The 60000-nt window shown below is 36.0% G+C and overlaps 1 protein-coding gene and 2 long non-coding RNA genes across 6 annotated transcripts; 2 read left to right on the forward strand and 1 right to left on the reverse strand.

Annotated features, from left to right (window-relative positions):
- The first annotated feature begins 2365 nt into the window (after positions 1–2365).
- On the forward strand, positions 2366–23638 carry LOC136838457 (protein C-mannosyl-transferase DPY19L1-like). 4 transcript variants are annotated; one of them, XM_067103399.1, is made up of 6 exons: positions 2426–3369; positions 3434–3539; positions 3611–5556; positions 6287–6424; positions 9545–11250; positions 14453–17127. In XM_067103399.1, exons 3-6 carry the CDS (start codon positions 5485–5487, stop codon positions 14454–14456), a joined length of 1920 nt encoding a protein of 639 aa, XP_066959500.1. In that variant the 5' UTR covers positions 2426–3369; positions 3434–3539; positions 3611–5484; the 3' UTR covers positions 14457–17127. The 4 variants fall into 4 exon arrangements, with proteins under 4 accessions (XP_066959498.1, XP_066959499.1, XP_066959497.1 ...); XM_067103398.1 differs by lacking the exon at positions 3434–3539 and having other exon boundaries at positions 2376–2599; positions 5444–5556; XM_067103396.1 differs by lacking the exons at positions 3434–3539; positions 14453–17127 and adding an exon at positions 23234–23638 and having other exon boundaries at positions 2390–2599; positions 5444–5556.
- A 7836-nt stretch (positions 23639–31474) lies between these two features.
- On the forward strand, positions 31475–43048 carry LOC136838461 (uncharacterized). The gene is made up of 5 exons (XR_010852997.1): positions 31475–31630; positions 34596–34679; positions 35432–35573; positions 42508–42862; positions 42910–43048. It is a non-coding gene; the product is annotated as an uncharacterized lncRNA (long non-coding RNA).
- A 141-nt stretch (positions 43049–43189) lies between these two features.
- Positions 43190–52704, reverse strand: LOC136838460 (uncharacterized). Its single transcript, XR_010852996.1, has 3 exons — positions 52593–52704; positions 49511–49611; positions 43190–43994 (listed from the first exon to the last, which is right to left on the reverse strand). It is a non-coding gene; the product is annotated as an uncharacterized lncRNA (long non-coding RNA).
- Between the last annotated feature and the right edge of the window lie 7296 nt (positions 52705–60000).

A 60000-nucleotide genomic window follows, 5' to 3' on the forward strand; every position in this document is an offset into this window, starting at 1 on the left:
TTTTTACTAACTATAGGCATGAGATATGAAAAAAATAATCACTCTACATCATGAACACATAACACTTGAATTATTTGACCATACATTCATACATAGAGACATAACCGCACTTCAAGAATTGTATTCATGAATATATTCGTGCATAAATTGAATTCATTGAACATGCATGCGTGCATACACGCACTCCAAGAACTATATGTATGGTTATTTTCATGCATAGATTGAATTCCTTGACCAATGATCCTTTAACTGCTGAGTCAAGGTGTAGGCCTACACCCTGTGAAGAACGCTTCCACAACGTCTGAGGATTCCCATACCTTTACACAGTAGGATGATTAGAAGCATGATAACCTCTATACACGTAAACACACACACACACACACACACAACACACACACACACACAACTCACTGTGACACTCATCCGTATCTTGTGAGAGCTCTCATTCTTCATGAAAATCATAATGCTCCTCCAATCCGATGCATCCTCCTCTCCGTTTAGCCTGCACAATCTCTGTTTCTTTGTCATGCCTTCTAACACTTCCAAATGATACACTTTTCCTTGCTCATCGCTCTCCATGCTTTTCATGTCACCATATAACCTCAACGCCCTTTAATGTATCTTTTCTCACAGTTTTCATGGATGGGTCTGATTATCAGTAACCAGAAGATGTAGGAAATGAATGAGTCAACTCTTTCAAGTTGGTAGTCAGATGACATGGTTCTAATGGCTGGTTAGCCCCGAACTTTATGGAGTAAAAATATTCAGTATGATACCCGTTTGCTTACATGATCTAGAAAAAACCTAGCCAGTAAATAATTCATTTGAAAGATGTTTTGCGAGAGTCCTTAATCTTCCTTGCCAGTGATTTATCATACTGTATTCTTTAACCCTTTAGGCAAATAATCTAATGCTTGTACACACACACACACACACACACACACACACACACACACACACACACACACGTGTGTGTGAATTTATTGCATACGTATAAAAACCTCAGATATGCTTAAGCAGTGGAAACTGAGACATACCATCTTATGCTGATTATCGGTTTCCGGTGTTTTAAGCAAATATAAGATAATCTATGTGAGCTTGTTTAGTTATACCTCAAAATAATGGGGACAAGTTAACGCTTCGTTCTGGTAGTAAACGTGAATTAAATTCCCTAACGTAGAGGAAGACAAAGTCGAAAAGGATTAGGCTAATATGACGTCACGATTCCTAGAGCAGCAGTAACGTGATAAAACCTATGAAGGAGACTGGTGTTTAAGAACACGTTTTATCTATATGGTCCATTCCTCGAGAGGACCCTCCTTCAGACAAACAATATATGTTCTTCATGGTGTAGATTTTCGGAAATATTTCAGTATTGCAAATGGAAAATCATAAGAATCAATAATGACTTTCTAGTATTGTGAAATTTATCATTTGTATACACGTTCAGTAATAGTTTAGCTTCTATGCATTTTGAAAATACTTTCGTAGCTGTTCGATTGTGTTTATAGTTGGGATAGTCAAGTGGAGAGGGCTTACTTTTTAACCTTTCCCATACCAAAACCAGAAAAAAATATTCCAAACAACTTTGCCAAATAAAAGATTGCTTATTTTGTCGGCCCTGGACTTCTCATGACAATATGATGTCACTTATATTGAAAACTCGATGGTCATCACAATTGATCCTCCATAAAAAATATCTCAGTTTGCATACACATAAAACACATGTAGTACACATAACAATCATTACTAGAATTATCCAGGTTTTGTTACACATATAGGCACGTTACGCTTTGATTTTCGCATTTTAGTTGCCCAGTATACTAATGCATGAGCAAGGACGACGCATTTGAAATTTATAGTAAAATTGAAAGATGAAGCATCACTAGCTAAAAAAATGTTTGAAAGTACTTTTAATTTACCTTTAATGAACTTAAAAACGCCCCAAAACTACTAAATCTTCCTAATATAAGACAAGTCACACTCGAAGGTTGAAAATGACATTTGCACATATAAATGATACGTTAAACACGGTGTCTAAGATTTACATCTGAGATAAATTTCCTGCATAATCCAGATTTAATAAACCTAAAAGCTCTTAAAAATCTACTAAAACTTTTTAATATAAGGCAAGTCACACGCGTAGGTTGAAAATGACATTTATATACATAAATGATACTAAGAGGAGGGTGTCCAGGATTTACATCCGAGATAAATTGCCTGCATAATCGAACTTTAATGAACCTAAAAAGTCTTTAAAAGTCTACCAAAACTTTTTGATATACGACAAATCAAATTCGAAGGTTCAAAATGACATTTATATAGAAAAAATGATAAAAAGAACGGTATCTAGGATTTAACAGACGAGATCAGTCGCCTGTATCCGATTGCTCCGGGTGACCGCGACTTCGGCCGACGATCCAGTGCACAACAACTTCATCAATGATGGCGGCCAAACACCACCGAAGGCACAGCGAAGACGAGAGACCCCCGAAAAACAGGAAGCACCCGAGTGTCCCGAAGGAGAATGGCCCGGCGAAGAGCCCCAAGCCTCCTCCGGAGGATAAACCGCCGTCCTTGGTGGTGGTCGTAGTGTGTGGTGAGTCGGGACGTAAACAATCCCTCTGGAAAGGATGTGAGGTTTTAGGATTTATCCTGTCCCGGTTTAGGCCTTCGGCTAAACGTCATTTTTTAAATGTCAGAGAATTTGGTTTATGAAGAATTTTCGTCTTTATAAGGCTAATAAAATTTTAAGGTCACCTTGAAGTAAGAAGTGTAGGTTGGCCCTAATGGGGATAATTCGTAGCCAACTTCATAAACCGTATATTAATTTGACTTAATCACTCGTAAACTTTCATAATTAATGGCTATCAGTTGTAGCACTCGTCTAAAATCTTATAGGCATTTAAAATAAAAAAAAGCAGTAAAGATGTTTAAACGAGAGGGATGCACTGTAACCTAACCTGGGGCTCCGAGTCCTTGCCGGGATGGTGATGACCCTTTATATCCTGACCTGACCTACGAGCTCCATAAACCATGGAAGTTAAATGAAATAGTTCCTTTTAATCTGCTGTAATCTTGCAAGTTGGTTCTCAACTGACTGTGGCAGACTGTGTATTTCCGCTGCCTGATTCCCACCAGTCGCAGACCGAGATAATGACCACCTTTTGATGTCATGGAATGGTTCCGTGCATGTGTAAGTCAGTAGGGAGCCATATGTTCAAGAAGGGATTGGCTAAGGAAACCTATTATAAAAAGAACTATAACTTGACATAACTTAACCTAGCTTGCCGTGTTACTTAGTTACCAAAAGTTCTCATGGGGGGTAATAATTCCTTACAAAACCAGTGAAGGTAGAAAACTCCAATTGTTTACAACCAGAATACCAAAAGTTCTCGACGGTTGGAATATTTTCTTATACTTTTTAACATAGTTACCATCTTTAGTTTTATAACTGTGATGTGCAATAGCATTCCAGGATGGCCAGCATACCCAATTTGTTAATATTTTTATTTAATTTTAACATATTTAACAAGTAGGTACTGTTATTGTTTTAATGTTTTATACTTTATAGAGACTTAATGAGAGTCCATTTTCCTACCAAGAGTAGGTAATTGTGAACACCAGCTCAGAATGACCTCATAAGTCCCAGTGTATGGCCTTTGGCCTAAATTCTATATTCAATTCAATTAAATTGTGATCATGGCAACTGTTTGTAGAAGCAGCCAACTGTGAGCAAGTGGGTGGATTGGACCTCTAGTTGCTTTTGATTGATCCCCTTGGCATAAGTCTGCTTTTCCCCAGTCACTTACAACTCAGTGTCCTCAGGGAAGGATGGTTAGCCTGATCATTGATTGCAGAGGCAGCCGTGTTTGGGTGAGCATGCAGATCTGTAGTTATCCTATTTGGGGGCTGATTCCCCAGGCATGAGTCCACTCATTCTCATTTTCTTGAGGGATGTTAATTCACCCAGACATTGACTGCAGTTCATGGCTGTGGGTAGAGCGAACAGTAAAAGGGTTCTTGTCCCCGTAGCCACTATTTCACCCCTAGAGGCCTTCTTTGAGTTATGAATGATTTGCCTCTCACTCTTAACTGGAAATATTCTTATGCTACCTCTCCCCTGTCCCTTTCTCAGCATAGCCACATTTAAATGATTGATGTCTTTTTACTTTTTATTTGAAGTAGTCTTTTATGTTTGAAAGTCACAGGGGACCTCCAGGTAGGGGCTTGACCTTGATTCTGTGTCACCCCACTATTTGAATGAATGAGTCTGTCAGATGAGTGTTTTCTCGGACCCGGCAGGCTTTGTTTTGGATTTTCTTGGTCTGCTGTGGTGTCTTAGTGACCTCTGTACCTTTCATGGAGTTTCCTACTCCAATTGCTAGTCCTATGCCCCCTTTTGCCTCTGGGCTGGTAGCCAGACTCACTCTGACATTTGAATTGGTTTTCCCGTTTTGCATTTCATGCATTGCCTTCTAAGCAGGAGATGTCCTCTATAATGTGTGATAGTTCTCCAAGCCTTTCTTTGATAGACTGCATCCTTTCATTATTCTACCCTTGACTGTTCTTGCGTATGAGTTGTTGAGGTCATAAAGTATATCTCGGACTTGTGCTCTTGTGTCCCTCAAGATTTGGGCTCAGAATGTTAATGCCATTTCATCCACCCTGCCTTTTTTGTCAGGTGGTACTCTCTTGATATACATAGGGTAGGCACCAAGCATTGCCAAGAGGCCTGCTTGGAATTTTTTCCTGGTGCTTTCACTTTAATGCTATGGATTTGCCTAATTTGCTGTCCATCCGACATTTCTCACTGGTAGTGTTCTTACCCTTCACTGCTATATGGGCCTTGCGCTAGAGGACGTTTATCATTGGGTTTTCTTCTACCACTGACCCTTTGCTTATAGGAGTGCCCAAACTCTGGAGATCCATCCAGCGCAAATCTTTAAACATGGAAGTGCTCGTTTTGAACCGACAGCACCGTTCCTTCTTGGACTCCTTTGCTTTGTCCCTCTCGTAGTAAGGGATTTAGGCTGTTTTATGATTAGTGGGTTTGTGATAAACTTTTATTTGTTCATATAGATGGAAATGGTTGTTGAAAGTTGGTAATAAGGTGAGTAATTGGAGGTAGGTGGGTGAGTCAGGGAAATTCCCATTCACCTATTGTAAGCAGTCTTTTTTTTTAGTGTGAAGTATTGGTAGGTAATTTTTAGTAATTTAGGCTCTCTCTCATAATTAGATGATACATTTGTGATGATATTGTGCATGAGATTATTTCCAATGAACCTCATTGCAAGACAGGCAGACGAGGGTAAATTGGATGTTTCCAGGACTCTTATGTTTACTGTGTCCATGTATTAATGGAATTAAACATCAACTAGTAGAGTGACACATATAACTTGAAGGAAATAACTGATTGTAAAGAAAATAACTGATTTTTCAGCTGTGTGCATTGGTGTGGTTCATAGTATCCATGTGTCTACTATGTTTGAAAATGACAGACATTTCTCTCATCTTTCGAACTTGGAGCGAGAAATGACCTTCCGCACTGAGATGGTAAGTACAGTTTTTTTGGAAAAAAACTTGTCATTCAGTTTTAAATTTTCTGGAGTACTTTTAGCACATATTGTCATTCAGTTTTTACATCTACCTAAGTTGCAAGTTAATAGTTTATATGTGGTAATCTTAGAACCAATTTTTTTAAAAATACTTAGCGCTATTACTACTTTACCAGTCACCAAATCCAAAATACCTGTACAGGCAGTCCCCGGTTATTGGCGGGGGTTCCGTTCCCGATGGCGTGACAATAACTGAAAACAGCCGATAACTGAAAATCAGCGATAACAGTGCTTATCGATGCCAATAAATGGATATCGGTGCCGCTGTTAAGTGGAAATCAGCGCCATTAACAAGAGATTGGCACATATCGGCGCCAAAAATCCAGTTATCTTTGTCGATAGACAAGCGCCTTAAAACCGGATTGCCGATAAACGGGGACTGCCTGGTACTCTGTTTTTGAAGTTTAATACTGAATCCAAATCCTGTTTTGTTTCCCAAAAAAGAAAGTAAAAAAAATAATACCAATATAAAACAAAACAGTAAGGGAGAATCATCTTGGAAAAATTAATCAGAATGAATTACATTTTAAGCATTGAAGTGGCACCCAAATTACTTGTCAGTAGTTTAAGAATTAGAATACTGTAACTGTTTAACTAGACCATTGTCTAGAAATATGACTTGATAGTAACATAATTATTTAGTTGTGATTTTTTTTTATCCTTCACAGGGACTCTATTACTCATATTACAAGACTTTGGTCAATTCTGAATCTTTTTTGATGGGATTGAATCGCTTGATGCATGATAATTTGACGGAATACCCAGACATCATCAATACACTACAAAGATTCAATTTGTACCCAGAGGTAAGTGGTGTAGACTGAACTTTGTTTATAAACTTATTGAGGTTATGAGTCAGTAATACATGTAGTACAAAATAGACATCAGAGATGTGATATCAGATTTCACTCTGTGTGAATAGAAAATGTAAATTACCATTTGACTATCCACTGATGCTAAAATATCATGTCCACTTTTCTTGTTAAAGATGCCATTGCGGTTCCCTAATTTGTTTGTGGGACTTAGAGCATACATGTGGGATTCCTATGGAGCACACATGTAAAGATTAAATGCTCCATATTTCTATGAGCAACCTTCTTTAATTGTATCATGCTGTAGAGTAATATTTTTATTATTGCAAATAAACTTTTTGATCTGCAGCAATGTATCACCAGTCAGCCTAAAAGGAAGAACATTGTCCATACTCATTTTCATCATTCTGGTGCTTTGTGATACTTTGCATTCATATGTCACGTTTTGAATTGAAGCATACTTTACATTATACAGATATCAGTCACTTTCATACTTTATTAGTTGTCTGAGCTGTCTATTTCACAGAATTGCATTTATAGCACTTAAAATCAACCATAGACATTTTTGCAGTTAGGGCCAGTAGTGTCTGTGCAAACATTTCTGTTGTATAAAACTATATTTATAGTAATAATTAAAGTTACATGCTTTAGACTGTAAAAGAAATGTCATCTTTCCAGTACAATTTATTTAGGGTCTTGAAAAGGGCAGTGCATAATGTATGTTGGTAGCCAGCAAAGGTTATGCAGAAACAAACTATCACAGCTGCTATGGTCAAGGACCAGTCACTTGAGCTGGCCTTTGTGTACCATTTAATGATTAACATTTGCATTTCCAAATCTTCAGTTCTTTGGTATACTGGGTTGTTTTCCTTCTGTGGGATATTGTAAAAAATTCTTTTTAAGAGTTTTTTTTGTATTTATCCTTCTTCCAATATGCAATGTAGTTGACTGTTAAATAGCCATTATATTTTACTAGGAAGCTTACCCAAGACCTGGTAATAGCACTTTGGTTTAATTTTGAAATGTTGTTTTGGCATTTATCAGTTTTCATTATGATAATCATTTTATTTTTTATATATCTTTTCCTTTTTATGAGGCTAGACATTGATGATTTTTCTCCATTTGACTGTATTGCATTTTTTGTTCGTAATGCTTCATTCTCACATGGTCCAGGTCCTTATTTGTGCCCCTTCTTTATAATCTTTAGCACTCTTGTAATTGTATTTGGTACAGGCAGTCCCCTTAACTGATTGATCATCTCATCTCAAATGCTTTACTATCTCAGTGTTTGAGATAACATCACTATTTTCGGCAGGATACTCTGCTTTGATTTCCTCTTGGCACTTATTTTTAACCAAAGCAGTCCCCAGGGCCGATACCCACCTAACAGAGGTACTGATCTCTGCTTATTGGCACCAATAAGCACCGATATTTGTCAATTTCCAGTTACTGTATCAGAAATTTTCGATTATTGTCACACTGTCGGGAACGGAACTCCCGCCAATAATCGGGGATTGCCTGTATTGCCCACAGTTCATACCAAAACTTACATCATTTGCATTTATGTGGTTTTAGAATTCAGTTTAAATAATACTCTTGTTTGTGAATTAACCTCCACTGTTACTGGATACAAGGTGCCAACCCAAAATGACAAAAAGAAATGTTGTGTGTGTTGATTTGCAATTCATCCTATATAGGGTCTGTGAAGCATTGATTTAGTTCATTTTGCTTATTGTATTCTTCGGGTGTTAAAGTCTCATTCAAGAGCAAAATCCTTCAAGCTAGACCATTGAGAATGGAAATTTGACTGTGGTGTGGTTAAATGCTTCCATAATGATGTAGTTTGTAAATAGTTCTGTATTTGACAGATACGACAACAGAAGACCACTTAAATTTTAGTTTCTTTTTCTTGTAATTGTTCACATTTCTTCTGTGCAACTCACAAATTACAAATAATGGGTTGTAGTCATCTTGGATTGTTGCTAAAAGGTAATCTACTGTACTTTTTTTTATGAAATTAATGGAAATAAGAATGATCCTGAATGGATGTATAAATGATGTCAATGACTAATGTATTTCAATCAGTTTAGGCTATTGTTGTGTAGAATGAGTCTCTGCTCCTGCCTTTCATACTACCAAGTCTTACTTTTACTCAAAATTCTGTCCTTTGTTTTTGTTTCCCCAATTCTTATAATTTTCTTTTAATTTTCAGGTCCAATAACTACAACTATTAAAATCTTGTTTATTTTTCATATTTCTCTTCTGTATGGTCTAACTAGATAATGGCATTTGCTTACTTGTGTTGTGGGTCCCCACATAAAAAATTCATCTTATTTTTCTTGAATTTTAATCCATTGTTTAATCTTTATCATGATGGGTTATTTTTACCAAAAAATTGATGTTGTGATTTAATTGTTGTACTGTATTAAAAATCCGCAGTTATACAAGTAAATTGTGTTATTTGTAGAAGTCAAAAACAAAAACTTTCAAAACCATTCATGTGTTCAAAAGTCTTTGTTTTTAACTTTTACGAATAATACAGTTTATTGATATAATTGTGGAATTTTAATATACAATGGGTTTTTAATATTTTCCATTGCCTCGCCGTGTTCTGTATCTTCTCATTGGCAGACGTCATTATCCAATGGAAACATTACGTTTAATAACAACACAACTATACAGTAGTATTATTCATGTGAGCCACCATGGACATTTCTCTCTCCACAGCTCCCTCTCTATATGTTCAGTTTGAAGCTTTAGGCACTACTGTACATTGCATGAGGTTTTGATTTTGACTGTAGTGGGCCGATAAAATTCAAACCACAAAGAGGTGGAAGCCTGTGAAATATCCTTGTATTATTGTTATAAGAGGGAAGTCAAGACTCATGTATGACATCAGCCATAGCCATTTTTTCATGTTGACCAAAAATTAAGTGATAGTAACTAATGATGCTAACACATATGCCTCATTTGCTTTTCAATGAATTTTTCTTTCTGCATTTTAGCATTAATGTTATCAGAAAAATTTTTAATTGTCAAGGTACAGTGTTAGTATTAAGACAGTCTAATGTGCTTTACATATGGTGTATTTTCACATTTCTTTCTATCTTGCAGGTGGTACTTGGTGGCACATACCGTGTTTTTAATGCCATAACATCATGGCTGGGCCTAGAGATGAGAGTGTGCTGGCAGGTAAGCCGAGGCGGTGGCTTAGCTCCTGTCGTGAGCTGTGAAGGATTAGGTGATCCAGCTTACTGGTATTTGGCAGGCGTATGGATCAGTGCAGGTTTGACCGCTGCTCTGTTGTTTATCCAAGGGACAGACCTTTGTGGAAATCTTATTGGGGGATTCTTGACTGTGTTGTGCTTCTTTTTTAATCATGGTGAAGCAACAAGAGTCCAGTGGACACCACCGCTGAGAGAGAGTTTTGCTTTCCCATGGAGCATTGCCCTCAACATTGCAGTAACTCGAGTGTTAAGAACTCCTCGGCCCGTATGGACACGGCCATTACTAGTTGGTACCTTAACCTTGGCATACCTTTTATGCTGGCAGTTTGCACAGTTCACTATAGTTGCAGTCGTCGGAGTGGTGTATATAATGTATACAATTGGCGTGATTACACCGCTGCCAATGTTGCTGGTGTTATTGGGTACCTCGTATGGCTTCCTGAATAACATAGTTCTTCAGTTTGGAAATACTCTGTTAGTGTCCTCACCGCTTGCCGGATGTCTTCTAGGAGTATTACTGCTCTATCTTTTCATGGAGCCAATCATTCAGCATCTTCCATTCCCTACAAATATGGGTGTTCAGCTGAGCTTCCTCTTCGTTTCGTGTACAGCGTGCAAGATTGAACTGTCAAGGATTTTTGGTGTGGAAGACGATGCTCACATTGTAAATATTTTGAAATCAAAGTTCACAAATTACTCAGATTTCCATACTCTCTTATATACCTGCTCTCCAGAGTTTGACTTCCTTCCACAGGAGTCATTGTACAAGTTGAATGAGACCCTCCTTTTCCCATGTGTGACAATGGTAGGAGGAGCCGTTTTAATCAACATTCTCACGATAGTGAAAAACAATCTCATTGCGCGAATGGATAAAAATAATGAAGTAAGACCACCGTTATGGTCTGGGGTAGATCCTGGGGTAATATTTACTGGTGCAATGCTTATTGTGTACGCCATTATGGCCAGTCTTGTCATGCGATTAAAGCTGTTCCTGACCCCACAGATGTGCGTTGTGGTTTCGTTATTAGCGTGCAAAAAATACTGGAGAGTCATTGAAAGAAAAGAAATTCATTTAGCAATCTTGGCGGTACTAGTGAGTGGAATGTGCGTGCGTGGCTTTAGAAACATATCAGAACAAAGATCAATTGTGGGTGAATATAGCAATCCTGAATTAGAGGAGTTGATCGAATGGATCCAGTCAGAAACCCATGAAGATGCTGTGTTTGCTGGTCCTATGTCTACCATGGCCAATATACTCTTATCAACTCAAAGACCCATCGTAAACCATCCTCACTACGAGCATGCGGGATTAAGAGAACGGACTAAAAAAGTGTATAGTGTGTTTAGTCGTAGGTCAGCAGAGAATGTGTACGAAACATTACTTTCTATGAAAGTGAACTACGTTGTGCTGGAAGAGCCTTGGTGCATACGGAGGAGTCGACCTGGCTGTGGGATGGTGGACTTGTGGGATATAGAGGAGCCGCAGAACAAACATAAACCCTATTTGTGCCCTAAACTATTTCATAGAAGCCCAGCACCATTCCATAGAGTATTTTCTAATGATATTTTTGTGGTTCTTCAAGTTCCTTCACGGTACGTAGAAATTCCTGCACCTCGTTATCATAGCGCGTAAAAATAGGAACTTTGAGCTTTTATTTTATGATGCTTTAGCTGTGATGCTCTTCTGTAGTCATTAAAACTTCTGTACAAAGTTTATCTAAGTGTCAAACTACAGGTTTTTTTAATTGTTGATGTATAATAGTGTGAAAGTGAAATCAGAGAAACAAAGATCGAGATGTTGGTGTGCGTATGAGTGTTTCTGTACAGAAAGTAATCACCATTACCTCAACTGTTAAATATGGGACTAATTTGATAAGGATTATGTTCAGTTTGACGAAATATTTATAGCTTTTCGTAGTGATTTTCTCAATATTCCTTATGTTTAATTGAATTTGGGTATATTGAATATTTTAAGGACTTCAGAATAATAATTGAAAAAAATTCTCCTAAAGTGATCGGATAAAAAATAGAATACGTATCAGTTGGATATCAAGTGAACATTTAAGACAGTATGTAATTATATTTTTTGGTATTTCTGTCTGAGAAGTCTCTGTGTAGAATCCTTTGTGTAATAGAGTTAGTTTAAAATTGTCCATGAACTATTTTTGTAGTCTAGGTCCTGATAATTCTTTGCTGAAATTTACTGATCAGTATATTTCTCATTAAATACTTATGTAGTATTTTAACAGCATTGACATGGTACAAGTTTTGTACAATGAACTATAGCTTAGCAGAAGTTCGGGATTATGATTTTGACGAGGGAAAAGACTGAGTGTCTATTAGCTATTATGAGTATAATTGTTGCATGGAGTTTGGAAGTGTTTGAAATTCTTGAGGTGATTATCGGTGAAAAAATCTTTTCATACATATGGTAGTCCTTCCCAGAAATAATAAGTATGTATCTACCAAGAAAATTAGTGGAAATAAATCGGAATTGGTAATTTTCACATTAATAGTAATTTTTATGATTGTAGCAAGCATAGATTATGACGGTGTCTTTTATAGGTTTGGAAATTTCTTTGACAGAAATTGAACACATAAATCTTGTAAGTCTTAGAGGTGAAAATATTGATGTATCTGAAATTTATTAATTTCAAGGCATTGAACCAATTCTTTCATTAGATATTGTCGTAAAGTATACATTGGTTCCTGTTGGAGCAGTGTTAGTATTCTACATAAAATTTTTGTTCTATTCACTGTTGGCTGTAGGTGCTCAAGTATTTACTGCAGTATTAACATTTGATCGAATACATACGCAGAGTTTATGTATTTGAACTGGTGCTTTTTTTATTCCCTTAGTATGCTGGGTCTCTCTCATATCACAGATAGTTACTTTAGAGGCCTAAAGTTGTTTTGTGTCCATTGAAAATATGCTTTCTGTTAGAACGTATAGGAATAACCAATTTCTGATGGAAAATAAAGATATTTTACAAAATATTTTTGATAACACATTTCTTTGTGGAGTGGGTAGTCTTTCTGTAACTATGCCACAAGTAAATGTGATTTACTTTATAATTTATTATTATGAAGCAGTTAGAACAAACTTAACAAATGGCAACATTCAGAGGGAAGTATGTTCCATTAGGTATATATACCAATTTATAGTACTGATACAGGTTATGCAATGATAGACCACAAAATATTTCAGTTTACATTTACCCTCTTGCAACTGTATTCATTGCTAATTTAATGGACATTTTGTCTGCCAAAGACTGTTCCCAAAGCTCCATAGCTTGCTTATTCATATAGTCCTTGCAATACCAATAGAACTTGATAAAAACAATGTTCCTAAACATTTTTGAGATGTGAAGCACTACATTTTTCATTGCTTTGTGAAGAAGACGATACTGTAATAGAATTCATGCTGTGGGTACTTCTGGGAAATTTACCGCTAGGTATATTATGTGGCTCCTGTGAATTTACTAATCTTGTGAAGAGTTGTATGGACTCGTAAAAGTCAGTGCTTATATTCTTGGAATTTGTAACAGTATTAAATTCTGAATTTTAACGATCTTAGATTCTTAAAAGTGACAACTGATTCAGGGACAAAATTCTTTGTTTATTGGTGTAGGGCTATAGTATTTATATCAGGGATAAAGGATGTACACCAATTTCAGCCCAGAAAATCCATTCAGTTACCCTTCCATTATTTGCACCCTTCAATTAAAGAAAAAAAAGTTCAAATGCCTGCTTCCTTGTATGTTAATTACTCTTCAGTAATTATATTAATATGTCATGCCCTTGTAATAATAACCTTTGAATCCGTTAGGTGAAATCTTAATAAAAATTGATTTGTGAAACAAATTAATTTTTTACCATCTCCAAAAAAAGTGCCAAAGTATCAGCTTTCAGAATTAGGTCTATCGTGTTTGAAATTTTGACAAAATTTGTGAAAAACGATGGAGAAATAATTGTTTAAAGTTGAATGAATTATGTTTTCAGATGTATGTTGCTAAGTCAGAGCAACTTGCAATACAGTATCCAGTATTGATGGTATTTTGTTAAAAAAATGGTTTGTAATTTATTTTGACAGACAATATATACTGACCAATCATATGCTTCAGCTTGTGGGAAATCCCCTAAACTATGAAACTTTGTATTGCCATATACTATACCAAGTTATTTAAAGATTTTCATAATGTATTTAGTTTTCCCAAATGCCATCATTAAATTATCAGCATTCCCCGTTTGTCACTTCTTTTATGTTAATTCAGTATATTTGTCAGTACCTAACAGTATCTAACATTGTATACCTTTACACTACAGCAGTAAACATTCTTTTTGAAAATTATCTTAAAAGCTCCATTGTTTTTGGTAAGAATTTTCTTAAATTTCCCATTTCGCTCATGCACTGAGGTGTATGTGAATGCAGTAGTTTTTGTAAAAAAAATATTCGCTGAAATGTAATAATTCATAGCTGTAAGCAGTCTTTATGGAATTTAAGGCACAGATTAAATTGTTTAGAAATATCTTGGTAAACAGCTTTGGAGCATGAATTGAAAGCATCAGGTTCATGCACATGCCCTTGCAATGTTCATAACTTCAATTTCTAGGGCAGACTAATCAAATGTCTTAATACCCATCACTTGAAATCCAACGGATTGCAGTGTCATCAGTTTTTCATGGTATTCTCTCACATGCCCACTGGTTTTTGTTACAAAATGTGTAATGCTCATGTCTGTGTACTTTCGTGAATTACAGTATGTCTGCTATACCTTATTCTTACTTCCATCAGGTGAAATCTGGTTGTGGTTGACGTTCCTGGCTTATAAGTTACTGCTTTTAGTGGCTGCCAGTGCAGATTTTGTAAGGAAAGAGAATAGGAAAAGCTGGGTATCTTGGTATGTACTTTGCTCTTTGAAGTTCGTTGACTCTCCAGCTACATCAAATAATAAAAGCACATAGGTTTTATGCAGCCTACAGCAAAAAATGTAACTATTTTTAGTGGGGTGGTGGTTATTAATTGTACTATGGTGCTCTGCACTGATATATGCTTGTTAACAAATTGTAGGAAATATCCATTTCAGCAGATAAGACAACACATGAAGTATCCAAAAATGCTCAAAATGAGGTGCCGTCTTATAAAGACAATGAAACTTTAAAGGGTAAGCACAGTGTACTTATGGTACTTTGCATTTTTAGGGTTGTTGCACCCTGAGAAATATATCCATTTTCTAAACACATTGAGTTATATTAGTTTTTATTTTGTGTGTATTGAATCACCTATCCTCTGCTAAATAAAAAAAAAATGCTTACTAGTGCCATTTGTTAATGGGCCATCAGTATACAGTAAAATTATAAAAAGAGAAATGAAGGAACAAGATTTATTCGAAACAAGACATGATATATTGGAAATTGAGGCTTGAAACCGCTTAAAACTTTTTGACAGATTCCAAAGACCAGGTCATTAGGCTATGTAAAAATTGGTTTTATTTAAAATTTAGGGTGACCTAAAACATAAGCTTGAGAATGTACTTAAGGTTACATTTCTGGAAAGATCTTTATGATCATCATATCTTAGTAGCTAGCTCTGTCAAACCTCTTGAATGTTTTGCAGTCCTTTCAGGAATTTTTATATAATAACAAGTATTCTTTTCTTGTATTCAGAGGCATTATGCTGTAAACCTTATTTCGTATTTTAAGACATGCTGTAAACATCTTTATAAGACATTTTTTTACTGATGACAATTCAGTATAGACACATGACTTGTAAATGCGCAAAGAAATAGAATCAAAGTCATACCTAAAGATTTCACGGTTTCTTGTATTTTGATATGGTTTGTTTTTGTATTAAGTTGTAAAAATAACATTTAGGAGAAAGGGAGTTGCTATTTTAGGGAGAGTGGACATTTTGGTTTTGCTCTCTCTTGGTTTTAGAAGAGAGAGCCCAGTGACAATTTTGACCCAATTTTGCATGGGATAATGACACTGTTGACTACATTTAGTTTAGCTAGATTTTTAGAATTTTATATTTAACTGGATTTTTAGAATTTTATATTTAACCATAATTTTTTGGGGGGGGTGTCATTTGTATAGTTTTTAATAAGTAGGGAAGAGTCAGTTACATTAAGTTCTCAGATGTAAAATGTTGCAGTTTAATACATTTGTTGTGAAACAGTGATGTCACATCCATTTGGGGTGTCCAATTCCAATTTAAATTGATGTCTATTCAAAGCCCAGTGTTCTCACTGGATTCTTTTTACCCATATATTTTCTTATGTTTTAATTACACTAAAACTGATGTGCTTACCCTTTATAAAATTTTACTTGAAATGCCACTTCATTGGCTCTATAAGCCACCAAGACCCAACCCACAAACACACGCTCAATCTACCAGTAAATGTTGGTCTTAAAGTCCTCTCCTCGTTATAGATATTTTTATATGAAGATCCTGTGCCTCTGGTGCAAGAAATAAAAATTACTAAGTCCAAAATCCCATACACTTTCGTAATGACTAGCCAGCACAAGTTGCATGCGTGTATGGTCACAAATCACACATGGCAAGCAAACAAATTGATCAACAACCTTGGTTAAAATGCTGCCACTACAAACGATAGTTTGCACATGATATTTTCAATATATATGTTGGTACATACCAAGAGTTCAGACAATTTACAGATAATGCAGTAAGGTATTATATTACACTGATAGTATATTCAAGATATTTAAGTTTTTTTTATTGATGTTTCACTGAAGTAGGTTTGGTGCTCACTGGCTGTAACTGTACCTCAGATGGTTGGTAGTTTGGAAGTTGTCATAAGCTAGCAATACGAGATCAAAACATGTAAGTCAAGGCTAACTAAACCTCGCCTCATATTTTTTTTTACAATCATTTAAGATGACTTACATGGTAGTAAAAATTATGCGATGAGGTTCAGTTAATCTTAGGTTTTAATTACACGAAATGATACTTTACACTCTTGAAGTAGTTTTTCATGCACTTGTATATTGGATCTTAGGTTGAACAAAAATATTACAGTAAGGATTTTGACCCGGCGATTCAGTCTAGGCCACTGCACTGTGAATATTCTGGCCTGAAAGGTAAAAATATTCATGTGAAAATTGTTTGCCTCAAGAAAGAAGACTTTTGGGTGGTGTACGTATTTATATTATTTGAAACCTCGTGCATTCTACTTAGAGTAATAATTGTAAACCCATCTTAAGCAGTAAGCTAAATTTTTATTTCATGAAGAGCCAAGATATTAACCAGAAACAGGTACTATTGTCTCTGTGGATATTATTTCATGTTGAGCCCTTTTAATATTTTGTTCTTTTATGCATTCTCCCAGTTAACTTGCACAAAATATTCATATCCATATTAGTATTCTTTACGGTAGTTCAAGATTCTTTGGACGTGACACAATTGTAAGAACTCATAAATATTTTAAAATAATAATGACATCTAGCAGACCCATATTTGATATTCTATATATTTTTTTCAAGCAAAACAACATTGGTTTTTTATTATTGTTTTTAGAGATAAAGACAAGAAGAGGAAGCAAAGCTAAATTTTAGTATAATAAGGATAGTAAAAGATATACTTCTATTTTATTTTAGCATTTATTTAATGCACAGCCGAGTTCAGATTACAGGAGCACTTTGTAGTACTTACATTGCTATGCTTACAATTATTTGGAAGACTATTAACAGGAAATACCTTCATGAGGATGAAGAAAACATCATTATACATAACCAGATTTTGTCTGCTAATGAATACATAAGCTATAAGCTAACTTAACTTAATCTAATATTATTATTAGATAGTTTAATCAAACCATTTAGTCAAAGATAATTAACTCTTGCAGGCCTGGGCTAAACAATGTTGAGTGATATCAATATTTAACAATCATTCATAGGGGAGTACAGTATTGCTAAGGCAATACATGTAACCTGCCAGTCCCTGATCTGCCCCTGTCTTTGAGTACTGTATTGTGATTGATAAAAATTTGAAATATGCCATCATAGTTAATGGAAAAGTCAATAAATCCTGCAATTTTCTCCATGGAAGGTTTGTTTATGAAACCATCGTACCGTCTGAAAGGGCTCTATTGGCGGAGTAAACATGTTACATATCATGTATCAAGCCTGTCGCTCATAGTTCAAATGTTGTAGCCATGGTTAAAATTGTATGCAAAACTTATAGAATATGGAATGATAATCTCATATTTTTGCAAAGTTCATACTGAAGTTTCTCCAAGATCCCTCCCACCTTACTAGTGTTTGGATGAAAGACACACTGACCGACAGCTAGATGGATGCTCTTCCCTCTGTACATACATTTATGGTCTTCCTTTGGAATCCCATCACCTGTGTCAGAAGAGTTTCGATGATAAGGTAAGGGCGACAGACAAGATGGTATGGACAGACAGATGGATAGATGTATGGTCTCCCTTCTTGCAAATCTATTCATGGAAGTCTCACTTTGTCCTAAATTTGAGTGAAATCCTTTCAGTCATGTACAGTAGTAGGAGTTGCAATGAGTTACAAGGTAAATGTAACATACAATTCAAACAGTCAAATTAAAAAGCTGACATTTAGTAAGGGACTAATAACAGTAGAACATATTCTCATATATTTTAATAAATTCATACAGAATGCTGCAAGAACTGTATTTAAGAACAAGATTTAAGTAGATATTCAGATTTATGTATGGACATCTCTGTAATGTATGAGATTGTGCAGGTAAGGGTGGTATGGTTAGGGAAAAATAGGAATTGTGAATTGCACTAAAGTTGGGAAAAACTATGAAAGTTTGACACAAGGAAAAATTGAGTTTGGACTAGAGGATTCCAAAGAAAAGGTTTTTTTAATTTTTGAAATATTTTTGAAATTTGAACTTGTACATATTTTTTAAGTGAATTTAAAGTGAATACATATGCTCTGAGATTATTTCTTGGTTAAACATGAATTATGTTTGTAGTTAAGTTTTGTATTGCAATAATTTTATTTAGATAAGTGTAAAACCTCAATTTTTTTTGTGACCATCTTTACACACTAGGAATATGACTTGGACTGAAAGAGATATGGACCAATTTTGCAATGGTTTTTAAATATTAAAATTTGTAACCATGTCGAATGTAATACAGTACAACATTTACTCAATTGGAAGGTTATATGTAAATAATTTTGAAGATATGTAAACATGTAAGACACAGCATTAAGCAAAAATTCATAGTCAGAGTCTTGCGTTTATTAAACTACTTGTGATGCTAACATTTAGGTTCAAGATTGAAATACAGGGTAATGGAAGACATACATGTATACATTGTAACATTTTGAAACATGAAGTTCCAAATAAAACCCTTTGATTTGTGTGCCCATATCAAGTTATGACATTTGAACTTCCAGCGAACAGAAGTTTGCCTCTTTCTTGAAAGTTATACTTTTGTTTTTTCTTGAAGTTTTTGTCTTAAATCTTGTTATTTGAAAACATCAAGAACTGAGATGTTCAACACAGTAAAGATCTTATTTATGTCTATAGTGCAGCTCATCCACAAAAAAATGTGCTGTATTATGATTTTCGTATGGTTAAAATTTTGTGTTAACAATAAAAAGCATTCCTCAAATTATGATTTCCATGCAGTGAAAATTCTGTGTTAACAGTACTGTATAACACTTGGATCGGATCATTGTAAAACTTGCCAAAATTTTTGGTTTGCATTGCTGGTGAGACTCGAGAGTTTTTCAAATTCCAGTTAGTGTAATGTTATTAGGTTATCATTCTTCATGGAATGACAGGATATAAATTAGAAATGGAATTACAGTCGACCCCTGCCTATTCGCGGTTCTGGATTCACAGGCTTACCAATTTGTGGATTTCTCTATGGATCATATATACAACTTATTCGCGAAAAATTTGCCTATTTGCAGTATTTTTCACTGAGAAATATTCACTAATTACATACTTTATTTTCATATCATTTTTATGACTAAATGCACTTTTTGTGATAAAACTAATGAAATGCTCAAGTATAAGCATTTTTAGAGGGTTTTTATTGTGTTTGAACTATCAAAATAGGCAGTTCTAAGCATTTTTAGAGGGGTTTTAAGTATCCTTGGATTTTAGCTATTTATGGTACACATTCCCCTTGAATACTGGGGGTCGACTATATTTCTTTTGATGATCAGTTACCATGTCATAACAGATAACTTACATGTGAAAACTAATGTGACTGCTGAACTGGGGTTTAATTTGGCTTCTGGTGTAAAATTTTGAGGAAAGATAAAATAATAGAGAATCCAAAGTTCAATGAAAGCAGCCCTGTGTATGCCAATAATTAATTTTATTAAGAGGGATCTGACAAAATTCTTTGAAATGTTGCAACCTCATTTGCTGTGTTGGTTTATAACTTAGAAGCAGCAAGCTCATTTTGCACAAGGAATATGGATTGTCCAAAGGAAGGCTTGGGAATAACAAGCCAAAAACATTTAAGAAGTCTTGTATTTATTGTGAAGGTGTAAGACACCTTATGTTCACAAGAAATCTTGTCTCATACAGAGTTTACTTCTTGATGTAGGTAGTTTACGTTGGCATATGAATTTAGTTTGACAGAACTGTATCCTTTATTGATTACGTAATTTAGTGCTAAGTGTTTGCTCAGAACTAAAATAACTTTTAACATGGTTTTGGGTGGTAGAAGGTAGCAAGAATGGAATTGGTAATGTTACACTATTAATACATTAATAATTTATGGTGTGTAAGATTTTATTATTAGGCACTAAGTTTGATTGGTTATATTTATTCTTATAGGCCCATATTTTTATAAAACCAGAATACTAGTGTGAAAGGATCCACCCCTCTTGGAACTATGCAACAGAAAGTTGCATTTTTGTTGTTGAACTTTAGGTGATTTTGAATCCAATAGGTTACAATTACAGTGCATTGCATTGTTGGCAGAAACTACAGTATATATTAGCTATTGTTTACTTTGTTTTTATCAGTATAATTATGTAGCTCATTTGAGTATGTTTTTTCAGTATAATTATGTAGCTCATTTGAGTAAACACACTGGGTGATGTATGCCGTAAATACCACCTGAAACTAGAAATGAGCTCCATAAGATTTGAAATAGTTACTCCTGCTGTTTCATAGTACTGAATGTTAGATAGGTAGTTGGCTCTTGATATTTTGCAGTATCTTTGACCCAGATTTGTAATGAGTGCCAGTTTTAAGTTTTCACTGACAAGTCATATTTTGACCATTTGTCATTCTCTTAACTTTTTTCTTCCTTCATTTTACGCTAATGTGTTTGTACCCATTATTTGTCTTTATTGATAATTACAATTCAAGTAATGTTTTTGAGTATGTTTTTATGTAGTCATACACTGAAGGTTTCTGTCATAAGTAATAAAATTCCTACGATTATGTACACTTCTTTCTCTCACTGTTAGAGTGGTTTGTCAGGCATGCAAGTATGTTATTGAGCTGAAATAATTGCAAATTGTCTTCTTGTATACAAGGAGAGAATGTTATTCAAACTGGTTTCACAGCCAGTGCTATCTGAACTCAGTATTGATTGTGCAACTTCCTTTAGCACATTGGGAAGGTGGGAAAGAGTCGCTAGTGTGAAGATCCTTCTGAGAAAATTCCTTGAAACTTCAGCATTTGACAGTAGGAGAAAAGCAAGAATTTATGTCTGCATCAGACTTGGAAATGTGTCATAATTGTTTTCCAAAGTGAGGTATTACTGATTTGTTAAACACAACCCCATCAGTTTACTATATATTTGCCTAACCCTGTGGTCAGTAGCTTTGAATGCATACTGAAAGAAAAGAAGGGCCCTTTCGCCTGCCAGGCATTCCTCTGGGCAGCAGTTCTAGTGGCAATAGCATTAGTTAAAATATTCCTCTTGTGTCCCTGAAGCAACATGTTGCTGTCTTTATTCCAAAGGTTGATCAATTTTATCTCACTTCTCACTTACCGTTTGTTTTCTATTTCCCAATGGGATTCCTGTATTTATTCCATGTTAATGGTTTGTGCACTTGTAAATATAAAAAAGTTATGAGTGTATGTATTTGACAAAAAGTCAAATATTACTACTAGAAACTCGAGTATTGTAACCATTAGAGGTGCCACTCAGATGGATGCCTGATTGGTGAAGCTTTCTTAATTTTTTTTTGAGTGCAAAGAGCTGTTTACCACAGAATTTCAAGATAATGTGTAATAATATTTTGAATGATGCCACATTAATTGTTTCTGATCTGTTGTCATTCGATTGCAAATTGATGATGAAATTAATGAATGCAGGTGACAAAGAAGTTGTGCTTTGAAAAGGTATGTTGGTGTTGTCTCAAAGTTATATTCAAATAATGTTGTTTTAACCTGTCTCTGACTGGTCTAAGATAATGCCATTATTTCAGATAGGTGAATCAACAGTCCTCTTGTGGGTGTCTTGTGTAGTGTCAGGAAAATATGGATAAACTGTAGGACAGCAGCTGATATGGACCAACATTGCCATTGTCAACAGATGACTAAATATAATGACGAAGGGTAATAATGAAATAAGGGTAAATGCAGACCCAAGGTCCATGTTTGTAGTTTGCTCAGGACAAGTTATGACGTATAACAGTTGTGGATTGAGAAACACCAGAAGGGATGATGCGCAAGGATATGTACAGTACATGTGTTTACCCAAGATCGATAAGCTTAGTGGTCTTGTTAATCCTAGATGGAAGGAATAGATGCCATAGTACACAAAAGACTTAATTTAATAAGATAGTAAATTGTTTGGTGGGCAGGGGCAATGTCTTTCAGCACTAAAAAAGATAACTAATGACCTTCATGTATCATTTATTGAGGATTTCAAGAACATTTATGGTAGCACAGGTACGAGATGGCCTCAAATGAGAAGGATATGTAGGTCCTCTTATACTGCACTTGAAATATAATTTTATTTTAATCTGGAATGTAATTACGTAAAAGGTGCTTATGCATCTAAGGTGCAGTGCTAAGAATGACTGCATATTCATCATGCAAGTGCTCTTTGGCAGTCAAGAGGCATCGTAGTTGAAGAATGATGGGAGCTGCAGAAAAGCTGGATTTATTAAACTTCTTGCATTGATTGACAACTTATACCATCATGTAATGCAAGTTCAGCAGGAAAAACAACTAGCATGTAGTTAGACTGGTTTTTTTTTATCCTGCTTTTGATGTTTGAAGCTATTGTTATCAAACGTGGTACTTTTGCAAACTCCACCGGTAGTTTGACACTACTGTATTTGGGTGTCATATATGTAGTATGCACCAACAGGAGTATATCAGAAGTTGAGCAGTGTTCCTTACAATTTTGTAGTGAAAAAATTAATGATGGATACCTTATGAGTAGTTAGAAGCCTCTGACTGACTTGGAGCTTTTTTATCACTGAACTATAAAACAACAGTTTTGTTTACGGCTTAGATTATTAGAGTACTGTAATTACATTAACAGAATAATGTTGTTTCATTTGTTTTTGATGGGGGCACTAGTTTCAGGAAACCCAGCAAACTTGTGTTGCTTACTATTACAGTTATTTCCAGGTGGTATGTTGGCAGAGAATGTCTGTTAAGGAGAAAGTACCAGTAACTACTAAATACAAAATCTGGTGGAGTGGGGGTGACAAGGAGGAGAGGAGTTGACGTACTGGTCGATTAGGAAAAGGTGGAAGATGTGGCAGAAAAGGAAAGAATAAATGATATAACCAGACTGATTCTACGAAAAAGGGGATGCACATCTTTACTGCTTACATAAAACTAACAAATAGACCAATAAGAGAAAAGAGGAGTACTGAGAATTATTACCAGATGGTACGATGATTAAATCATAGGAAACCTAAGTGGACATGATAGAATTGACAAGGGTTACTTTTGAGAATGTGATGGTTGGACTTGGCATCAGGGAAATCATGAGAGAGAGAAGCCATGCAGGAGTTCAAGAAGTCTGGAGAATGAAAAGAACTAAAACGGTTTTCATTATAATAATCTGAATTGATTTAGAAAAATATTTCCCCCATACCAAGTAGGGTACGTCTGATACAGAATTAATAGTAAGGGAAGGAAGAAAGATGAAGAGAGACAGTCATTGAAAAGTCAGGAAAACCGAAAAAGGAATCAGAGATTATGAAGTCAGCATGCTTAGAATCAACAAGTGGAAGGTGGAGACATCATGACTGGATAAGTAAAACAGCAGTATCAATGCGTTGTGTGACATAGGTGGAATTTAATTATGTATACAGTATACTACATTTCAAGGACAGAAGAGAGCTTAAAGCTTAGGCAGAGAACCTTCTTAAACACCTTAAACCTAATAACTTACAATTTCTTAAATGCAGCTGAAGAATCCATCATTGAGAAATTTTTTGACGATGTGCCACGCAAAAGAAGAGATTATATTGTACTGGAAATGGAGTATGTTATGGTGGCTGGGCAGATGTTGGATGAGTTAGAACATTTCTATGAGATGACAACATAACAGAAGTGTGGTACCGTAATCACAGCAAATATGTATGATGCACATGAAAGACCTCTAGTCTACGAAATACACACCTTGACACAGAAAAAAATTAAAGAGCATTCTGAAAAGATGTGACAATGAAATGATGACATTTATAACCTGAGTGATGAGAAGATAGTGTCACTAGTGAGAGAGTAATGAAGAGAAGTATTATTCCAAGGCTGGAAGAAAAGACAGATCTTTGAACATGTGGCAAGAAGGGTAGAGGAACAGTTGGTTTTGAAATGCTTGGTATGAAAATTATAAGATGCTGACTGGGAAATGGGTGAAGGAAAAGTATAAATGGCAGGCCATATGTGAATCTGTGCCAGGTTTGGTTGATGAGAAGGAAGAGACCTCACAAAATCTTTTAACTTATAGAAAACCTGAAGGAAGTTTTTTGTTGATCGACTTCTTGGAGATGCACAGATGGGACGTTACCATCCCTTGACTGATTTCATATTCTTGAAGAATGCCAAGCAAGTTATTTTTCTTTTTAATTCTGTAGTGTATGCTTTGTCCCTTTAGCTAAGTGTTAGAAATCATCAGTTATCTTTTCATAATCTTGCTTTTGTTGGGTTCATTTATTAAATGTGTGTTGCATGTATCAGTACTGCACTCCATTCATTTATTTGACTTTCATCTTGAGTGCTGTAAAGACAAAGAATTAGAAACGTTGCAAAGTGGATTATTGTACTGCATAAGCCTTGTAATAGCATCAATTAGTTTATTCTTGTACAGTATACATTTTGACCTTCCATCACTCTGGGTTCATGCTGCCTTAGTTAAGAGCAAACTACCTATGAACAGTAATACTGTAGCTTGGTTTTCCTATCTGTATGTATGAAGAGTTTTGAATTATGAAGTGGCCAGTTTTCAGTTTTTGAATGTTGTTAAAGGCATATTGCATATGTAAAATAACTTTCTGGTACAGTACATACAGTATGCTAGTTCCTGTAAAATTTTCATATTGCAATGATTGTTCATTATTAGTGTGTTAAATGGTCTAATTATGTTTGTAATTAATTAAATCTTTTATAAATGTGAAAGTACAGAGCTGAGTTAAAAAAATTGAAGTTTTGTCTTTTTGTGAATTTACCAAAGAAATCAGTTCAGGAAGATTAACTTTTAAGAATTTGCTGAAGTGCTTGCAAAGTTGTTTACTGTATAATGAAATGTGCAATCACTGTAGGATGGTATTTAAGGCAAATATATAATTTCAGGTGTTCAATCTATTGTTCAGAAAAAATGGTTATGAAGTTAGAGTTGTGGAGTTAAACGTTTACACAGGGAAAATGCCAGTGCAAGAAAGATAAATGAAAAGTAATTTGTATAAACTTTCTGGCTTGGTGGAGGGGTTTGGTTAACATAAAGGTATAGTACACACAATTACTGGCCATGAGAATGACATGAATACTACTGAAAGTAGAATTAAAAAAAAAAAAATTTACTATTTGTAACCTTCAAGTGTTCAAGTTCTCATTCAGACATTACATTGAAGTACCAAAATTTATGTTTAAGTCTCAAATTTTTCCTGTGTTGAAAAGTCATATTCTCAAGAGCAAACATATCTCACCCATCAAGTCTGGAAGGTGATAATGGACAGAGAGGGGCATGCCAGTCACTGAACTTGCCCTGGGTCTGTTATGCAACTTTTAATTGGCAACAGTCATACTGGAAGAAACAGAAGAGGGAGAGAGACCACAAGATCTAGTTATGCTGATGCTTGTAGATTTACAAATGGGTAAATTTGGTACAGTAATAGGAAATTCAGTTACCTGGGGATATAGGTGAGTTGTCGAAGCACAAGAGTATGAGAATAGTGTCTGTGTGAACTATGTGTATTCACAATGTTACCATAAATTTGTATCTTCACTACTATGCTTATGACAGTCATGCTCTAGACCATTGATTGCTGAGATTTTAAAAAAATTGTGATTTTATGAGAACTTAATTCTGTACCTAATTGTTTTTATGTTTTTATCTGTCAAGAAACTCCTTTAATTCAAGTCAAATGCCTTACTGATCTTCTACCCCCATATAGCTCAACCATTTGTCATGGTACCCAAGGACATACTAGGCCCAGGTTCTTAACTGTACTACATCCTATTATCAGCTATGTGAATTTTGTAAATCTTGTTGCAAATAGAACTCCAGGTGTACATTGTATTTCAAGTGCCATATGGATGTGGCATTACTGTACTTGTTCCAAGGGTTTTGTCAAATGAGACCACAAAGTTATATTGCTAGACATTCAGAGAGCCCACTCTGGATTTTTCCTTAAATGAAAATTAAAAATATGAGCAAGGTAAAGATGTAAGATGGTGAAAAAAAAACTTGATGAAATGGAAGATAATGTAACCTTGGTGCTAGAGGACATTGCAAGAAATTTTAGTAGGTGCTGTCTGTATTGTGTCATGCCTGACAAAATGTAAGGGGTGGCCCTTTTTGGGGTATGATCTGGCAGCCATTTGGAAGAATCTGAAATTTAATTATGCTCTTATAAAACTTGCAGGGTATCAATTTGTTTAGTAAAGACAGATATGGCACTTTATTTGGTTGATTGCCTGTTCGTAGGCAACTCTTAAACATGGGTACACTTGAAGGATGTCTTCATCTGAAGACACCCTTCAACGATGATGGTACTGCTCACCAACTTGCTTACCTGGAGCAGCCTGTCAAAGGTGATGGGAAGGCCTGGGAACCTGTTGTTATGTTTAGAACTATTTTCCTTTGTCAAAATATAAAGTCTCTATACCTTTGAAATTTCAGCTATTGGTTCTCCAGCATGTGAAATCAGAAGGGCCTGTGGTTTCTCTTCTGCATTACCACCTACCCTTATTCTTTGTTAAACTTCAGGAAGAAAATTTGCAGTCTAGGTTGAAGGGACCTCCTCCACCTGTAATGCTGAGGATGGATGAAGGTTTGTAGAAATTTAAGGCATCAGACCAAGTTTTCTTTGCTTTTCTTGCCTGAAGATTTCAAATTTTACTCACCGAATGTTTAAGATGAGTTAGATCTCTATTCCTTGATAAAAAAAACTCACTTTAATCATCATTATAAGAAAATTACCATTACAAAAGGTTATAGTAGACACAAACATCAATGGCCAGTAGTGGTTTATGGGCATGGGGATTTTAAAGTAATGAACTATACACTATTTTGTAAAACTGGTCTGTAGCAATGCAAATTAAGTGACTGGGAAGAGAAGTCAAAGAAACATGTTTTATGGTACAGTACCTGTAACACTGGTCTTCCCCTTGATCTTGGCCTCCTGGATCCTCTCTTGTTAGTGATCATAAAACTACTACTGTACTACAGTTTCATTAAACATCAGTTATGCAGTGATGCTTTCTGGAACTTTATTATTATTATTATTATTATTATTATTTTATTATTATTATTATTATTATTATTATTATTATATGAGAGGATCAGAAAGGACAGAGGGCAAGACATGTTTCAGTGTCGAATGGCTAGCTTGATTTGACACTACGAAGAGAAAGTATTGACAGGGAGGCTAACATCAGCCTTTGATCAAATTTATACAGTTAAGTGTTGCAGACAGCTACTCTAAGCAACCTTGGACTCAAAGACCAAAAGATGTAAAGAATACCATAGCTGATGTGAATACTGTGAGAGACTGAAATATACAGTACTCAGTTGAGAGAAACTGTTTACAAATATTTTGTCAGTATTTTTATGTTTTCATACTAACCTCTGCAGTATGATGACACCACATCAAATTCTTAATTTAAACTACGTTCAGTGGTAGCTTTAAGTTCATGTGGCCATGCTGATGGTAGTATAGTAGTTGCCTCCAAGTCCCACTGGAAGCTTAATTTTTATTTTTAGAGTTCCTTGATTCTTCATAAGAGCATGAATATGTAATACCTTCATGGATTCACTTACTGGTTTAGTTGGATTTGAAATTTATTTCACAATAGTATTTTAGTAGAATTGATGACGACCTTGACAGGAGTGTATGATTTTGTTATTTTCACACCAATATATTCTGAAGGAATTTGAATGACGGGGGTATTGAGTTATAGGCTCATATAGACTGTACAATATCAAAACTCACTTTTGGGAAGTGAATGTTTCAAAATGTAAATGAAACCTATTTCCTGTAACACAAGTAATATTGTATTTTACCAGGTTATTTCAATTTCTCTTGCTATTTGGAGATTTTAAGACATTTGCTTATTCTTGACTGCATATATATTTATATATTTATTAGTTATTGGTGTCATCTTTTCTATTACACAAGTGTAAGTTCTAACTGCTTATAAAGTTAAGTGCAGTGACGTCATTGAAGTGAAAGTACTATGGTTTGAAACTGTTGATCTGCAGGATGATAATTCACACTTGCTATATTGAAATTTTGAGTTTATGAATTGTAGAAGTTTTGATGACCTCTCCTGTGTAGCTTGGTAAATGTTTTCCTCTTTTCATGGTAGAATATATTTTAATGATTTAATTGGGAGAATAATTTTCCTTCTGCAAAGTTTGATTTTGAACTATGACAAAGTTAAGACTAGTTAGACACTTAAACTTTTTGTGCAAAATAAGGCATTTATGAATAACAGCACTTACAGTATAATAAAATGTCGATGTTACTTCATTCAGCTGAGTAGAAAATAAAGCACTGTACACCCAATGTAATCAAGGAAGGCTTTATAGTCTAAATTTAATGATTTCATTCATTCAGACTACAGTAAAACAAGGTAAGAACAGTGAAGCATATACCGTTGAGAAAATATATTAATATAGATGGTCAATCAATTTGTTAATGAAGTGGAGATTATAAGCGTTTTTTTAACATGTAAGCGATCCACCTGCTAAACCAGGTACTGTAACTTTACGTCATTCTTCAGTGGCCATCCAAAGAAAATGTGTGCTATTTGCTGCCACTGGTGAAATGCTATGAATCTCATTCCTGTAAAAGTTTGCTAATTGATATCCAAACCATCGTGAGCAGTCCAAGTACAGCACTACTTAAGAAGAAATATGAGAGATATTTATTCATGATTTTAATGTAACTACTAATGTAACTGATGTCACATGTTTCACTATAAATCAGAATGAAAATCTTATAAGAATTTTCAAGAAATGTTAATTCAACACACGCTTTAGAAATATAAGTATATATAAACCATCAAAATTATCAGTAAGTATTTGATACATTAATGTCTTTACAACCACGATGTTACAGTATTTATAAGATCTGATCAAAACTGTCAAGTTGTCTTGAAGAAAACAGCCTGTTGAACGAACAAAGAACTATAGGTTTTTTTTGTGTAGACTTGGGAGTTTCTTCAGCCCTTTTGTAAAGAGAGAACAATTTCAGCAACTTGCACAGATCATTAAACCATGTAGGCTAAGTTAAAGCAAAAATAACAATAATATACATGACTGTGGATTTGTTTCTCCAGTAATGGCAATGCCTAACTGACCTTTTGGGTACCTTCTGGCATTGAAATTTTAAAAAATTATTATAAAGAATGCTATATATATATATAATATAATATATATATATATATATATATATATATATATATATATATATATAATATATATATATATATATATATATATATATATATATATATATATATATATATATATATAAAGTTCTTTTATCCTTAGAACATTTTAAAAAATTTTATTCCAGAAGGTACCCAAAAGGAGGTTAGTTAACCATTGGCATTGTTGGAGAAACAAACCACAGTTATATATATGTATATTTTACACACACACACACACACACACACACACACACACACACACACACACACACACACACACACACACACACACACACACACACACACACACACACACACACTATAATGTAACAGATTAGATTTTTTAACAAAGTTTTTCTCTAAAAGAAAATTTAAATTATAGGCCAAAACAGTCCTTAGTTGCCAAATCCCTCTAATGTATGATTTGCAGTAAGAATGAGCACAAGAAAAGTTACGATTCCAGAAGTGCAAAATGCAATCATGCAACTCATTTCAGAGTAAAAGACGCTAAACCCAGGCACCAAAAGGTGTTTCATCAACGTCTAATTCCTACATTTATCTTCTATACTTACCTATACTGTATACCTACAAATAAAACCTTAAAAAAGAAGTTTATCATGTCATTCCTAAGGGGATTAAAATAGTTTATCAGGATAAATCAGACATGGGTGGCAAAGAAATTGCAAAATATATCCAGTATGTCTTGGCCTGATTGTGAAATATATCCCTGGAGGTTACTAGACTGTGGCTGGTTGTAAACAAGGTGGTGACCTCTTCCAAAGAGTTGTCAAAATCTGGAAGGTCTTACGTAACCCCTCTTTCTTTATTGTTGAAGTCAGCGATCATTTTAATTGTGTTTATGGTTAAATTCATTTTCTTTGTTCGGTGTCATTTCGTTTTCTTTAACACTCGCGCCTCATAGACTTCGTCAGATGACGTCCCGATCTGCTAAAAATACAAGGCTTTTACTGGGTCTTATTGGAGCTACTAAATAATTTCTTTGAAGTTTGACATTGAAAAAGAGTATTAATCCCAGATGTTATTGATAATTAATTTACATCAACACATATAACCTACAATACGCATTCAATGCTAAATTAATACAGTAAAAATTTGATGTATATCTGCATTTCACGTGAAACCTGGAAACTTCAAAATTACAAAATGAAGTAGTAAATCATCATTTATTTATTCATTCCCATTTTCATGTTACCCGGAAGAGCCTTATATCAAAAGGGCTGGATTATTTTCCGTCGTCAAAGCTAATGACTTCACGGCAACAAATGCTGATCACAAATATCTGTTCAGAGAATGAAAAATGCTAGATTTTCTTCAAATTCGGAACAGGAAAGATCGACGTATGTTTATTGGCTCGTCAGCCTATTTTTTACTTTAAATATACATCACATATACATTATTACTGATTTTGTCGAGCAAGAAGTACAATTTCACAGATTTGTCAATGGATAAAAAAAAGTATGACTCTTACGTTCTTTGAGGTTTGCGTCATATGTCCTTAAACACCAAAATTCAAGAAAAGCATCATCATTGGTCAATTCACTTCTTGGCTGCATTATGACTGTAATTGCATACAGTATCGTTGATCAACGGATTGTAAATAGGTAAAGAGATAAACTTTTGCATCAGCTGGTTGAAGGGGACGTCATATATCTTTCTTAAAGCATTAGCTGTTCTGGTACTTATATGAAGATGGCACCACTAATTCTACAAGGATGCTAAAGCAGAGGTCAAATATCGTGTTTAACTTCCTCATCCTTTCATCCTTGCTTATTCATCAGTGAACTTCCTTATTCTGTCATCACTGCTTTTTCACCGGCGAACTCACGTCAAAAGGTGCATTCCCTACCTCTTCCATTTTGCTGTGTTGTCAAGGGCGAGCTTTGCGACGAAGAGGAGGTAAGTGTTTGTATTGTTATATATTGAGTTCCAAATATGCTTTTTCTTAAGTGTTCAGAAAGTGTTTCAAATTATATAGGAAGTGAAGTAAGTGTTGTGCTAATGTGGAAACAAGATGGCATGAACTATCCAGATTGAAGAGCTTCTCCATCCCCCCTACATGTTTTTACTAAGTAACAAAGTCAGATGAAAACTGTTATCCATAAATTTCATTAAGTTTTGTCGTGAAATGCCAATGACAACGTTGGCGACCAATTAACGATAAAAAAAGAAAAAGTTGAGAATTTATACAATGCTCCAGAACAGCTTTCAGAGCTGTTTAAATCGCCGAGATGGACTTGATACAAGTATGGTTTTAAAATTTGTTACTCAAGATGGAAATATGTCTTTCACCCCATTCCTTGACAAGATTTCTTGACATCGTTCATGGAAGTTAGTATAATCTGGATCCACTCGTGATGTGACCAATGGCTCCCCTTTTAGTATATTTCCGAATTTTCATATGGGAGACACTGTATAATATAAAACCTTGGTCTAGTTTTCTGGTCTGTAGGTCGTTTTGGTAGTATTAATTTTATAATCTTTTATTATGCAGGTTAATCACGATTTTGGTTACTCTAATCGGTGATCTGAATGGGGCTTAAGGCAAAGTTTTGTCATTCAAAAGCTGCTGTAACGATTGCTGACGTTCACAATATCTCTGCAACTTTCAGTCCGTGGTTTAAATACTGCAGCTAATATCTTTTTCTTGCATCTACTAAGTATTTGTCATTTGGAAGTAAATATTTCCCTTAAGATTAAAATGCTAATCCTTATAGATCAGTGATGTATTAAGCCATGCCACTTAAATTTTGGAAGTGCCCGAGGAAGTTTGGGAATTTGGATATTGAGAACTCTAAATTAAACCAGTTTTCAATTTTTCGAAGCAAACTTTGAAAGTTTCTGTAATCATTCCACTGGTATTTGGTGTTTTAATAATTTTGCGTTCTTAGAGATTGAAAAACTAATTCTTTCAATGTAGAAATTTATTTACGTTAATAAGCGCTGTAGTTTCCAGTGTTGAACTGGAGGGGGTGCTTTGTAGTTAACTGGCGTTTAGTGTAAATCAGTTTAATTTAGGATAGTCTATCGAATGATTGACTGCTAAATTTGTTTTAGAACCACTATTAAATTTGACTGGGGTAATGGTCTCTCATACGGACTAAATTTTATGATTGCGTTACTGCTAGGAAAACTACGTGGAGTTCGGGTATGCAGTTTCTTAGTGTTTTTGAAATATTTCGTAATTTTTTTTAGCAGTATATGATGAATCTGGATAGCTAGCAGTAATTTCTCATAGCGTGCCGCTCATTTCCATGGTTGGAATGTACAAACTGTAGTTATTCTTAATGTACATGCTATAGTTGAAAATTTTACTTCGGACATTCACAACTCAGATTTAGTAACATGAACTGGGGGAAGGCAGTTCACTTTTTTTAAATGTTCAGATTTATATAGGTATTACTGTTTGCTGGTGCCGAATGCGAAATTTTGTCGCAGTTTGAAGTAAGTCACTGAATAGAAAGTTAGACTTGAAGATTTTGCGAAATTGAGCTCACATATTGATGTTGCCAAGGATTTTTTTTTTTTTAGTATTCCTGAGCTTTATAATTTTGAAAATTATGGGATTCTCATTGGTGGGAGTTAACGCCCTAGTTACGGCGAGCCAGTTTCACAATAGTTTTTTCGCGGAAACCCTCCTTTTCACCTTCATTTAGTCCTTACGGCGGGCGTTTAGTACTTCTCTCTGGAGACATTCTGATTCATCAAATGCTGAGTTACTGTTTTGTCTAGCTTTACTTTTTTAATGTATTTTTTCTGGCTAAATCTTAATTTTACCAGTATTGCTTATCTTACTTTGGTAGAATCTTTTGTCTGTTTTGTCTGTAACAAAGTAAAACATTCTGCGAATATAACTGATGTCGGGGCTTTGATGGTGTTCTTGGCATTTTTTTCTTTAAAAATTTGATTTAAGATTTGTACTTTTTGAAGGATTTACTAAACTCACAAACTTTGCGCATAAACACCTATTCACTTAGTTTTATTTTAAATGCTCACGTTTTCACTGAAACTCAACTTTGTCTAAGCATCTTGCTGTTGGGCTCGTATGTCAAGTGGTAGCCTTCGGAGTCATTTTCCGTGAAGTTATAATTTTGACACCTCCCAAGATGTAAGTGTATCCCATGGATACCACGATGCCATTCATTAGTCCATAATTGCATCTAAATTTGCGTCAAGTGTGGTGCTTAGGCTAAAGCTTCAGAGCAAAAGGGAATCGCTTCTGTACAGTAAAATTGACGTACGACCTTTGTTTTCCATAACCTTTCATATGTATTGGAAAATCTTTGCTGTAAGTTTAAGTTAGAGTTCTTCCAATTCCTGTAGGAATTTCAAGGGAAACTTCATTTAAATGGGTGGAAATGGAGCCTTGTGATCAGTTTTCATGATAGTTTTTTAAGGGACGCTCAACGACCCTCAGAATAGAGGAAGAAAACGCCTGGTCGCTTCTCGCTAGTATTTATGCCATCTATCCGAACAGTAATCATTAAGGATCCTTGCTTATTTTTCCCGAGATTAAACAATGTCGTGGTGTTTGTTTTACCCTAAGTAATGTTGGCAAATTGTTCGCAAGAATAGTGGAAACAATGTGTGAATTGAGTGTTCTCGTTCCAACGCTCTCAGTTTGGCTTAAAAGTAGCATATTTTTTTCTCCAGTAGAGCCAGTGTTGAGGTCCATAGTCCCAGTGCTTGCCGCCTTAATCTGATACTGTGCCTCTTCCCACTGCTGTCATAGCTTTCAACTTTCCACAACTCTTGATTTTTAGTGAAGAATAAATCCATGAAAGCGTAGAATTTCTTGCTCTTAAATCCATCCAAAGAGCGTAAAATGACCAGATTACTAATCAGTTATTTCCTTTGACCACAGATCCAAATGGACAGTTCGAAGGAACTGTTGCAGCTATCCTTGTTCAAGGACTTCAGGATCTTACCCCTCATGCGAAAGTTGAAGGTACGTTACAAGTTTACGTGAGTGTTTAGCAAGTCTAATATTGAATTGTGGCCTTTTTTTAAAGTGTGAATCTTCCATTTTAAAGGTAAACTGAGTAATTACTAATATCTTAAGTCGTTACTATTGATGGCTGGTCACTTTGTGTTGTCAAGAATTAAGCAGCCATGTGAAATGTTTTCACCTAAACCTTAGCATTTTAAAACTAGTGAACGAAGTTACATAAGCTTAAACGGCTATTACATGGCGAAGCAAGTTTTATATAGAATTTTACTTTTATAAGAAAAATAAACAAACTTGCATAAGTCAGAATATGGAAGCGGATGATGCGTAGTAGAATCAGTAAAAAACGAAATAAAACTTCAGATTTTTTGTGTACTGACAGCCGATTCTTTAATTTGCCTGTCAAGTTAGGCATAAGTTAACATTCATGCGGTAGCAAGGGCATTTGAGAGATTGTGAAAATATTAAGAACTAAACGCTTGCTGTTAAAGGTAATAGATGACAGGTAGAGCAAGCAATCTGAACTTTGTGGTTTCATAAATTTGAATGAAAACTCCATTAGTGAAAATTGTGATCACTGAAAACTGTCCAGCACGAGGTACAAAGAATGCTGATTAATAATTTAATATCTTGCATTTGAAGTGTTTTAATGGTTCAAGCTTTTGAAGACTTTTCCTGGTGCTCAATTATTGATGCTTTCAACTTTGGTTATAAATGGTACAAATTGTTTATAGAAATTTTTGCATTTTCAGGTGACCAGCTTCTTGTTTTGAAACCTAGGATTAATCCTCTGCTTCAACTAGATTCTTCATTGACTAGAAGTCATACATCGAGGTAACTTCAAGAAACTCTCGCTCTGCCAGTCTGGGGCGGCGGATCAGTTGTGAATAAGAAGTAAGCTTGTAAAAAATCTTGTAAAACACAGTAAATTAATAAGTGCACAAACTAGATTTCTTTTATTGCCCTTGAAATAATGATGAATGAAAATTCCTGGTGGTTGGTTTAGTGTACCATCTGTGGCTGTCAAGGAGGATCTCGACTTAATCTAGTATCACTTTACGAAACAGCAGTTTCAGAAATGTAAATGTAATATTTGCTAGGTGCATTGCGGGTTACTTTCCTCTGTAAAATTCTGTAGAACTACAGTAGTTTTTCTGCTTCCTATTCTGCTAAACGAGAGTATCAGGGGTAGTTGGCCTCTTCTCCCTGGTCTGAGTAACGCCAGCTGAAAGGATTTAATGTTGCATCATTCTTTTAGTGTCACTGTGGACAGTAGATTTATGGAAGAATGTAAAGTTGGAATAAAGTTTAGTGGTTCAGGCCAGAATATAAGAGAACATACAGTAAGTGAAAGTTTTAAAAATATTTCGGACAGTGTTGCTTTGAGTTTCCTGGAATGTTTGAAAAAAAATTGTTGCAAAGGCAATATATTACTAAGCTAAACTGTAGTAAAAAATATGGTGTAGCTTTACTGTTGTGTAAAATTTTTTGCTCGATAGTTTAAAGGGTTGAAATCAAAACTGCAAAACTGGCAAGCATGCTCAGTCATAATAGAAAGGCTGGGTATGAAGGGGTGGTGAAATGTCAAATCTATACAGTGTGAAATCTCGTGCTGGAAAGCTTAGGCAAGTGAAGCACCGAATGTTATGTCCTGACGCTGTGAAAGTTAAGTTAAAATTTGAGACGCACACTTCGATGAAATTTTCGTCGAAGCAAAATAATTAAGGGGAATTAGAAGTGTTTTGGAATACCAAATCTTAGGTATCACAAATTTCTAACTGATTTCTGGATCTAAGTTGGTGACTTATCTGGGCAATTTGGCTTCTTGATTTAGTCTGTGCAGGGATTTTATTCTCCCTACGTTTTTGTTACTATGGTAACTTCGGATATTTCATAGCATACGACTTTTTCCTGCGTTAATGTTTAGCTGGACTTTTGGTTAATTTTAGTTGCATTTTCTTCCTCATATCAGTGGTTTATAGTTTCATTTTCTTCCTATCAGTGGTTAATTCTAGTTGCATTTTCTTATGGTTAGTTTATTTTAGTTGGATTTTCTTCCTCATATCAGTGGTTTATTTTAGTTGAATATTTTTTCCTCACCAGTGGTTCATTTTAGTTGAATCTCCTTCATATTAGTAACACTGACAGCAAAATGACTAAATGATTAACGTTGGAAGTCTGTCCTAAACAGAATGCAGTGGACTCGACACTCCATTTGACAAGGATTCTTGAATGATTGACAAGGACTCTTGAATGATTAGCTTCCTGGCATTTCGCCAGTATACGTCAAGAACATTCGGCATTGCTGTTAGGAATTACTGGTTCGGAATGTTCACCCTGTTTCATGTATTCACTATGGTGGATGTCATTTATCTGGCTGTCTTGATGCATTACTTTGAATATAGCAGGCATATTACTGATGACGCCATTGTTGTGAATATTGAATGTCATACGTTTGAGAGGAAGTAACTATTGCAATTTTAAAGACACAACATTAAGAGTTTTTGAAGGTTTTGCTATTTTACTTTCTCATGACGTTGGATGGCCTCTCCAGCTCAGAGCCGGGCAACATGGCCCAAATTTCATACTTTCATTTTTTTATGCCTTTTTTGGTCTAAATCTGGTCATGCGTCTTATCCCTGAGCGTGGATCTATTCAACCAGATTCATGTTTGTAGTTCTGAATGGTAAGTGTCAATATTCAACTGCCAGAATTGCCTTATATCTTAGATAATTTTTTTTTCAATTGGCACGGTCTTTTGCTGCTCAAGTATGTAATTAGATTTTGATTACATAGTTTCTTTGGACGATGTCATTGAACTTCCCTACATCTTGCATTAATGCAATCTTTTTGGTTATCTTCCATTCTGTTGGCATATTTTTCCTAACTTAATTTGGTCTAAACTGGCTAGAAACTCAAATTTCTAATCTCTGCTCTGCTAGAAGGTAATTTTGTTACCCCCACCATGTTTCATTTCACGGTTACTTTAGCATTTCATAAGTTAATGAGAATTGCGCTTGTGCCTTGTAAATATTTTCAAAATTTGAATTTGCTTTTACTTTTTCATTTTTCATCTTAGTTTCGTACGCTGAAGTAAAGGCATATTTTAACTAAGAAGTGTGGCCTTCAACAAAGTGTTGTGTATATGACTATATAATTGTATAGTGCATAGGGTTTATCAATTTTAGGATAGTCTGAGAAGACTGAAATACAGCTGGAGTTCAGTGAAATTTATGCTTCATCATACTGAATATACAAGAAATATGTGGCAAAACTGAATTGGACCACTGGTTCTCCAACTTTCATCTGGAGGGAATGGTGACTGTAGATTGGTATGAACTAATACAGAAGTCAGATATAAGATCCAGAATTTAGCATTTATTAGTAGAATAAGTTGCCGATTAGAAGTTGCATTCATAATGGCTTGAGAATGGTTGAGATGCTATGAAGGGGCCAGTTTGAGACTACAGTATATGGACAGAACTACGAGCAACCTTCTGCAGTTTAGAGGAGAGGTTGAGACAGGTCATCTGACTAGTTTTATGGTTGTGGTAGAATTGAACTGCAAAGGATTGCTAGCTAGTTTTAACTTTTTTTAATCTTTGGTTGTTCTGAGAGATTCAACTCATAATTATCAACGGCGCTAAAGAATATAGGCGACGTTAGCAAGAGAGTGCAGGAGTCCTCAGGGATACCTACGTATTTATATATTTCATGTGTAATTAAAATGCTTAGGATAGAAAAATTGTCAACAGGATGTTTCTTCTGTTCAGTATCGTTCTGTTTCACCATTGTTCGTCAGCTTAATTTCGGAGACGAATTGTGTGACGTCTTTTGGACATTTAGTTCAGTGTAAAGGAGGCAAGGAATTTTGCTTTTATCAGTTCTTTCTTTAGACAGGAACGTGCGGAATCATATTGTAATCCTTTTTGGAAATTACTTCTGATAGCCTGTATTAGCGGGACACATTATCAGAATGACAGAGATGGGCATTTTACGGTTGCATCATTGCTTAAGTGGAAGGTGACTGCAAGAACCTATCCCTGATATGTGGAAGTAGACTATTGGGTCACCACAGACTTCTGTGTGAAACTGGCGACCTGCATGATATTGGATTTCTTGAGTAAGGCTAGGCACCAGAGATGGTTTTCCTTGGCCACATTAAGGCTAGCCACCAGAGATTTCTTGAGTAAGGCTAGGCACCAGAGATGGTTTTCTTTGGCCATATCTAAGGCTAGGCACCAGAGATGGTTTTCTTTGGCCATATCTACAATGCGTGCACTCCGATGAAATTAATCCAGCATTTGAGTGACCCTTAATTCATCTGACCAAATGGTCAGAATTTGTCATATGTAGGAAAACTGTTGTTTTTTCTACCTCACTCTAGCTATTTTATAGTTTTCGCATAGCATTCGAAATTACATTCGGGTAGCACACCAGCTCAAGGTCATTTACCTGGAGCGTTTGTTGCTATGTATAGGTTTTATGTTATTTTAAGTAATGAACTCCCACATTGTTGTTTGCTAACTTTGGGTTTTCATCACGAGCACCAGCGACACTAGTATTCCTGACAGGTTTAGACAAACCATCTAGTTAATGAATTAAGCAAAGGCAAGAACTTACTTAGTCTTTCTGATTGACCCAGAATGTTTCAATTTTTCACTTTGTTTGGTTTATGTACAGCCCTCCGCAGGGATAATTCCCTCTCCGGCGGAAGCCCTTGTACGTTTTCAAAATAAGGTGCTTATTTATATTTTATAATTGTCCTCGTGTTTTCTCGTCAGTATCGTAGCTCCTGCAGGAAACTAGTCTTTAGTTCTTTTTTCTTTTTAATTTGCTTATAAAATTGTATAGATTATCAGTCAAAGCCATGATCCGTGTTATTTTTTACCTTTGACACATATTCTTTATATACTGTGCGCTTATTGCCATCATATGTTTTTGTTTCGTATCACTATGACCTTCCTTTCCACAATTTTTACACTTGAATATGCTGCTAGCACATTCATTTGATTTGTGATTTTCACCACATCTAGGGCAAGCTTGGTCATTTTTACAATTTGCTGCGCTGTGACCAATTTCCTGACATTTACAGCATTGATACGGCATGTAACAGTCGAATACTTTGCAACGGCTATACAGTGTACACAATTTGTCTCCTCTGTCATAGATAGCCTTTCGTACTTTTGGTGTGCATTTGATGATACAGTGTTTATAACTGTCATCTTTGGCTATCATTTCCTTTACAATTTTCAGGTCGTCATTTTCAGAAATGAGGCTACCTACCCATGGATTTTTCTTTACAATGTTATCGACAGTGTCATCTTCGTCCTTCGGTACATAGACTACTTTTATTTTTGGTTTACGTTTATCCATTTCATTTACTGATAAATTGCTGATTTCCTGAATCTCCATTTTTGCCTTTTTTAAGTTTTTCCTGTCCGGAAATCTTACAAATAAGTGTCATTCTCTTGTTTTAACTTGTTCAACTGGCGCCGTTATTTTACTCATAATTTGTCTTTTTTCATTTGCTGCTGTGCTCTCTTCGTTTGTAGATTTGACCAGAAGCACTTTCTTTTTTTTGTCTTTAGTGATTCAGCATAAGTTTTATCCATGCTTGTCGTGGTCTTTACATCTTTATCAACATTGTTAATTTTGTTTTGGATTTCATCTATGTTGATCATTGTCACAAGTTTTCTGAGTCGAATCCTTAATCAGTTTAGTTAATATCTGTTTTCTTTTATTTCTTCAAGTTCTTCATCAGTGAGTGTTTTGTGTTTTCTTTGTTCAGGCCTCTTGCAATTATTACAGATGTACAATATGTTATCACTACGAAGCATGGGTGTGTATCTTGGCCTCGATACCCGAGCATTCATAATGAAGCCAAGTGTCACATTTTACAGCAAGTTCTTTCAACTTTTCCAGAGCAATGTCCTCAGGTTGCCGACTCTCCCTAGATTTGGGTTGTCATCCTTCTCCAGTATTTTCTTTATAGTTCCATCTTTATGTGCTGCTTCGATAATTATGTGATCATGTCCATATGATAGTTTGATCTTCCCTTTACTTGATTTAATTTCTACAGTACTTATTTTCTCTTTTTCCTTCCTCTTCTTTGTATTCCCTTTGAACATTGTGCAAGTCAGGCAATTTTACACAGCACTTCACAGATACGTCCTACCCGCACGATCGCCACGTATTTCGGTTCCCCAGTGTGCTTTAGGCTTTTATCAGAATAGCAGTTCTCACTGTTCTAATTTCTCTTTAGTTGAAATGGATGAACATGTTCACCTATTTGTTGGCAGCTGTGATGTCTTAAGGAGTTCCTAGTTTATTTTGTGTTGAAAGTGATTTGAGCAGGTCCCAATTAAGCGGCCAACTAATTCATGGAAAGTAGAGACCATTGCAAAGCGGTGGTCCGGATGAACAGTATGCTAGTATTAAACTTGTTAGACCTTGTAAATTTAACAGGGATTGTTCGACATGTCATCTTTCTACTTAGGTCTCCAACTAATGTGCCTGTTGTTGAGATCCTTGTTCCTGGCGTGCTATTGCTGTAGTATCGAATGTTTATAAAGGCTAGATCACTTTCAGAACAGCACTTCCGCTGAACATCTTGTAGCAATGTTTTATGTAGCAGATTCTCACCTTGAACATTTCGTAGCAATCTGTCTGAGGTTTGGTTAACCTGCAGACTCATTCAGTTTTCCCTACATTTTACCCTCACTGGATTTGTTTCGTTTGTTTTTTTGGCCTAGCAAATAATAGTTCTCTGTTACTGTTTTTCTTCACCTCAGAATCTCGCCAGTTTAAGTTGCTTACCTTACCTTTTAAGTTCGCATAATTTTGCTTGAAACTAAGTTTTGGAGTAGGGGTTGAGTTTTACTAGATCGTAGTAGGTGGTTGCTTTTTAAGTTAATGTGAATTTGGTTGTAAATCTTGGTGTGGGGAAAGGTGCATGAACCTTATTGACCTATACACAAAATCGCTGTATTTTTGCCATTTTCTTAGTGTTTGCTTTTGCCATAGATCAGATATTAATTGCATAAAGCTGGTAAGAAAAGCTGTTACTACAAAATGGTTTATTAATTCTTAGCTTACAGTAAATCATAACTAATATTGTCACTGGTTATTCTATGGTGTAGTGACTAAATTTTGGAATTCTGAAGCATGTACAGTAGGTTTGAGCCTATACCTTCGTCAAAACTTAAGGCACTGAATTTGCATTGTACCTTTTTTTTTTTTACTTTGATTAAAATGTACTTGGAAATTTGAAGCCGAAAATTGTTGCTTAATTGGCATCTTAGTAACGTAATGAGAATATTTATTGCGTATTATTTAGGTGTTCAACAATCCTCTCCCTGATTTAGAATCTATTGTTGCTTCATTGCAATCTTATTAAGGTCTTAAAATATTGTATACTTTTAGTAATGGTTATCAGAAATGTTTTCCTTGATTTAGAATAATTTTCATATCAAAGTTGGAATCCTTTTCATCTCTAATCTGTTCTATACAGAACTTTTCTAGTATGCCAGTAATAATTTGTAAATTTTTAAGCAATTTAAATTGCATAAGTAACTTGGAATCACAAGGAATAATGAAATAAAACCAGGGTGCAAGAAATTGCAAAGCGTAATATTTCCAGTTGCCTCCCATTTGAATAAATTTACTTGTACAAGAGTAACAAAGTCAAAGTACTTTTGGCACAATAGGTTTAGGGTGTAATACTGCTAGGAAGAGTGTGTAAGAAATGTATTATATAGGTGCCATATATTTAAAAGAAAGCTGGTTGACAGGTGCCACTGACTAACAGTTTCATCAAACTTTTCAGATACAGTGGCTGGTGTTTGTATCCAGTTAAGTGGTCCAGAAACCTGATACAGATGGGAGACACATACAGTGTCGAGATGGTTGAAGATGGAAAACAGAAAGGGCATTTACGAGAAAGTTTTAGGTGGACAACAGAGAGGAAGCCTTGAAGTGGAAAACACAGAGGAAGCTTACAAGACAGCTGAAGGTGAACAGAGGGGGAGCCTACTGTGTATCAGTGTTGGAGGGAGCTGCTAAACTCCAAAGAACAAGAAGAGCAACAGGAGTACCAATATTGAGATGGCCAAGGATTATGATTTCCATGGTTGAAGGTGGAAAACAGAGGAGCTTATGAGACTGTACCGAGATGGTTGAAGGTGGAAACAGAGAGAGAGCTTACGAGACTGTGCAGAGATGGTTGAAGGTGGAGAACATGAGCCAAATGTGTATCATCATGTTGGAGGACCTGCTAAACTTGGAAAACAGGAGCCAAATGTGTATTATGTTGGAGGGAGCTGCTAAACTCCTAAAACAGGAAAAGTAACTACCACCAATACTGAGATGGCCAAGGATTATTGGTTTCCATATACAATTTATACTCATGACCATGGGTAATGTAAGATTAGTCCAAATTATATACATTTCTTGGATCTGTTATTTTCATAACCTCAAAGATACTGTATTCGGAAACTAAAATATCAATGCATAGTACAGTTCCATATTTATTACAGTCTAATACTTACAAAGAAATTCATTAAACCTGCCCTGGATGAGAGGCTACATATTTCTCTGAGATATTATCAGTGATCCTCTTGTCTCCTCATCTTTGAACAAAAAACTATTCAATAAATTATTAAAAAGTACAGTTCAATTGAAATTATTTTTCAATAAATGTTTGTAAAAATTTTTGTATGCATTAAATCTGTAGTAACTAGTTTTTTGTAATCTGCACATTAACAACCACTAGAGAGGAATGTATGCAAGACAAGCAGATGGAACTATATAATGAATATATGAAAATTGCAGATTTATTCCGAGATGACACAGCATTTTTTAGTGTTAATATAAGAATTATTGATGCTTCTTGTCATAAATTGGTAGTTTACTACGTATTTAGGTAAATACGTAGTAAACTACCAATTTTTATAACAAAGGCATCAATAGTGCTAATATTAAACACTAAAGGTACCTTGTGTCATCCCAGGGTAAATCAGCAATATCCTATGTACAGTATTCATTATATAGTTCCATTTGCTTGTCTAGCATACATTCCCCTCTAGTGGCTGGGACTGTGTAAATATGAAAAATTAGAATTACTACACAAATACTGTCCTACTGTGTAGTACAGTAATAATAAAAGTTTAATACTATACAGTATCATCTCTAAATCGGCAATTCAAAATGTATTAAATATTTCCATCCATGTTTCTCTCCAGCATCTGGGACTATCTGTAAAATGTGAAACATCCATGTTTCTCTCCTCAATTCCTCTCCAGCATCTGGGACTATCTGTAAAATGTGAAAAAGTGATTAGTACACATTGTACAGTACACCACTGGACAAATAAAAATAGGTATCTTTACTAAAAATATGTATCATCACCTCAAATTTATTCTGGTGCTGCAAATTTATGAAGTACCCACTAAATCTAATCTGATTTTGAGATTCTTTTAGCTTTAGAATGCATCAAAATTACCTGTAGTACAGTAGTTATTTTACAGAGTCACTAATCAAAGGAACCTCTGACTTCGATAACAAAAGTTAGACTTACTAGAGAAACCTACAGTCACCTCAAATTTATTCACTACATTTATGAAGTACCCACTGAATCTCGAATTTATTTTACAGCTTGTTTTGGCTTAGAGTGCATCAAAATTACCTGCAGTAATTGTTTCACACAATCACTAATCAAAGGAATATCTTAATTTGACAACAAAAGTTTTCTGACATACACAAGTAGTTATGATGTTTAACATTAGCAGAGGGGAAGGGATTACAGCAAAGACATATAAGAGAATGATTAAATCCATTGAAAAGCTTTTCAAAATGCATAACCCCAAAGTATTTCTACAATTACTGAATGCATTGCCAATTCCTTTATGACACTAAAAATCTAGTTGTACGAACTGCTCGAAGTAGTAAACCAATTAAAAAAAAAAAATTGGGGAAAACATATCAATGCCCTTCAAAATAAAAAACTTAAATGCAACTTTCAATTACAGTATTTCACCTTTATACATACTTTCGTCTAAAAACATCCATCATCCTCTGCTTATTAAAAAATTAGAGAGAGAGAGAGAGAGATTGATTGATTCCATTGCAAACAGATAGGCAAGTCTACAATGCAGTTCATTAAAGCACTTATTTCAAAGCAGCTCCCCACAAATTGTTGCGACAGAATTTACCTGTTAACTAGTTCCACCCCTCTGGGAGTAGAGGTAACCAAGTCAACCTGTATATGGATTCGGACATAATTAGAAATGGTTACCGAAGCCAATGCTTGTCAGATCTGACTTTGGAATCAGATAAGAAATGCCAGATGGAATTGTGATAGTGCCCAGTACTGAGCCCACTGACTTATCACCAGCGATCAAGTATTCCTCATGGTATTTTCAACAAAAAAAGGCTGCCAGAAAATTTCACATACAGCCTATCACCAAAACTAAAATTTTCCTCACAGCAGTTTCAACAAATGAATATCACACTATGGAAAAAGAAAATTTTAACCAAATTAGTACAAAGGATATTTGAAACTTTTTTACCCAGCTTGACACTTCATAATATTGTAAGCATTAACAGCTACTTCCCTTCAAGAAATTGTTTTAGACGGGAAAAATCACTCCATTCCACCTTTTGTACCTTGAACTTCAAACAATTATTGTCATATTGGAACCCTCAACCACCAATACAGAAACAGACAACTTATAAATACATCCGGTCTCAACGTATGCATATTTTTCATTTTTACATTCAGGTCTCGGCGTATGCATATTATTTTTCCTTTTTACATAACTTCTTAAATATTTGGAAAACAAAATGCAGCAAACTTTAGTTAAACTTACGATCAACAAAAAAACTCAGGTTTTATGCTACAGAACTTTCAATCCACGACTTCACACTGAACTACATACATCCAATACAATTTCTCACTGAGCAAAGATTGAGTACAATTCTCAGCATCCCTCAGAAAAGGGGGGAGTACGGAAGAGAAAGGTTAGTTTACTTTCATCATCTGGGAGGTAGCTCTTGACCATTGTAGCTTAAAGAGATTCAGAAATCACCACAACCACAACTGCTTACATCACCAAGGAAAGCTCTTATGAAATTTTCTGCACATACCCAAGCTCAGTGAAAGGACCTCACCCTTGGCCCCCATTTAACCATCACCGACAACTAAACCCAACAAATCCTTCCATCAAAAGACGCAGTCTTGAAGCAATACTGGGTGTTAAAATTCCAACCTTATTTAAAGGTTTCTGCAACTATGCAGGTACATGAAAATACTCAGTGCAACATTATTGCAGTACATAGGAATTTCACTGTCCCATAATGTGTTTTAGCAGAACAAATTAAGAACTGTCCCATAATACTTTTGGAAAAACAAATAGGAACCAAGGATATTTAGTATGAAGAGAAAATCTGTAATGAGAAAGGATTCTACTCGATTTCAGATGTAACTTACCCTTCTCTAACAAATCAAGAACTGGGATGAAGTAGGCATACCTATTTGAGTTCCTCTCTTTTATTGTTTTGAGAATTATTTGACATGAGTAATTTTAAGGAAATCAAATTGTTCTTACAATCCAAAACCCAACAAATAACAATAGTATTACAATCATTTTGTTCAAAAGCTTTGGATATTGTCTGGACTTCACTTTGCACACCAAAGAGAGAGATACTGGATTTGAGACAAATAATTAAGAAATCTCAAAGAATATGGCATGAAGAATATGGTATGAACACATGACTAGAAATTTTCTGGAATGCCATTATACTATTCAGTGTTCACACCAGTCAGCCTACAGCAATGCTTACAGTACATCCCCAGTAGCCAGCTGTAGGGACCATTAGACAAAATAGTTTTCTAGTACAGAAAATTAATCATTGGCATGAAAAATTCTTGCTTAGGTTCATTTAGGATCAGTCTAGGCTTGCCTATGAAGAACTATACTTTATCTACATTAGCCTCCAACTGTGACTCCCAACAAACTTCTATGAGCATAACAGCTGAGGTAATCATAATTCTTTGGCAATCTCCAATCACAAAAATTTGTGTCACTCTCTCTTGTACAGTATACACACTGACCAAAATCCCTTTACAGTAACTGTGCTGGAACTGAGAGGACAAAGTTAATTCGACTCATCCCCAGATGAGTGGACGACATACCTCGAGTTCACCTGTGCATGGAATACCTTCAAATAAGCAAGAGGTGCAATAACAATGTGACAGAAAAGATGCTCAGATGGACAGAACTCACATAGGGCATACCTAGGCAAGGGACAGAATATCTCCTATCACACAAACAAAGTCTGAAAACCCTTTAATTGTCATGACCAGGTAATTGTAAGCATAGACACCAAAAGACAAGTATGAGCTCCTTTATGAACGTCTATGTAGAATAAGTCTACCGTAGTACCAAATTTGACTGAATGCCTTCAGCAATGTAGGAGTTGCGTGGCAAGGAAAAAGACAGACAACTGGTGAACAATCTGCCTTAGTGCATTATCTATACACACTGGTCTAACTATACACCAACTTTGGGTAAAATACCTTCAACCATACAGAATGAGTTACAATAAGGCAAATGTAACACATGCACCAACAGACAGAGACTTCGTCCATATCCATTTATGGTCTGCCTATAAACAGAGTTCGACTAAACTCCTTTCAGCCATGCAGGAGGAGTTGCAATGCCAAGTACAAGGGACTACCTGATGATCTCCTTTCATGCATACTCATACATGGTGGTCTACCTTCTAACCAAGCGTAACTCTATACCTTCTACCATTGAGGAGATGGCACAAGGTAAGCAGATATACACCAATGAAAAAAAGATGGAAAAAGAGGGAAAAACTCCTGCCCTGCAAATTTGTCAATTTGGGACTAGAGAGTGAGCTGTTAATACTTAAATCTACAAATGAGAAAAAAATGGAAAAAACTGATAAAACAAATCCATTCTGTATGGTGAATTCCCATTTGCTGAGTCTTAGGTAACTAAAAAAACCTTGCAACTGGGCTCATGATAAATAAGACATTCTGTAAAATTCACTCCGATCAGTGGTCAACCAAAATAAAAAGCAATATTAAGTCACCTCTCTGGCACTTTGCTGTACTGAAACATCTAACAAAACTTTAGCTTGCATTTGGAGATGTTCTATCTGTGGAAAACCCCACGACAAAGGGACTAACCACTATAATAGTGTTTCCCATATGACTTTCAGGGGGATGAACCAGGGTTAGCTGGAGTGTGTGATTTATGCAATTGTGTGTGCAAGCTGTTTAGCTGCAAGAGAATCATGGTAATTTCTGACAGTTTTATTTGCAACCAAGAGCCAAGGATAAACCCACCAACATGATCACTTTTGGAACTAATCCAAATTCTGTTGAACTTGAAAGGTTCACAGAAATGTAACCTGACATTAGTGAAAGGACCTGGAATACATCAAACAAAAGAAAATACCAAATAAAAAAATAAATACACATACTGATATGGATGGTGGAGCAGGTTAAAAACAAGATAAAGGAGTGAAGAAAAAGGTTAATGAAATATGTATATCCATGGAGGCCTGCCAGCATCACTAAAACTCTCCCTTGGATACTTCCACTAATGGTATACTGTACATGCGTGAATGAACACTACTGCTCTGTGGGTAATGCTCTACATGGGCCACGATGGACAATGCAAATTCAGTCTAATGTGCTGATTTTGTATAATCTGCCTCTAGCTCATCCAGGTTTAATTATCACTCTGGGAAGGGTAATGCACTGAAATCCAGAACTGCAAGGGTAATGCACTGAAATCCAGAACTGCAGATCCTAGAAAGGGCATGCTGTACAATCTAATAAAGCCCTATTTCATTCAGCCAAGAACTTTTTCCACTGATGCCCTATCTCAGATACCACCACAACATATCCCCGTAAAGGAAGTGCTATCATATTGCAACAGCAGTGGGAATGCAAGAACAATAAAGACGTGAGGGATACAAGGATTAAAGCAGATATACCTTTATAGCCTATGAATGATCACTTCCACCTTCAAGGTCTAAACAAAACTTGGCCAAGAAAATTCAGGGGATTTACTTTTGCTCATATACAGACTGAAGAACAGCTTGCCAGAAACATGATCACTGCAGTGAAAGGGCATACTTGCCAGAAACATGATCACTGCAGTGAAAGGGCATAAGTACAATTCTGAGCTAAGAAAAATGGTGGATTGCTTATCAGAGGAAGAATAAGCTGACAATGACATTGATGATGGGCAAATTCAAGATTTTAAGCTGAACTGTAAACACCTTAGCAAACATGTTGAGTTAGGTTTATATCCTATGCATGAGAGACCACAAACATTATCCCGACAGCCACCAGAGATAAAAGGATACAACTTACTAGCTAGTGAAAGTGCATCAAACCTTACACACACTAGACCTAACAGGCACTATCAGGCATCCCATAACACAAGGAGAGCTTGGAAGTTAAATGAGCCTAACAAATAAGCAGGTGAACACTGACAAAATTGACAGGTTTCCCAACATGAGGTAAACAATGCCCATCCGGGAAATTTTTTACTGCAACCAAGACCTCAACATTAAAAAACAGACCTACTTTAGCACCCTAACCAAACTTAACACAGAGGGCATAACTCCATCCAAAATGACCAGAAAAAATTGCAAAAGTGTGCAAAACAGGACCAACAGATTCCAGCTTGTGCAAAACTAGACTACATTGCATCTACAAATGATATGACCTTCATCTCCATGGAACTAAAAAAACTTAATCAACAATAGGAACATTACAGTTAACTTACCTATGACATTTAAAAAAAATTCTATGATGTCAACTCTCTCTTTCCAATCATGTTTACTCCACACACAGTTTTGCATAGTAACCTTAGCACCAGCTCTGTTCCTGAAAATGAAATAACATTAATATAATGGCAAACATGTTATTCAAGCAGATTTGCATGCCTGTTTTATAGTAACTACATTTTCCACATTGGTGCTATATACTAGCAACTACCAAACATATCTTTATCTTCAGACCAAAGTTTTAGTGCAGTGCAGTTCTCTTGTTATAATGCACCTTACCCTACTGACTGTATTTGTAATTATGCTACTTTCTGGAAGTGCTAAACTGCATTTCATTTAGCCATTTCTTCTAAAAGTCTGACAACTCTGTAAAGTACTTAAATGAATCTATAGTTCTTTCTTATACTTCACAGCTCTCATTTCAATGACTGTATACCCTACAATAATTTTTTAACACACAAACAAGCATGAAATAGAGGTGCAAGACATTTTTTTTTTTAATCTGGAAAAATTTGTAGTGCACTGTACTGTGAGGTACTGTCATCCCCATGATAATAAATGACTGGTATAAAATTTGTTGGCTCTCAGTATGTGATGACTGCTTGCTGTATACTGAATGGAGGCCAACATACAGATAATCCAAGACTAAATTTAAAACACCCTTGCTGAACAGACTGCTGTGTCTCACTGATAATAACTAGGCCCATAAACTCATTCTGGCTTCCTCTGACTAGATTTAATCAATATGCACTGACAAAGTACCAATTTGCAAAATCTTGCAACAAAAAACAATATATTACAATAAGGATACTGTATAAACAAACAAGGGGACTCATTAACTATAATTTTTCAAGGGATGCCAACTACATATCCAAATTCTATCCCCACTGGACGCATACAGTAAATACACTCTACTTAACTGACCACCTATAATAATAACAATGACCAAATTAATAATACAGTAGAGTACTACCTTTCCTGTGAATGACCAGGGTGTATTTGGGTACTTCCGAGGTGAAGCAAATATATTTGAATACATAATTACAATATGGTACTTAAAAACACACTGAACCCTTTGAGATTCAACACAATTGGTCATAAATGTATACAGAGATGGATAGCATTGAGATATATGAAGTGCACCGAGTGATGGTGTTGCCATTTGCAGATTTTTAAAACCATTTAATTTAGACAATTATTTCATGGATTCTTTAATCTGTTTAACTATGAAACTTGAGTTCCTTAAGGTTTTTCTGCCAGGAATGTTATTTTTCCCTTCACTCTCTGCTAGGTTGGCTACAGTCAGCTCTAGCCAGGTTAAGGGCCTGCTGCCCTAGGTTAGGTCAGAATACTACCCAGTACTTCACTCATATATGTTAAGCCCATCCGAAGACACCAGGTTCTAAATGGGAGTTCCCATATTGTTAAGTGACACATGGAGGCAGCATAATGGGTACACCAAGCACTTCTTGAAAAAAATAATAAAAAACCTTTCCAAGTTGACTTTAAAATATTGGGAACCTTTAAAATTTTACTTTTCTTTCTTAAGGATATTGGGTAGGCTATACATAAATTCTATTTGGGAACATTAACAAACTTGACAAAAATGGCAATAAATTTTTTCTCATACACGACCACTAACAGAGCCTAAATGTCGTGTTTACTACCAGCCTCACGAATTTTAACACTGAAACACTGTAGAATTGCAAAAGATTATAATGTGCTTTTCATGTCAAGCTATCCTATTAAGGAGACTTGTGAATGACACTCCAATAAAGAACTGGTATTAAAGTAAAAGGTAGATCTAAGCTGGCTGTCCGCGGTGAGCTAGGCTATGGGAGTTGACATTTTTCTATAGAACTTACTTGCTGAACAAAGAATTTAAAGTAATATTTTTTGTCGGGTCCCAACAATTAGTGCCTGTAAATTACCTTAGAACTAAACCGACTTGCAAGGGGGACTGGTTGGGAATCCGGGATTCTGGGTGGGGTAAATAACTTGGGAAAGGGTTTGGGCAACTTATTGTTGTATTTCCAGTTTCATATGTCATTTGGAACAAGAAAAACAAGAGTAAAAAAAAAAAAGGGCAAATAAATGGACAGTGTGAGCCGTTGCAAAGGCACTTTTCATGTATCACGACTACTGCTGATTCCATGCCATGTCACTAGTTCCTCATTGGCCGGGTCGATATCGTACTCGGCTAGCACTCTGCTGGGCCCGCGTTCGACTCTCCGGCCGGCCAATGAAGAATTAGAGGAATTTATTTCTGGTGACAGAATTTAATTTCTCGGTATAATGTGGTTCGATTACAATAAACTGTGGCAGGTCCCGTTGTTCTGTAACCAATTGGTTCTTAGCCACGAAATAAGTCTAACTCTTCGGCCAGCCCCAGGAGAGTTGTTAATCAGCTCAGTGGTCTGGGTTAAACTAAGATACACTTAATTTTCATGCCATGTCACACACGCCATCTTACAGGGAGAGTAGTTGGTGGGTTTTTTGGTGGGTGGCTGTACCCAACCAATCACATTGAACATTACCCCAACATTGCATTTCACCCGGGTGGAGAATTTGGGGGATACATGCACTCAGTTACATGTATTCCTTCTTCTAGTACTTTTCAATTCACAAATATATTGGCGTGCCCTTGCAGCATGATTTTACCATAAAGCGCTTACAAATTGCTTTACATTTGTCGGGCAGACACCGAAGCATGTATATGGGGTAGGAGAAGAAAGGTCTTATGAGGACGGTTTACCACTTCTCCCAGTGATGTTAACAGAAACCTTTTTTTTTTTACATTTTTGTAAGCCTGTAGTTTGGTGTGGCAGCTCAATATTTACCTCTTGCCAGAGCATATGAGCTTGCAAGATTTTAAATGCAAATAAGGACGCCAGTGCAGTTCCGCCACCAAAAACTGAAAGCAAAAATACACTTTTAGCCCCAACAACTTCATCCTTCACCCTGTTAGTGGTGCTCACCGGCACACAGTTTACTCACTCATCAACCCAGCACGATGGTGGACGTCATCCTGGAACCTCACGCTCCTCTGAGTCAAATTCGGCAAAGACAATTTGCACTTACCTGTGCCAATTGTTACTTTAGTTATAAGGATTTCTCTTCATATTCCTCAGGGCATTATGAGCGCCTAACACTAATTCCCAAGACCACGGCCTTTTGAGGAAACAGGCCTTTCTTCGCCTCACTATGGCAAGGGAGTGTAGGCTTGACCTGGTAAAAGAAGGCGTTCAGGTTACTTAGTTACACCTACTTGTTGATTTTTACACCTAACTGCAATGCAGGTATTCAAAACTAGCAGGCTAAAATATCCCTTAAACAGCTATACTGTACCATTACAGCTATGTAATGTTCATTATATTTTAATTTTTTTGAGGGTTGTAAGGAGTAATTTGGTTCTTTCCCTTACTTTAGTCACGACAGGTGTTAGATTCCCACGCAAGTTAGAAGAAGAGAAGCGTAACTACTACCTCTCATTGTTTAAGGGCACCTGGTTTTCTGGGTCCCTCATGGATGTTGAGACTGTCCCCTTCTTCACTTACATCCAGTTAGTGACTTCTTTAATTATAGGTTGTGAGACAGAACTAGGTTTAAGTGACGTAACCTATTAATGGCTAGTCCAGCTTACTCCAGGGAAGTAACTTTTTTTGGGGGTTTATTTTTTTTCAGTGGATGGTTTTGTGATCAACCCTTTATTTACTTCATTTACCGAATTTTTGGTTTCAGGTCATAAGTACATTGGTGTATCGGGCAGAAGAAGTAAATAGGTGGCCCCAGTACAACTGTTGAGATTGTTGAAGCAAAGTTTGGCAAGCGGAAGTACAATGTACCTGAGGGTCATTGAAGGCCAGTAATTTTGGCGGTGTCTGCAGGCAGACCAGATAGTTTTCGTGGTGCCAGCTGACAAAAGAAGTAGTGTGACTTTGCTTGCTGTCATCAAGGACTACATTGTACCGGGAACAACTATTGTATCTGATTGCTGGAGGCTTTATGGACTGCCTGAAGGATGAAGGCTACGTGCACTCAACCGGCCAATCACCCATGAACTTTGTGGACCCAGTAAACCAGTGCTCATGCAAATACTATTGAGAGGAGGTGGAGGAACTTCGTGAGACGACGCCCAGGTATGGCTGCATCAAGAGGTACAACTTCGTCGGGTACTCTGGCAGTAGCCTATTTTAAAATACACTTTGATGACCCAAGACAGGCTCCACGCGTTCGTAAAGGCAATGCAGTTGAACCGGCGCTTTTTGTGCTGCTGCACCCCACCTTCCCCTGCTGAACATATGGCTCCCTAATGGTTACATAACCCAAGATGGCGGCTTTGTTTACCGATACATTTCTTCACCTGGTGAAAGCAACAGTTAAGTGTGCAGTTGAGGTAGCCTGCAGTTGACGTTTTCAGTGTTGTTTTTGCTTGTTTTTACATGAGTTCGAATTGTAACACATTTTGCCCGTCTGGTTGCAGTTAAACTATGGGTACCCTCGAGCCGTATGTGCGGTGCAGGGACCCACGGTGCCGCATGCAGTCTTGAGGGTCAATTACCCTTAGTTACAGCCGACCGGCAAAAAATTTTACTTGAAATTCTTATTCAGCGGGTAAAGTTCTATAGAAAAACGTCAACTGCCAAAGGCTACCTCACTGCGGACAGCCGGCTAGAATTACCGCAAAAACATAAAGATGGTATGGGAGGTGGGCCTATTAGGGCAGAATACTGCAGTTAATCTGAGCTATAACAGAGCTGGAAATCTTTCCTGAAGGCCAATGAACTCCTTAGGCTCTATTTCATGAAATTTGTAGTTAAAATTTATGGTAAAACTATAGAACAGCTCTGCACAGCTTATTGCCTTGGAAATTAAGTTTTCCTATACTTTTAGTGTTGCTGGTGAAGGTGGTGGTGGTTTATTGGCAGTCAATTATTATTAACCCCACTTTCTATGGGGACCATTTGGGAGGGGTTCTTTGGTGGGGTAAAACACACTGAGGGAGAACGGACATGTTATTGTTATGATGGCCACCCTGGAATGGTTGTATGCATATGCAAGGAATATGGGAGCCTTATGTTCAAGAAGGGGTTGGTAAGGAAACCTATTAATAAAAGGACCTGACCTAACCTAACCTAGTACGCCATGTTGCTTTGTCGGGGGTTCTGTCCCCTGGTGAAGGAAACTCCATTTTTTACCACAAGTTCCCCTATAACACTGCGCTTGAGTGATAGCATACCAGGATGGCCAGCATAAAACAACATATCAGTTCTGAGGTTAATTACAGGTTAATTACAGTCGGCTGCCAAAAAATAACAGTATATTCTTGATAACCAAAATACTATAGCAAAACTCAACTTCCAAGGTAATAAGCCGTGTGGCGTTATACTATAGTTCTACCAAATGTACGTAAAAACTCACTAGGATTGAGTTAGGCTAATCCTCAAACCTTAAAATTTGACTAAGCTCAGTGTTAAGTTTCCTTCAATAAGACTTACTAAATATGGCACGTGGCCCAACGGTAAGAAGCCGGCTGTTGGACTAAGGTGTGAATGTTGTTCACATCCTAATTCGACTGCCTGCCTAATATTGGTCAGCATACCACCGTCATTAAACAGCATCCAATGTTAATACAGTCCATCCTACAGTTTTAATATTTACTACGCAAAACGCACAATCCTACGGTAATAACTGGGTTACGCCTATCCTGATAACTTGGCTAAGGATAAAGGTATTACCGTACCTGATTTTTACAAGATTACGGTAAATTAACTTATAAAATTGCTTAATTCAACTTTACCTGTGTCGCCAATTGTGTTATATCACATTAACTCTCACAAAATGCTACGAGGACACAGTACGAAAGAAAATTTGATGTGATAATTCTATAGTCGTTAATGCCGGAAACTGACAGCTATGACGGAAGGCATACAACTGTCACAGTGTTGCCAACACTTGGTTTTCAAAATCCGCTTGATTGGAACCCCCAAAAACCGCCAGCACTGTGCAAAGACCCCCTAGATTCAGTAACAGAAATTGGGGGGCCCTGGCGGGGCCAAGATATTTTTTGAGGGGCCAAAGAAAATGACATAAAGCTACTATACAAGATTTTTTTTTTTGGGGGCAAAGAAAATTACACAAAACTAATGTACAGTACCATTTCTGTAATTAGTAGAATATACTAATTATATATCCACGTAAGTGAAGGAAAATAATAGTATTAGTAATTAGTAAACCTGTGTTTGAAATTACAGAGCTCAATTTTCGACTCTTACTACATGCAAATGTATCAAATACTGTAATGTAAATTCCCTCAAAACCTTATATTCAACACTAGCCTAATTTCTATGATCAAGCTTTAACTTTCAACTCTAGTTTAACTACAAAGGGAATTTCAACTGGGGGACCCCGGCTTTTACCCGTCATGAAATTAAGATATGGACTGTTTAAAATATTATATCGCTACAACTGAATCTCTTCGTTTTTCCTGTGAATGCTATCTGTTAACCATCTTTGCAAAACTGACCAAATCATGCTTCAACTGCTGTAGGTACTACTAGGAGCACAGCCATTCGTCATTCAATTATATCTGTAACTAAATCGTTTTCCTAAAGGGGGTGACGTGATACTGAACGCTGTGTACGTTTGGAGAGGCTGCACAGTTTCCTTGTTTTCTTGTCTGCTTGAGCCTAGGAGAGCTGCTAATCAGCTCAGTGGTCTAGTTAAACTAAGATATACCAACTTTGAGCCTTTAATCACAAAGGTTTGGAGCCTATAAACTGTAGGCCTAATGAGCGAAGTGTTAAAGAAACGAAAGCATAGCTCAAGGCTTTGGGGGGAATTCAAGTCGCTGACAGCAGATTTGCAGAGAAGAAAATAATTACGAATACTGAAACTGAGAGAGAAGAGAGATGCTAAATAAAAAAAAATTTGTAATTTTGACAATGATACTTTAAACAAAATATGAGAAGACGCTTTCACCCAAAATTATGATTTGTCAAGTATCAAAGAAAAAAAGTTAAGTAGGCCTACGTTAGTTTAACCAGACCACTGGTTGATTAACAGCTCTCTAGGGCTGGCCCAGAAGATTAGACTTATTTACGAGGCTAAGAAACCAATTGGTTACCTAGCAACAGGACCTACAGCTGTGTGGAATCCGAACCACATTATACCGAGAAATGAATTTCTATCACCAGAAAATAAATTCCTCTAATTCTTCATTGGCCAGCCGGAGACTCGAACTAGGGCCTAGCAGAGTGCTATCCGAGAACTCAGGCAAATGATCTCATACGCTACCTCATTGTGAGAAGTATTTGCAGAATGTCGAGAAAACTAAAACACGATTTCTGGTATTTTTGATAAACCAGCTGCTTGGAATACTATGCATTCCATATGGAAATATGGTCCAGTTGTTAGGAACTTAATAAATTCACAGAATCATGATGCGATAAAACCTGAGTTCGAGGGGGGGACGAATGTAAGAGACGGATATAACGTTGCCAAGTGCTTCCATGGACACAAATAACAGAATTACAGTGATTCACAGAACCAGTAATCATACCTCTATGGTTAGCAAATTGCATAAATTGTAGGAGATTTCATAGTCTGTGAATCTTGCGGTGAATAAGAGATGTCGTAAAACATTAGAGGACCAAAGATATTAATTGTGAATAGTTGAAAAATGAAATGACTTTCACGAATATCTAACCGAAGGAAATGTAAAAGTTTAAATTACACGACAAGAGGCCTGAAAATTCAAGCCTTGGTGTTCGAAATACTAAGGTGGTCAATTCAGTAAGACTTTACAGCGATACTTGAGTATTTGGAAAATGTATTCCAAGATCATTTCACGAAAACGTAAATAACTTTCAGATTTAGTGAATGCTACACCAGCGGAAAACTAGATTAATGATTACGGAATAAACAGACATGAAATGTCTTCTGAGATACGGCCCTGCAGAGCGTCTCAATCCCGGACTGGGACCAAGAATCTGGAACATAACCTGTAACCAGTATATATTATAGACATACTAAAATCAACATTCTTTTTCAATGCAATTACAGACATAATATTTATTCCTTATGAATTATACAACTAATTCCTCCAAGGAAACCTCTACAGACAGAGCATTTGAAAATCTCCAGAATTCCAACTCGCACTAGCCCGGAAATTCGCCAACCAAATCGCTACAAAAAAAAAAAAAAAAACATATTTCGCTTGGAACCGCAGAAATGGCAACACTGAGAGAGAGAGTGTGAGGAGAGAGAGAGAGAGTCACGTGACTATTCCAGTCTTACTCACCTACCAAGATTTTCCCAAGGACTACGGACTGCAGGGTTCTCCAGCAATGGAAATATGCTGGAAATAAAATGACTTTCACGAACATCTAACCCAAGGAAATGGAAAAGTTTGAATTACACGAAAATAGGCCTGAAAATTCAAGCCTCGGTGTTCGAAATACTATAGTGGTCAATTCAGTAAGACTTTACAGCGATACTTGTGAGTATTTGGAAAATGTATCCCAGCAATGGAAATATTCTGGTAATATAAGACTTGTTAACTACTACTCGCATGTCAGCATAAAATTAATAGATACGTAACATTTTGTTGCATAACCCTTATCTCGATTCCAAGCCTGAAGGAAGCCTAAAGGAATGCACATTTGTGATCAAGATCACCTCCAAATTACCATAATACTTTTGACTGTGTAGTACGCCTCTAATACCTTTAAATGAATATGTCTGAGATAATTTCAAGAGGTTAATAATTTTTGATTCATCACATTAGTCATAAAAAAACATACATGCCATTAGACCTACGCTTGGGACCAGTATGGACAATCTTAATCAATATTCGCTTTTCATGAAGCGTGTAAAATTTTTTTTATTACAGAAATTTACAGTCGAAGATACACGAAAGTGAGTCAACGGCGGGATAACATGAACGCACAAGAGGAACATATTAGTGGATCTTGCTCAGCTATTTACTTAAACCACAAAGGGTATGTAGCAAGCTGTAGTCCTCGACTGCTTATAGTTTGTGCACTATATATATATATATATATATATATATATATATATATATATATATATATATATATATATATAAACAGACAATGCTCAAGTTAATAATAGCAATATTGTAATAGCCAATCTTGACTTATTCCTTAGGCTGAAGGAAAGCCAAATGCCTGATCTTCGTGACCCACACCCAGGATCAAAGCACTCAAATGAGCAGTATAACCGTAACAAGCTAAAGTAGAATGGGCAAGCATTAATAAAAAATCCAACTTCTTGATATAGCATTTGAATGAGACTCTTTCTCAGTATTACGCGGTTCTTATATCACAGTACGATGCTGTGTTCAGATAATCAGTTCATCCTTTATTTTAATTGTTGAATAACAACCACAGAGAGACTTGACTTTTCTAATTTAAACATTTATATTATTAGTAATAATGGAGATAAAAAAACAAATCTTGACCCTGACATAGAAAACGGTATCATCGTGGAATTAAAGAAAACAATCACTACATCACTTGGGGGAACCTCTCTATTTTACATTCCCTCGCCTTCTTGATAATCACTGCAAAAATGTGATAATTTCATGGTTAAAAGGGTAAAAAGTCACTTAAGTAACATACTTTATACTCCCATATAGGTGAAACTACGCAACTGTCCCCAAATATATTAAAAGGGTAGCCGTGAGCGGACCTTGAAAATGAACTTTCTGAAGTGGGGCAAGAGAAGGAAAAGTTTTTACATAGTCGGAAATCTAATTGAAAAACTAAACCAGTATGAAATCTGATGCAACTAACGAAGAAATAAAAACTTGAAACGGTACAGTATGTAGCTTGTAACCAGTTGTACCGGACGAACCGTTATGAAATAGCGTGCATGAACGGTATTAAGAATGACATAAAATATAAACATGTATCCGGCTCTCATTTTTGGATGAGAAGAATATAACAGAACAGGTAGGTCGCATGTTAAAAGGTTCCAGACAATTTCTCTCTTCTCTCTCTCTCTCTCTCTCTCTCTCTCTCTCTCTCAAATCAGTTCAGACAAGAATGAACGGAAACTGAAGGTCGTGAGTAAACTAATGGGAACTGTGGTCCTACAATTAGGGAAAATAAATCATCCTGACGAAAAACATTGCTTTAATTCTGAAACCAAGTAATCCTACCGAGAAAGCTTGTGGGCTGGAAAGACTAAACACTTATGTGATCTATAAATTCACGTATACATCAGGCAAAAGTGGACCCTTGCTCTATTTTCAAATAAATAATCGCACAAGCCGCAAAGATCCATGGTCGTGTGAGGTCTCTGGCGGGCAGAACGAACTTAAATAAAAAGAAAAAGGGTTGACCGGCATGTTTGAAAGTGAAAGGTGCACAGTCAAATGATTTTAATTATAAACCGTAAATAAATTCCCATTACGAACAAAATTAAATAATACAATGTAACAAACTGAAACAAATTGAATTAA

The sequence above is a fragment of the Macrobrachium rosenbergii genome, chromosome 5, assembly GCF_040412425.1.
Source record: "Macrobrachium rosenbergii isolate ZJJX-2024 chromosome 5, ASM4041242v1, whole genome shotgun sequence".
In the NCBI taxonomy this organism is placed as follows: domain Eukaryota; kingdom Metazoa; phylum Arthropoda; class Malacostraca; order Decapoda; family Palaemonidae; genus Macrobrachium; species Macrobrachium rosenbergii.

What these genes read in the sequence shown, in the direction of transcription:
- LOC136838457 (XM_067103396.1), top strand. Translation starts at nt 2,443, where the DNA reads ATGATGGCGGCCAAACACCACCGAAGGCACAGCGAAGACGAGAGACCC. An exon ending in GGTGGTGGTCGTAGTGTGTG is followed by an intron (nt 2,600 to 5,443) that starts GTGAGTCGGGAC and finishes CTGATTTTTCAG; the next exon opens with CTGTGTGCATTGGTGTGGTT. An exon ending in GTTCTTCAAGTTCCTTCACG is followed by an intron (nt 11,251 to 23,233) that starts GTACGTAGAAAT and finishes AGTTATTTCCAG; the next exon opens with GTGGTATGTTGGCAGAGAAT.